This window comes from Passer montanus, unplaced genomic scaffold (assembly GCF_014805655.1).
Source record: "Passer montanus isolate IOZ18808 unplaced genomic scaffold, ASM1480565v1 scaffold112, whole genome shotgun sequence".
NCBI lineage: Eukaryota > Metazoa > Chordata > Aves > Passeriformes > Passeridae > Passer > Passer montanus.
In genome coordinates, this window is record NW_024357836.1 from 807,140 (window position 1) to 874,804 (window position 67,665).

Genomic DNA, 67,665 nt, shown 5'->3' on the forward strand with positions numbered 1-67,665 from the left:
CCTTGCCAGCTTTGCTCAGCCCAAACAATCCCTCAGAAAGAAAAGGAAAAACAAAGGAACTCTTACAGCCTGTAAAGCACCTTCCTGCCTGCCTGAAACAAACTGAAAAAAAAAAATAAAAAGAGAAATGGTTTAGAGTGCTCTTCTTTCTCTCTTGGTTGCCCACTGTTTCCCAAGCTAATGAAAACCAGAGGCTGTGGGACTGACAGGATTATCAGCACTGAATTCTCCGGGTGTTTCTCTCCAGTTCGTGAAGCTGGGAAGGGAAGGAGGGCATGTACCTGGTTGAAGGGCTACAGAGGGTGAATGTTTCTTGATGTTCCTTTCTAAATGTGGCTCTGAGTCACGCAACAGTGTTGATTAGAAAAATTACCTTCCTGCAGTTGAAGTAGAAAGGAAAAAGGATCTTGTTTGGTGTTTGCTTCCCCAGCCCTGAATCCAAGCCTGCCTGAGCCTGTGGCAGGAAGGGGGCTGGTGAGCTGACTGGAAAACCACTTGTGCTTCTCTCAATCATAGAAATTATGAAGAGGCTGTGAGAGCAGCCACAGGAACAGCTCAAAATGCACACCTAAGGGTACAAGCAGCTGTTGTCCCATGGAGCAGCAGGCACAGCCTTATATCAGCCTCCATTCCACAAGTTCCTACACGTGCTGGGTCAAACAGGGCTAACGCAGTCCTTCCCACTCTGTTGCCCTCTCTTGTGTCTTCAAACTACACCCCAAAACTTGCTCTTGTGAGTCAGAGAGCCTGTGGCACATCCACATCATGGCATGCAGGACCACGAGGTGAAACTGCAGCATGACCGAGGGAAGGAAGCCCTGAAGGGGCCACAAAACACAGCCAGCAGCAGTGTGAGCTGGACCGGGGGGCTGCAGCCAGCTGAGGAAAGTTATTAAAGGTGTAATTTGTCCCCAAGAAATCTGGTGGGGTTTTCACAGCACTGAGCCGCGCTCGGCTCCCTGGGTTTTCACCCCCAAATCCCTGCAGAGCCTCTGCTGCCCTCCACCAGCAACCCCCCCCCACGAAACAGGGCGAGGGGAAGTGCAAATAATGTGATTTATGTGGTTTGTTGGGCTGTCATGACATTTCTCAAGGTTTGGAAACACTGATAGCACAGTGCTTCACCCCTACGCCTCACCCGCTCCAGACTGAGGTCCTGTGTGATTCTACCTTCCACTGTTCAAATCACAGAATAGCTTAAAAGTCATTGGAATTAGACTAGGGGGGGGAAAAAAAAAAAAAAAAGTGCCCGGGGGCCACCTTGCTGCAGAGGCACCTGGAAAAAAGCACATTTAATTTTGTGAGGGGTTCAGAGGGATACGGGCGCATACCAAGTGCCAGCACTGGTTTCCAAGCAAAAACTGAACCCAGAGCTGTTAGTAATTCCGATTTTTTTTAATATTAAAACAAAAACAAACAAACAAAAAGAATAATAAGAAAGGGAAAAAGAAGCACACAAAAGAAGCAGAGCCGCCGCCGGCGGTGCCCGGCCGGGCGGGGCAGGCCCGTCCCCACAGCCCGCCGGGAGCCGCGGTCCGGGGCGCCGCCATCTTGGCACCGCCTCAGCGCCGCCCCTCAGGGCTCCCGGCAGCCATCTTGGGGTGCGGGGCGGGCTGGGTTTTCGTAAAAATAATTCATTTTGATTTAAATAACAACAACAAGTCGTTGTCGTGCTTTAACCCCAGCTGGCTGCCAAGCACCACGTAGCCACTCGCTCGCCACGAGGCGAATCAGAATCAGAAGGGTAAAAGCTGGAGAACTCCTGGGTTGAAAGAAAGTTTAATAGGGGAAACGAAGGAGAACAGGGTCCCATCCCATGGAATGGTGACATGGGAAGACAAATGCCATCACTCCAGAAATCCCCCATTTGTTCCTCCTTGTCCCGGTTTATATCCTGAGTGATGTCAGACGGTCTGGAATATCCTGGCTGTGTCCCCTCCCAATCTCTCAGGCACCCCCAGCCCGTCCCCAGCACGGTCCCGTAAGTGGCAGGAAAGGCCTTGGCTCTGTGCAAGCTCAGCAATAACAAAAGCATCACTATATTCTCAACCCTGTGTTCACAACAAATCCAAAACACAGCCCCGTACCAGCCACTGGCAAGGAAATTAACTCTATCCCAGCCACCGGCATTGTGCTGATGTCGACTTTGTGTCCACTCTACCATCATGTTTAGCTCAATAAAGGGCAGATTTTTCCTTAAAAGTCTCTCCCAAAGGCTTTTCAGTGGGGTGCCAGCTCAGCCCCAGAGGATGGGGAGGTTCTGGGCGTGGTGCCCTCATGGCTGGGATGCTTGGGCAGAGGGGCTGTGCAGGGAGCTCAGGCTGCAGGCGACAGGGCACAACTGAGCAGGGAAGGGCAGCGTGTGCTCAACGGGACCTGCACTGGGCAAAGAACCAGGAATGTGAAGGGTGGACATCAGGAAAAGGCTCTTCCCCAGAGGGTCGCTGGGCACTGGACATATTGCCCAGGGAAGGGACCCAAGGCTGCCACAGCTCCAGGAGTGTTTGGGCAACGCTCTCAGGCACGGGGTGGGATTGTTGGGCTACCTGTGCAGAGCCAGGAGTTGGAATTGATGACCCCTGTGGGACCCGTCTCAGTGTATTCCATGGCTTTGTGCAGGTGCCAGGGTAGCGAAGTCAGAAAGTGCTGCCAGGCTGCCCTGGAAGGTGCCGTGCATCTGAATCTCAGAACATCAGAGCAGTCAGGACAAGGCTGTGTGGGGCTGTGAGGCTCAGCAAGAGCTGGTGAAGGGATGGAATGGTTTTGGGCACATGTTTCATAGAGCTGCAAAAGGAAGCAGAGCTCATTCTGGGGCTGTTGGATGCTCTGCTTGGTGTCCTCTGCCAGTGGAGATACTCCTGTCGTCCCCAGAGCCTGCTCTTCCCTGACAGAGTGAAGGTGACTGCTTCATACAGCAGAAGGAATAATTTAAAGTGCTCATAAAACTGCAACTTCAGGTGTTGTTCAGTTCCCCAAGTACTTAGTGAGGGAAATTTCAAGGACAGGCATTCAAACTCACTGAGTTTGCCTTGAGCCTGAACTTGACATCTAAATTTGAGTTCTCTTATGCGTTATACTATCACACATTATAGCTAGTTCCTTAACACCAGTGCTTATTTTTACAGCAAAAAGCTCTGCTGTCTCATATCCTGCATCTTTTTAGAACTTAAATTTAGCCACCTCTTAAGCATAGATTTTTAAAAATTTATTTATTTATGTCTGGATTTATTTTGGAGTAACGTAAAGAGATCCTTCCCTTCATCAGCCTCATGCCTTTACTCCAGGAAGGCAGGCCATCCCCCAGATCTGCTGGGTTGGTTAATTGCTCTGCACACACAAAGGGGAGCTAATCAGCTTTTCTTCAAGCATGTGTTCATATGTCAACACTTTTGCTTCTGTCAGGAGCTTAAAAATGGAAACAGTTTTCTCTTTAAGAAAACAGGACCCAAATAAGGAGATGGAGTGGTGAAGATTCCTCTAGTGAGTCTGTTCCAGCTCATTCCTTAGAAAGGCTGTGGATGGAGCACCAGAGAAGAGGCCAATAGATCTGGGTTTTGTCCAGGGGGCTCTGGGTTTAAAGCCCTCTAAAACCACTTGTAGCTCATTTTCCCTGTGACTTGCCTGGGTGCAACTTCTTTCTCTGTCCAAGCTGTTAAAAATCTAAAATTTTAATAACAAGATTCTTTTAGTTGCGTGATAGATCCAGCCTGTCCTTGAGCAAAAATGGAAGCTATCAAGAAAAAGATGCAGATGTTGAAGTTAGACAAGGAGAATGCCATTGACAGAGCAGAGCAGGCTGAGACGGATAAGAAGGCAGCTGAGGACAAATGCAAGCAGGTAAGTGGAAATAAAATCACTGGCTGTGTGTGTGCTGTGGAAATAACTGTAACAAAACTGTGTGGCAATGTTCTGATTCAGAAAGCAAAATAATTTGAAGTCAGTTTTCTGTTAATCTTCTTTTGAAGTTTTTTGCCTTTTTGTTACACTTCTACAGCCAGGACTAGGCTGTAACTTCTCAATCATCTCAGTCTTTCCAAAATTAACATCATCCACAGATTATTAACAGTACTTTGTCTAAGTTTTCTTGAATCTTACATAATTGTCCTAAATTTTTCATGCTTTGATTCCATGCAAAAGGCCTTTACATATTTTAAATCAAAGCTGTAAACCCTGACACCTGTAGGACTAGTGCTAATAGAGTTGGCTGTGTCTAAACATTAATTAAGCCTGTCCTTGAAATGAATTAATAAAGTTCACTTCAAGTTCTTGGTGCAGAGAGTGCCCCTTAGAGGTACCAGCTGAGACTCAACAGGAGATATGTTCTCTTATTTTTTGTGTCAAGAATAATGGAAAGTATCTTAATTTGAATGCTGTTCTTTTAACTGAATTCTAACGATAACATTTTCATATTCTTTTGCTTTTCAATGTCTTTATTCTGGGTGTCTCTCTCCTGTTTGAGCTTTAGTATTTCCAGAATGATCTTGAAATGTTAGCTGAGTGCATTCAATTTTTTACAGCACTTCTTGTAAAAGTACCACATATTTCCCTTTTACATTCTCTAAATTTGGCTGCTTCTACATCTTCCACACTGCTCTAATATGTTATAAGCATTCATCTGACCTAATATTTCTTCTTCTTTAGAAAAATAAATCTTTCATCTTACTCCTCTTTTCTAAATTGCCTCAAAATTTTCAGCTTCCTTTTTAATGCGGGCACAGTACTCAAATAGTTACTCTAAAATTCATACAAAAAGCCAGCATCTGCTTCATGCTGCTCAGTGTCCCTCGGTTAGAACATCCAAGGTTTGCAGTTCTCTCACAATGTCTGGTTATTCTCTGCAACACGACAACATTCCAGAATAGCACGCTACCAAAAATGTCTGTAAAACTAGCAGTGAACCTAAAACGAAGGAAGTTCACCAAAATACAAACTGTTTTCATAGAGTAAATTTCTGTGAAGGTGGAGCTAAGTGGATAAATCACTGTCTCAACAGACTGAGCTGGTTTGTGTTGTAAATCAAAGGACGAAGCAGATGGGCTTGCAGGCCCACCCTTATCAGCAGCAGGCCTTTGATAACGTGAATTCTTGAGGGAGCATGAGACAGTTTGTCACTGAACAGCCTCCCAGCAGGTTATAAATAGCACCATTCTGGTGAACAATATGGATTTATATGGTGAGGAGGAGTCTGAGCCTCATCGTGCAGGGGAGCTTATCCTGTTGGGCCACAGTTAGAGAATAATTCAGGGTGGAAGGGACCTCCCGAGGGCAGCGACCCCGCCTAGAGCAAGGCCAGCCCTGTTCCCTCCCACGTCCAGAGCACCTCACTGGGGTGAAGTGTCCTGAAGCACACACAAAGATCACTAAGGAAGGAGCACTATTTTTTTCAGCTGTACAGGAATTGAATAGTTTCCTGAAAAATCACCAGGTAATAGCGTTACAACAAACACGAAAAGCACACAATTTAAAAACATCTATGATTATGCTGCAAAACTGCTCCAGGGTGTCAAAAAAAAAAAAAAAAAAGTGAGGTGAGGAAGGGTTTACACCAGTAAACCAGATTGTGTGTGGTGGCAGGCAGTGTTGTTCAAGGATGACGTTTTTAATGATTCTTCCTGGTAATTGCTACAAGTCATTCTCAGACTGCTGTCACTAGCAGAACTTTGACCTGGTCTTCTGTGGCTTTTTGTATGCTGTAATGGGTTACAACTAATAGTAAACAGTAGTTTTATCATATTAAACTGTAACTGATACTACATCAGTATGCTCACTTCGAGGATTTTTTTCTTTTGAAAGGTAGAGGATGAGCTGGTAGCTCTGCAGAAGAAGCTGAAAGGAACTGAAGATGAGCTGGACAAATACTCAGAGGCTCTTAAAGATGCCCAGGAAAAACTGGAGCAGGCTGAGAAGAAGGCCACTGATGTACGTATCCACGGCTAACGCCTGCCCGTACCTGTGCTCGGTGTATTTTGTATGCATTTAGGCGGGGGACAGAAAGGCGGGCTTAGGGAGTTTTAATCTCGTCTCCCCTGTGCTGAAGGGAGCGGGGCTGTTGGCACCGAGAGCTGCCCCCGGGACCCCGCGCCACTGGAGGCTCGGTGGGTGCCCGGAGCGGGGGGGACCTGCTGGGGGCTCTCTGGGAAAGGCGGAATCTCCTTTAACAGAACTGAACAAAACGGTGCCTTTTGAAGGAGAGCAGGACGGTGCCGCGGCAGGAGGATGCCCTTTGCCTCCATCCCCGCGCCGGGGCTAAAGGCCGGTGCGGGCTGGCCGCCACACCCGCCGCGCCGTGGCAGTGGCGGAGCGCGGCCAGCCGGGTGAAAGCCTCTCCTTTGCGGGGCGGCTGCGGGGCAGCATCCCCCGCGGCATACCGTGCCGAACCGAACCGAACCGAGCCGGGCCGGGCCGGGCGGGGCCGCTCGGGGCGCGCCCGTCCCGCTCCTCAGCGCTGACGTCACCACCTCCACCTCCAGCCGCGTGACGTCAGCGGGCCATTGAAAGGCGCGGGCCCGCCACGTGCAGCAGCCGAGCGCGCTGCCCGCCGCCCGCGCCGCGCCCATGGCCGCGCCGAGCTCCCTGGAGGCCGTCAAGAGGAAGATCCAGTGCCTGCAGCAACAGGCCGATGAGGCGGAGGACCGCGCGCAGGTCCTCCAGCGCGAGCTGGACCTGGAACGGGACCTGCGGGAGAAAGTGAGACCGCCCGGGCTGCCTGCTCGCCTCTCTCGGTCGCTCTCCTTCCTTCCTGTCTCTGGCTCTCTCTCGCTGCGGCGCGCCCGGCTCTTCCCCGCCGGCTGCCTGCATCCCTCGGCTGTCCCCGCGCTGCTCCGCTCCGCACTGCCCGCCCGCGGGCGCTGCCGCAGCGCCGCGCCCGGCCCGGCCCGGGCTCTCTCTGGCACAGCACAGCCCAGTGCACCCACAAGCATCCCAGCCTGCCCTCTCCAGGGATGCTCTCACATGGAGGGGGTCTCTCTGTCCTGGGGGTGGCACAAGGGCTTTTCAAAATGTCCCAGCACACGATGCTTGGGCCATTTGGGGATGACCAGCTCTGCTCCTGCCAGCTGCCAGCCCTGCTCCAGAGCCAGGCAGAGCATCCCAGGAGGCAGCACAGCAGTGGGACAGACCCCTGCTCATCAGAGGAGGGGTGCAGAGACAAACAAGGACTTCCACCCCCAAGCTGGGGATCTTCCCCAATCCACAGAGCAATCTCAAGCACTTCTGCATTCAGCAGCTGAGAGAGGCTGGGAACTCCTCCAGGAAAAGGGGAAGGCAGGGGGAAAATAGCTGAATTTCACATAAGAGATCGTGCTAGTCACAGGCAGAGTCAGTCCCACATGCAGCTGAGCACAGGGAGTGCTGGCTCCAGGGCCACCCTTCACCTCCCCATAACCCAGCCACGGGGGCAGGGAGCTGCTGGCAGCACGGAGCTGGGTCCTGCTGCGGGTGACACGAGTGTCCCCTGGGGGCTCGCAGGGGCAGGTGAGGCGGTGCAGTACTTACCCCAGCCGGGAGGAAGGGGCCCCAGAGGATCATTGTCGGACGGGGCTCCGGAGGACTAGAGAGAGCACAAACACGGAGTAAAGCCCAGAGCCGGGATGGCTGGGAGGAGCAGAACGCAGAGGTGAGCCGGCCAGCCCCGCTTCCACTCGCCTCCCCTTGGCCCACAGCTAAAAAAAAACTAAACGAGCCAGGGAAGTGGAATGGGGGAACTAAAAAAAAAAAAACTTGCACACTCAAGAGGGGGGGGTTAAAAAAAGAAACAAAATAAGCAAAAGCAAATGAAAAAAAATTAAAAAAAAAAAATAAAATAAAAAAGCCGAGGAGCTCAGGCTCAGCAGGGCTGGGGCAGGGGCAGGGGCAGGGGCTGTGCCGCCCGGGGCAGCGGCACGGCCCGGAGGGCTCGGACGTGCGCGGCTGCTCCGCGTCCCCTGCACATACACCTCCAGCCTCCTCCAAGAACCACACACAAGAGGGGAAAAAATATCGCAGGCCTTTCCAATGAAATCATTGCCACAAGCGCTGTCCACGCCCCGCGCTTCCTGGAGGGACGGCGGCCCCCTCCTCCTCGGCGGGCTGCGGGATGCGCCCGGCCCGGCCCGGCCCGGCCCGGCACGGCACGGCACGGCACGGCACGGCACGGCCCGCGGGGAGCCGGGCGCGGCGGCGGCCGCTCGCTTCTCGCGCTTTGGGGCCCGTTCCTGCGGAAAAGGCTTCCGAGCACCCATGGGCGCTGGGGAGCGGGTGAGAGTTGAGTAGGAAATGGCTGTTTAATGAGGCAAAAGCGCTGCGCGACACGGAGCGGGGAGTTCCCGCCGCACCGCTGGCTTCTGCACAGCTGGGAAATGTCCGAACTGCTGGAAAATAACTTTCCGTCCTGGTTTGCACAGAAAAAATGCGAATTCTTCGCTAGCGTGCGGCTCTCCCGGGGTTGGACAGCTGGTTTCACTTAGATTGGTGTGCGATCAGCCTTCCCGGCATCTTCCTGCTATTTTATCACATGTCAGCGAGTTAGTTTTACCGTATAAGGACTGCGGGCTGCTGCTGGGAGAGGTGGAGCCAGGCTCACCCCAGATTCCCAGTGGCCCCGGCTCCATAACTTTGGAATCTGGCTGAATTAAAATGTGATTTAGAAGTGCCCTGTCTAGTGGAAGGAGTTGCTGCCACACAACAGATGCCAGTTTTGTACGTGATTGATGCCTTGCGTGTAAATCAGGAAGTTAAACACTGCACTGGGTAAAAACAGACGAAATGTTGGATAATTTATGACTAGAGGAATCCTGGGTCGGCTTCCATTTGGATCAGCCACTGAACTCCTTTCCAAGATGGCTCAGAAGTGAATGGAAACCACTTCCTCCAGCTTAGGAGTGGTCACTGACCAAATTTGCTAAGCTGCAGCAAAACGCGCTTTTTTTTTCCCCCAAAGTATTTTAACATAAAGCATAAAACAGTCGCCCTTCCAGGGTCTATATTTTCTAAAAGTGTTTTGGAGGAAAAAAAGTGAATCTTTATATGGCAATCCTCCTCAGGTTGGGGGACAATACAGTGAACAAGCCTGGCAGTTACTAAAGCAGGGCTCTATTTTCCTTCAAAAGCAAGCAATTAAAGGAAATTAAAGGAGCTGAATCTTAATAAACACATATTTATGGACACCAGTTTGTCCATGTTGTCTGTATCAAGCACTTCTCCCAGCAATCTCTTCCATTTATTAACTGGTCTATTTTTTATACATTAATGGTGTTCCAGTTACTGTGCAGTTTGTTCAGTAACACACAAACAGATCTCATTACTGAGAAATGCATCCTGCCTACTTCCTTAAGTACCGCAGGAAACAAAGTTAACTCATTTTGTCCCAAAAAAGCCTGACTCTGCCATGCTGAGCCCACTGTGCCCAGCTGCCCTCGTAGGTTCTCCGGCATCTGCAGGCTGGGGAGCCAGGATGGACCAGGAGCTGGCTGCAGCTTCACAGTGAGCTGTGGCAAGGTGTCACTGAAACCAAGGGCAGAGCAACCAGCGGTGGAGGCTTTGGACCTAAGCCATCATGGAAACGGTTCATTTCTAAAGTTTGGATAGATGCAGCCCTGTGAAGTGCTCCAAAAATACCCCAATCCACTCGCAGTCCTGTAGAGCTCCTTTTTGTGTGGCAGGAATGATAAGTGCCATTAAAAAAAGAAAGGACAGGCACGGCACTCCATACCTTGACATTCCTGAGATGCCAGAGTTTAAGCAAACAAAAAAGCAGAGGCAGAAGGGCCCCTGAGCTGGCCTGCACTGAGCTGTCCCGGGGAGATGCTGCTGTGGCTGGAAGGAAAGGAGCTGGGAGCGTTGGCCAGCAGTGATCCTGTGTAACCCACCTTGGCTCCTGTCCACGCAGGCTGAGGGCGAGGTGGCAGCTCTGAACAGACGCATCCAGCTCGTGGAAGAGGAGCTGGATCGTGCCCAGGAACGACTGGCCACAGCCCTGCAGAAGCTGGAGGAGGCTGAGAAAGCAGCAGATGAGAGCGAGAGGTACGCTCCTTTTCTGGTGTTAAGAAAAACAATATATATGAATAAAATACTCCTGTGTCGTTTAGTATCTGCATGTGCTACTGCAGGTCAGAGACTTGAAACTTTCTTACAAGCTTGACTGGGTAATTGCGTTAGCCTTGAGGAACACAATGCTCATAATGGGCCACTTTTGGGTTACAAATATCAAATTCCACTTTGTGAAGTTGAGATACAAGTGCCAAAATGCTCCTACGTTAAACGTGCTTTGACTTTTGCAGAGGAATGAAGGTTATTGAGAACAGAGCCATGAAAGATGAAGAGAAAATGGAAATTCAGGAAATGCAGTTGAAGGAGGCCAAGCACATTGCTGAAGAAGCCGACCGCAAGTATGAGGAGGTAAAAGGGAGAAGGAAATGGTGAAATGTACAGGAGAGCATGAACAAAAACATTGCTCTTCATTTAGTGCCTCTGTTCAGTTCAGCTGGGTGATGCATCAGCCTTGGAACCTTGCCAGCAGGGAGGAATTTGAATAGTGATTTGCAGCATCTTGGGTACCTAATGCTAAAAATACTGCAAAATGTGACTAACTGGGCTGTTCCATCTGTGGGTGCATGCTTCAACCTAACTTCCTTACTCCAGAGGAAGCAGAAGCAGAGTACTTCTGAGTGCTTTTTGAAATCTGTAAAGAAACTGCCCCAGCCTGTGGCAGGGGGTGGAAATAGATGATTTTTGAGGTCCCTCCCATCCCAAGCCTGCTGTGGTTCAGTGATGTGCACACTGGCCTGAGAGCTGGCTGTTGTCTCTTCACAGGTTGCCCGTAAACTGGTTATTTTGGAGGGTGAACTGGAAAGAGCTGAGGAGCGTGCAGAGGTGTCTGAAGTGTGAGTAACTTTTTAGAACACAGGAAAGATCAACACTACATTTCATTTTAAAAATCTCCTGGTAGGCAGGCATGTAGTTAGGACTTGTAGAAAAGTTTGTTGGTACACTATCTACCTGGTTTTCTTCTTTCAGACTTAATTACTTCCTCCCTTGTGTTTTTTACACTCCTCCAAATCATAACAGGAACACTAGTAATTCATACTTCTATTTTGCCCTTCTAGTAAATGTAGTGACCTGGAAGAGGAGTTGAAGAACGTCACAAACAACCTGAAATCTTTGGAAGCTCAATCTGAAAAGGTTGGTTCTTTCAGTAAACGAAAGGATATGGGCAAAGCCAAAAGCAGAAAACAGAATTCATAGAAATAAACCAGAAATACAAAACAAATGGGAGGTTTGACCTGCCTGCCTGTGGATACCACTCCATCAGTTCTGCCCAAACAATCCTGAAGGTCTGCAGGAGAGCACGGAAATGGTGTTTGCAGCTGTTGTAAAAGGAAGAGTGCTTATAAATAGGTCACAGTTTAATAAACATTTATTATTGTTGCTACAACTTCCTTTAAAGAGTGTTTATTGTTTTCACAGTACTCGGAAAAAGAAGATAAATATGAGGAAGAAATCAAGATTCTCTCTGACAAGCTGAAAGAAGTAAGTTGGGCCATCCCCACGCTGGGTGCATCTTTGGGCATAATCTTTCTAGGAGCATCCAGTGATGCTTTTTCAACTTTTTTAGGCTGAAACTCGTGCAGAATTTGCAGAGAGAACTGTTGCCAAACTGGAAAAGTCTATTGATGACCTGGAAGGTATGGAATGAGTCAAGTTTCTTTAAATGTGGTCGGTTTCAAATCAGATAAATTCCAGGAGGGGTGGTGGATTTACTGGGAAAGAACAGCAGCATATTGGTGGATGGGTGTGATGTGTCCACCTGGCCCTGTGTGGTGGAAATTCTCCTGAAAAAGGTTTTGTTCCATAAAATTGGCAACAATGACCTGATTTTGGCCAACTAACAGATGGAGGGACTCAAGGGCTCAAGATCCCCACCCTGTTTAATCTGCTTACTGGAAAATAATTGGGAGATTACAAAAAGACAACAAGTTCACATGGAAAGCTGACCAGGCAGCTTTGTGGGTGTTTTGCTTTCCTTCTGATACTCAACTACACCTCTGTTTTCTTCTTTTGTTTTCCTCCCCAACTGCTTTGGCTGCTGTTGCCTTTTGCTGTCTCCGTTCTCCTCCTGTGGCCTCTCCTCTGCATTTCTTGCTGGCCTGACAGATGAGCTCTATGCCCAGAAGCTGAAGTACAAAGCCATCAGTGAGGAGCTCGACCATGCCCTCAACGACATGACCTCTTTGTGACCTGCCCCTGCGTGGGGGCTCCCACTCACTGTGTTTTCTCAAGCTTTCCTTGCCTGTAATCCCTGTCACTCCTGTGCCACTTCCACCTCTGTGCGAACTGAGCTCAATAAAACATGACACCTCCACCTTTTCATCTTGCAGGGTTTACTTCTGCGTAGATCAGCTCAAATACACTGGTGGTGACACCAAAAGCACATTCAGCTCCTCACGTGGGGCTGGGCGAGACAGGGTCAGCATGGGGCAGGACCTGCCTCTGGCAGAAAACTGAATTTTAGTGTTCCCTTTAGTCAGCGAGAAGCTTTGAGTGCACTCAGTGCCTACTCGTGCTCCACCAGCCTGGTTAAAAACCTCTCAGTTCAAGGAAAACCCAGCAGGATGTGGCCTGTAAATGACACAGTAAAACACAGGCTGTCCACATTCCATGAGACGTGCCCAAAAACCTCCCTTAACGACAGCAATTACAAAAAATTGTAATGATACAGATGTAAAGGTGTCTTAAATACAAAGGTAAGCTACCCCAGGTTTTATTTAAAGAGAAAAGGCTGTAAAAAATGTGATATAAATCTTGTGGTTTTCTACTTTCTCACCAGAAAAACTCGCTCAAGCCAAAGAGGAGAACCTGGGCTTGCACCAGACACTGGACCAGACGCTGAACGAGCTGAACTGTATATGAGGGGCGCAGCCGGCAGCAGCCCTGCCCTGCTCCTCTCTCTGACCCTGGAAAAGCCAATTAAGTTATGAGCGGCACAGCCACACCCGGCTCCGGGGAGCCCCCGCCGCGCTCACGGTTCCTTTCCTTTGGTGTAAACCCCGGTGGAAGCTGCGCCCGGGCAGCTGCCGCCCCTCATTAAACGATTTCTCACAGAACCGAGGCCTCTGCGGGTTTTTGTGCCGCTGGGGGGGCGTGACGTCACGCGCGGGCAGGTACGGGAGTGACGTCACTGCCACGCCCGGCTTCGCCCCTCCGTGCCGGAAATGACGAAACGCCGGCGGTGGGGGCGACAGCCAATCGCAGCGCCGCTTGCGCCTGTATCAAGGCCGCCCGCCAATGGCGTGCCGGCTCCGTGCGCTCTCCGCCGGGCTGAGCCAATGAGCGTGTGGTGGGCGGGGCCGGCGCCCACCAACATGGCGAAGACCTACGACTACCTGTTCAAGCTGCTGCTGATCGGCGACTCGGGCGTGGGCAAGACCTGCGCGCTGTTCCGCTTCTCCGAGGACGCCTTCAACGCCACCTTCATCTCCACCATCGGTGAGCGCCGCGGGGCCCGGCCGCGCTCGCTGCCGGGGCGGGGCGGGGCCGGGAGCGAGCTCGGGGACGGGACGGGACGGCGGGCAGCGGGATTGAGGGCAGAGCCGCTGGGCTGGGCCTTTCGGCGGGCCTGAGTAAAGTAGCTGGTTCTCCTTTCAGGAATCGACTTCAAGATCAGAACGATAGAGCTCGATGGCAAGAGGATCAAGCTGCAGATCTGGTGAGGCTCCTGTGCCGCTGCGCGTGGGGATGAGCGCTTCTCCGGCTTGCTGCCCGGGGGTTATGGGGTGGTGGAACCCAAAAAGCAGATTTTAGTGCTCTGGAGGCTGGTTCACATTTATTTAAGGCTCGTGGTGGCGTTGGCTGCAGCGCGAGCCCCGCTTTGTGTGTGTGTTGCAGGGACACGGCCGGGCAGGAGCGGTTCCGGACCATCACCACCGCCTACTACCGGGGAGCCATGGTAGGGGCCGGAGCGGGGCCGAGCGGGCCGAGCGGGGCCGTGCCGGGGCCGTGCCGGGGCCGAGCGGGGCCGTGCTGGGGCTGAGCGGGGCCGAGCGGGGCCGAGCGGGGCCGGAGCGCCACGTCGCTGCTGCCCTGCCCCCGGCCGGGCAGCCTGGGGCTTGTAGTCACCCTGCCCGGCCCGCAGCAATGAACGGCCTGCGGGCCGTGCCGGGGCCGTGCCGGGGCCGTGCCGGGGCCGTGCCGGGGCTGAGCGGGGCCGAGCGGGGCCGTGCCGGGGCTGAGCGGGGCTGCACCGGGGCTTTGCCGGCTGCACGCCAGCTCTGCTCTGCTCCGCGTGCTACCGGAGCTCTGCTGGCGTGCTGGATTGTCTTGACCTAGAGATGGGGTAACTGAGAGGCGTTTTAAGAACTTCTGTTCCGTTTTCAGTCTCATGAGAAGGGTGAGACAATACAGATGTTATAATTCACGCCGTCACAGTCAGAAGCCAGCTTTTTCCTAATTACAATACACTATAAGTGTTTCTTGGCTTATCAGTTTTTTTGCCACACCATGCTGCAGATACCTTAAAACCAATCATCTAAAACTGCCCCTCATAGGTCCCACTGCAACGCATCTTTCACAGTTCTGTTTCTCCAAAGTATCTGGTCTTATTTACAAGGCCATCTTTTGAAACTTTTCTAGCTCCATTTCTCTCTCAGTATCTATTCTATTCTATAGTATTTCTAGCTCCATTTCTCTCTCAATATCTGTTCTATAGTATTTCTAGCTCCATTTCTCTCTCAATATCTATTCTATTCTATAGTATTTCTAGCTCCATTTCTCTCTCAGTATCTATTCTATTCTATAGTATTTCTAGCTCCATTTCTCTCTCAATACCTATTCTATTCTGTAGTATTTCTAAGTCAGCATTTCTCGTCTCAGAGTTTACATGTGGATGCAGACTGTGGGCGTTCTGTCAGGCCCTGAGAGCTCCACCAATCCATTTCCCACCTTGGGACAACCTGGGGCTTTGCAAAGGCAGCTTCCTCCAAGTTTCACCCTATAGATACAAGTCCTGCACACTTGATCTCACTGCCATTAGCTGGGAACCAGTTGTTAAAAACATCCACTGTGGAGCTGCTCCTCTCTGCTGTGGATCAACCTTGAACTCCTGCTGAAACATTTTTCTTTATCTTTAGGGCATTATGCTAGTGTATGACATCACCAATGAAAAGTCTTTTGAAAATATTCGGAACTGGGTGAGGAATATCGAGGAGGTAATTTCTCTCTTTACTCATTGCTGACTGTTAAAGGTGTCATTTCTTCCTCTGAATTGCTTCAGGGGCGTTATATTTTGTCATGTGGTGCAGGGTACTTGGAAGATAAGTGGCTGGAAATCAGTGATAGCCTCTGGAATGCCTTGGCTGATGGTGGTTTGTTGTGAGGGCTGTAGCCCCTGTGCTTCTAAGGGCACTTAATGTGACAATTTCCTGCCACAACAATTGATCCAAGAAGTGCCGTGGAGCAGGTTACATGCTGGGAAGAAGGGTTGGGGGAGCCTGGAAATGTATGGAAGATTCTCAGGACTGGCATCTCTGTGTTGGGCACTCAGTGGGTGCCTCACCTGTCTGGCAATGTTTATCTACCAAAGCCAAGCCCAAGTTTCTGCTCTGTGTTTGTCTCAGCACGCCTCTCCAGATGTTGAAAAAATGATCCTGGGGAACAAATGTGATGCAAATGACAAAAGACAAGTCTCCAGAGAGCAAGGGGAGAAGGTGAGTGCCGTGGCTGTGATGTATTTTGATGTAGGCTTTTCAGAGTCTCAAACCTGCCCTGCTGATTGTGTGCACGTGGTACCCCAGTGGTGTTCCTGAGGGGATGACTGAACGTTCCCCAGGCTGCCATGGCAGTGCTTTTCCCCCCTGGGATCAAGAGCAGAACCTGTGTCAATTATCTGACAGATAAGCTTGTCAATTATCTGATTCTTGTCAACTCTTGTCAATTATCTGACAGATAATTGACAGCAAGGCATGAATGGGGCTGCTCTAAAAGGATGCTAGAGTTGGACATGGAGAAAATGTCTCTTTTGGCTGAAAGCCACTGAGACAAGGTAGATGGGGTTGTCTTTTCTGATCTCAGGTGTTACTGAGTCGAGGCAGAGTTGTTTTCTGTGCTGTGGTTGTTATGACACTGACAAGGTATCTATGCAAGAAACAAACAAAAAAGAGCAAGTTAAAATGTGTGCAGAGTGTAAAAGCAGAGCAAAGCCAGTGAGAACAGATGCCAGCTGCAGTGGGATTTAGTTCCTGATTTTTACAAATTGTCCTGCATGAGTAAATCCCCAGCTCCACGGACTGGTGGCAGCAGGGACAGATGCTGTGCCCAGGGCTGTGTTTGGAGCTGTTCCTGCAACTGTTCAACTCACGTGCAATCTGCTTTTGTTCAGCTCGCTGCAAGTTTCGGGATTAAATTCATGGAGACCAGTGCAAAAGCAAATATAAACATAGAGAATGTAAGTACTGATGCCTTTCTCCTGTATTTCTTGTCCTCTTTGTGCAAAGCAGCAGCGTGGGCAGTTGCAGAACTGCACTGCTGGGTACCACAGAGCACTGCTCAGCACTGCCCTGGCTGGGGGTGGCAGTGAGGCTTTGGGGCTCAAAAGAAGGTTGTGAAGCCAGAGAAGGAGCATTAAAACCTGGAGCAGAGGGGAAAATATTGAAAACCTAACATTCTTGTATAGCACGTCAAAACTTGGGAAGGCAGCTTATTGCTATGCAAAACTGTTAGAAAACATTTTATACCCTGTAACACTCAACTGTTTGACTTGTCACAGGCATTTTTCACTCTTGCAAGAGATATCAAAGCAAAAATGGACAAGAAGTTGGTGAGTAACTTTGATTTCATCCATGCTGGATTTAAATAGAAAAAGAAAGCAAATCAGAAGCTACATTGCAAGAACTGTTTCACAGTGTATAAAAAATGTGTCATAGTCTCTTTTATGAAGGATCCCTGAAAGTTCCAGAAATGTTTTTTTAGTTTGTCAGGCTGTGCTCTGATGTTGGCTGTCTCTGCATTTCAAGAATTAGCTGCAGTGGTTGAGGTTTTCTAAATAAAATGTTACTTGTTTTATCAAAAGCCAGTTGGGGGTGGAGCAGTTTAATGATAGTTCTCACTCTTGCAGTCTGAAAATCATATGAGTTAGAGATAGAGGAGGCAGACATCATACTTCAGAGTAGAAGTTTCAAACTGTTTAAGAATAGGTAAAGAATTAATGGTTATTGCACCAGTATCCTGAGCAACAACTGGGTTGTCTTTTTAGAACAAATAAATGCCCAGTGATGTTGGATTGTTCCTTAAGGAATATGAAATGAAGCTAATGAAGGCTCTTTCTACTCTTACTGATATTTCCACCCTTATGTGACCAGACATGAACTGATGCAGTGGGATATTTTGGGTCTTGCTGATGATTCCTAAGCCTTCCAGCAAGAGCCATACATGTAATTTACTGGTTTTTATTCTCAGCTGTCTCTGAGTTGATGGAAGCTGAGGCATAGGCACAGTGTGAGCTGGCTGAAGCCAAAAGCTGCAGATGCAGTTCTCCAGTTTTTGTCATAGCTGGTGTAAGACTGAGATAAATGAGTGAAGCTTCTTACTGATTGTGGGAAAGGTTCTTGTGTGTGTCAGGCTTGGTTAAGAGTGACCAGATGAAGCATGGATGGAAGAATCTGCTAAGTATAAATAAGTAACTGGATATTCTTTCCATCTTCAGGAAGGCAATAGCCCTCAAGGCAGCAACCAGGGAGTCAAAATCACACAAGACCAGCAAAAGAAAAGCAGCTTTTTCCGATGTGTTCTTCTGTGAGGGACACGGCCTTAATCTGAGCTGGACTGTGCCTGTGCTAAGTGAGGTTTCCTCTTCCTGTGGACTTAGTGCTCCCAACATACCTTGTCACTCTGTGACCACCCGAATAAGAAATGGCTTATTTTGGTAATTGTCTGACTCTTCAGTTTTGGAGATGAAACAAGTTTATTTTTGTCAGATTGCCACTGGGCATGTGTATTGTCTAGCAGAGGAAGAACAGATCACGTGTGAGCTGGGATGCAGCACCATGGCTTCGGTCTTCGTTCGTATCTGTCACGTATCCAGTTTAGAAAGATGAAGTTGTGATCAAAATAAGAAACTTAAAGGCCACTGTTAATGAAGTACAGGTATGCATAGGGGGTACATGTGCATATCCAGTGTGTAGCTGCACACTGAGTAGTGGCATGAGACCATCCCAGAAATGCACCAAGGCGAGCAGTGCAGGCTGATGCCTTCCCAGGAGGTACAAAGGAGCTTTCTGCAGCTCCACCTCTTAAATACTACAGAGAAGCTCCTTCATCTGCCTGTCTCTTACTCAGCTGTGTTACTCTAGACAATCCACAAGTACAATTGATGTTTTAAAAAAATTCTCCTCAAAGGAATCTATTTTTTTAAAAAAAGAATGTGTGCTGTACATAGAAAGGGTCCTTACCATTGGTAATTCATCCACGTTAGACTTGACTGTGCTTAATTAAGTACTCCAGACATTCAGACGTGTTTAACAGGAGTGATTGCTACACTGAGTCCTGTACAGATGATCTGTCATCTGCTCTTGGAGAACCAGGGTCAGGCAGGGGCACTTACACAAAACCTGTCACCTTGCAATGGGTGGCTTTACCACTCTCCAGCTGGGAATGACTCCAGACCCATCATGACAGAGTTGGTAGTTTGAAATCATGACAAGGACACGTGCTGCACTGCTCCCAGTCGTGTGTTCCCAAGCACACTTGCTCACGTGTGCAGATAAATGTTGCACATCAGAACACGTTGTGAGAAGAGACTCTTGGGCTGGCCTTGCTGGTGTGGATCACTGCAGCATCAGCCTGCTCCCAGCTCGTGCCAGGCACCCCAGCCTCCCCCAGCAGGCTGTGTCACTCCTTGCCACAAAGCCAGCCCTGTACATGCCGTGTGTGCAGGGCAGAGCCAAGCACAGCTCCTCCGTGGGTGCTGCTCACAGGGCAGGCCTGCAGGCCTGACTGCTTGCACTGACAGGAGCAGTGTCAGCCTCTGCTGCTGCCCAGGGGATGCAGGGGTGCTGTAGCTGACCCAGTGAATGCACCAGCTGTGCCCTGCAGCTGGCTGCAACTGAAACATGCTTTGTTTACATTGACAGCTGCAATTAAGGGTAAAATCCTAGTTGATTTTGAAGTTGTGGAATTTACTCACCAGTTTTGTTTTCTTCAAGTTTGTGGTATGGAACTCTGGGCCTCAGAGTAGTGCTAAAAGTGTTGCTGTGGTTAAACATCTGCTGGATTCACAATTAAACTTTATAAATCTGCAGCATACAATTGAGCCCAACAAGAACACTGCCTGTTCCAAAATGGAAAAAGATTTCACTCTGTAAGTTGCTGGTTTATAGAAATGCATTTTAGATGCATTTAGATGATCTCTGTCCTGATTAAAGCTTTCCTCTAACCAGAACCTTATGATGGTTTGGTTCTTTGTTTACTTGTGGCTTTTTAGCATGAGGACTTGATGAACGTGCCTGTAGTGGATTTATACATAGATTGAATTGTAGGATAAAACCATGTTAAGTTACTGAGGAGGCTTCTAGACAGAGTGTAGTTAACACACACCTGTAGACTGGACAAGCAGCACCTCTGTCTTGAGCTGAGGATGTTTTTAAAGAGTTTGTGTGTGCTTCAATAAATGACTGAGGCACAACTGGGGCAGTGGTAAGACAGGCTGAATTTCATAACTCTGTAACAATTTGCTTCTGGCCTAGTAATAACTGTGGATTGTCTTGCATCTGTATTGTGCTCAATACAGCCAGATGCTGAGCCAGATTTGTTTTTCAGAGTGACTGGAAAAATTGGTGTTTATCTGACTTGATACCATGGGTCTGCCATGATGCTGGTTCTTGCCTGTGGACTTTATCAATAACTCATCCCAAGATGGGAAAGCAAACCATATTCATTTACAAGTGGGTAAAACATGAAGGATGGTATTGTAATTTTTCACTCATTTTCTAAATCTGAAGTTACTCTTGCATTCAGAATTCTTTGTATGTGAATACCTTCTGTTTATGCTGGTTGTTGTATGTGTTTATGTACCTAATTATAACATTATTTCCTTTGAAACGGTTGGGTTTATGAACAACAACATTATTGCTTGATCTCAGGAAGTCTCATGCAGTTACTGTGACTACTGTCATCACTGTACCTGGTATGAAGGCTCTACACAGGTACTAAATCTGTGTAAGCAGCATGGAACCTAAAATGCAAGTGCAAGAGAGGAAAAGGTTAAAGACACTGCTCTGCACATGGGCTTAGCTATGTGTCACTAAACACAGGCATCAAATCTAGAGAAGTACAGTATGTTTCCATCACATCATTCAATTACTGTGTTTATTAAGTATGAATGTAATGGAAAATGCAATTGTCAGAGAGGTACTTTGTAAATACATACATAATCTACTTGTGTCTAAGCTTTCTTGAAGTAAGGAGGAAAAAATCCGAAATTGGGTACAAAACTTATAAAACTGAGGAATTGAAGTAGGTCTGCAAAACTAACTGTGCTTACTACACATTCTCAGTGTCTAAATACCACTAAAATGTCAAGTAATTGATTAACATTTATTTTGTAGAGAAACAAACCCATTTTTGAGCATGTCCTCAAATTCCCTTCTTTTAGTGAGTATCATGGAATTCTGTGGTTGACCTTATTTTTGAGGCTGGTTGCAGTGGTGGAGACCTGTCAGTGTCTCAATGAATGGTGGAGCTGCTGTTCTAACACTTATTTAACACCTGTGTTATCTTTGTCCCGTGCTGACAGGCACAGCTCACGTTTCCTGCCATCAGAACCTTATGCCAGCATCAGACTTCCAGCCTCAGATTTATAAATCCTATGGATTATTGTAAGTCTCTTTACTGCTGCTGCAAATTATGAGGTCTCTCCTTTCCTGTGAGATGCTGATCATCCCCCTGATGATTGCTAAGGGGTTGTTGTGGTGTGGTGGCTGATGATCATGCTCAAAACTGCCATGATTTCTTGTTCTCTTGGACTTGCCAGGGGAATGCACAAACAGCTGTGTGAGGATGGGCTCCTTTGTGCTTGTAGAAGTCGTAGGGCTTGGGGAAGAATGATGACTTAACTTGTGTCTTCATTTCTAGCTTAATTAAAGATCTGTTCAAAGGAATGTGAATGGTAACTGCAGTCTGAGTGTTCCAGGCTGCCTAATTCCCTGACCCATCCTTCTCTGAGCTGGAGTTTCTGTGGTTAGTAAAGGTACCTGGCTGGTTAACTGCTCTCTCCAGCCTTTCTGCAGGAATCACCTGCTCTGCATTGAGTGTGAGTTGGGACTTTGGACTTTGTTTTGAAGGGAGTTTAATGCACCCCAAAATTTGTAAAAATAACTGTAAATTGTATTTTTCAAATGATCGCTTTTGGCTGCCACCCTTCCCACATTACAACTGCTTTCTTAAACACTTCTCATTGATTTTCATGTTTGTATTAAAACAAAACTGTTGTTTATTACAGTATGTCTGTTTTTACTCTCTTGTACAGGACCCTAAGCACTGCATAAATAAACTTCTTACGAAAAGAGAATTTTACAAACTTCAGTTTTCAGTCCTGTTCATCCTTTGTGCGTAGGGACCCTGGTGGGTGTGGAAAATAGGGAATTTCTGAAAATGGAGAAGAGGGAAAGGACCTGGGGCAGACTCTTTTGTCTCTAACCTATGTTGACTTTTTCATTGTAAATCCTGCACTGTGGGAGAATACTTCAGGAATTGATTCACTGGACCATTTATTAAGACCATAAATAATCAGTGGAGTTATTTATGTTTTTGAAACTAAAGGGTTTTTTTTACTGGTTAAGGCATTTTGGGGTGAATTTTTAGAGGTTATAGTTTGATACAAGTTTCTTTACTTCCTGGTGGTATCTGAACTTCAAAAAAAGTATTTCCCTTCTGACTGTCCAGGCCAGATTTGCTCTACCTGAGGGTGGGGAGTAGACATTTTGTTAAATTACAGGGAAATCCTGAGTAAGAGCTTAATGAATTGTTCCTTTTAAAGAGATAAAGAAAAGACAGTTCTCTGAATGGTTCAGTTACCAGAAGTTGTCCTCTTTGCCCCTCTCATCTCGTGCTCTCATGGCTGGTAATCTCAGGTGAAGTAATAGTTGTTGAAAGTCCCAGAAGCATTCCTGTCCTGTGGCTGACTAGATTCAGATTCGAATATGAAAGGTGCTGTTAAAAAAAGAAGTCATGATCACTTATCATCACTGTTTAAAGGATTTACTGCAGTTAATTGTAGGACTCTGATAAATGAGAAACTTTATTTTTCAAAGCATTTGCATAGATGGGGTACATTAAATAAATTTTTGCAAGATTTGAGTGCTGTTTTGAGTGTGTAAGATGTGCATCAGAAACTACATTAACACTATGTTAAGCATTGAGTGAGCAAATCTCATACATTTATCAATGCAGCCTAAGTGCTAATATGAACTTTTTCAGTTACAAGGACCTTCTATCATGTAAAAAGTACTTTGGAAGTTCAAAAGCAAGTCAAGAAGCCTCCAGGCTTTTCCAAGCATCTATTTTTGTGTTTGCAGTGGCTAGCTCTGCTAGAACCTGCCACAGAAGAGTGGTGAGGAGATGTAAACACACACTTCAGAGGCTTCTGACAAGGAAACGAAGAGAATTTTGTGCTAGAAATTAAAAGCAAATATTACCTGAGGAAATCTGGAGCTCGTATGATCATATGCTGAAAGTCTGCCAGGGACAGCTTGCCATCATTGTCCACATCAGCCTCGTAAATCACCTTTTCACACACCAGGCTGACTTCTTCCGGGGTCAGTTCATTTCGGGTTAATTTATTAACAGTTTTCTCTAGATCTGATTTGCATATGTAATCATCATTGTTGAAGTCTGACAAAGGAGACAAAGTTAATTTAAAGTGATAAAAGTCAGCATCTTACGTGGTTGTTTGCCAAGACTCAATAGAAGAGTTTAGTTCCCAGGCTGTGATGGATTTTTATCAGTAGAACTCTCAAATCAGAAATGAAGTTACCTCTATCTCTTTGTAAAAAAATGAGTTACAAAATAAAAATCTCTTAATTTCTCATCTTCATACATAAGGGTAACAACTGTAAGTAGTTTAATGGCTAAACATAGCCTAGCCATCATTAAATCATTCCAGCAAGATTGTGTTGGTTTGATACGTTGTCTTTAGCTGATCATAAAGAAACTAAATGGTACATTTAAAAAAAAAATCTTTACATTTGTCCTTGGAGAAAAAAAGCCTGCAGTGTGCTTCCCTGCCTCCCCCTCCCAAATCCACCCTACAGATTCATGGGGAGCCAAATCCCCTGTGCTGTACTTTTCCAAGCAGCCCCTCAGACAGAAATATTTTTAAACGTTTATCAGCTCTTGAAAACTGCAGATAATTTCAAGTTGTAAATTTGGTAGTAAATCTTAACATCAGATAAATTAGAGACAAAAGGATAAAGAAAAGCAGAAGTTTTTAGAGGAGGGAGATCAAACATTCAAGTGCAGTTAAATGGTAACTAGAATTCAATATGCTGACAAAGTGAGGATTTTGCAGCCCTACATGAAGCTGCAGGATTTCCCCACTTACTTTTTATGCATGTCTCACTCACCATAAATTTTAAAAGCGTAATAAGCTTTCAAGTCCCGGGGAGCCATTTCACTTAGCACAGAAAACATGTCCAAAAAATCATCCAAAGTCATATTGCCGTCGCCGTGCTCTGAGAACACCTCCGCTATCCGCTGCCGGAATGGGTTGTCCTGGGAAACAGCACAGGAGCAAGGCAAGGTCATCCTTGCTGGCACTGATACCAGTGCAGCTAAGGCAAGTGGAGTGAGATTATTTTTGTTGAAACACCTTTTTGGCAATTTCTCCCCTTTCTGCCTTTCAGTTCTTGTCTGATGCTGTGTCAGAAGCAGGCACAGCCACACCCCGTTTAACCTTTGCGCTGGCTCAGCGCGTTTTCTGGGAACTACTAGAAGCTTCCAGAAAGACTTTTCCCTTTGACAGCCCAAATTTATTTCTCTGGCAGCCTCCCAGCAATTAGTCCGGGATGAATTATTCAGAAAGGGTAGATGAAATGTGTCCCTGGAGTGGTGTGCTCGGTACCTTGAGCTCTGGCATGCTGCCGATGAGCTCGTAGGGGAGTGTCACGGCCGGTTTGTGCGCGTAGTCAAGGGGAACGAGCTGCGGGGCCAGATCTCGGTACCTGTGAAACAGCCTGAGACAGACAGAAAGGCTTGTTGGCTCTTGAGGCTTCCGACAACAAGGTGGTTTGCTTTCCCACCTCGTTTTTCACGCTTTGCATCCATTACGAGACGGAGATCAGTCACTAAGTAACAGAATGTTTTTGTTGGAACAACTGTTGTTAAAAGAAGCAACATAGTGTAATGGTGAAAAATACAAAGCTTCATTATAAACTGTTAGGTGAAAACGCTTACACAGGACATGCAGCCAAGCCCTTACGAGAGGAGAACAAGTTCATGTTTTCAGTGAGTCCCACCTGATCCTGCCTGTGTCAGATCCTTTGGCCAGAGATTAAATAGGGAGTTCAATGAGCTCGGGAAAAATGCGTCTTGGAGCAGCAGTGGAATTGTTTACAAGAAAACATGAAGAAAACTTGACACAATTCATTAAAGTTTTCATAAACCAGCAAAGTATTCCACAGAATAACAGCACACTTTGAAGCACCTGTCTGAAAACCATGTGAGAGAACCGTGGATGTCGCTGCCACTAAGATGTAATTAATTACATGTATTTCTAATAAATAAAGAGGAACATTAATACAAAATTTAGAATTCTGACTCAGTTTAGGATAAGGTTTGTAAATTTTAAAAAAGGCAACAAAAATGCTCAGATTGCCCCAAAGTATCACTTTAAATTTGTGTAAATAAATTTTAAATTATTTTTTAAATACCTTATCCCATATGCAACCTGCCTTTACAGCAATCTCTGCCCTTTATTCACAACATGCATACAGAAAACTCACCTCAAAATTTCTTTCCTTGTGAAAAATGTGCAGTCCTATGAAATAAGAAAAAGTATAACACGAAATGACAGTTTTTAGCACGCACTGGCCCAAACTTTTCCCATGCAGTGACTTAAAAGAAGTTATACTGTAGTACATGTGTAAACATTAAGATTTCTTTTTGGCATAAAATTAGGCATATCTTATAACCCTTCCTTTTGATGTCAAAATCAAACTACGTTCCTAAAATCTTTGCTGCAATTCAGTACTTCTGCTTACTAATTTTTAAGAGATGTTTTTTAAAAAAACCCAACAACACCTTTGCCATTATTTAACGTCCTGCCCAAAGAGCCATTCAGTTTGCTTTATACCTGATACGCATCCAGCTGCTCCTGAGTGAAAATGGTTTGCTTGTTGCCCATTCTGAGCTGGGAATACCGACTCTCGTCAGTTCTTTCCTCAAAGGCACCTTTAAAGGTCGTCTGGATATTCAGTTATTAAAAGCTGCAACAATGAGGCTCAGGTACAGCAGAGGATCAGGTATCCTGTAACTTGTGCAGGCTGCAAAGTATCATAATAGGAGCATTTCATCAAATCTTTAGTGTGGCTGCTCGAGGCTCTTGCCCAGCAGCATTCACCCGTCTCCTGTGTGCACCACGAAGACTCGGGTTACAGGATTTAGCCAAATAAGTAATAGCTGCTCATTAGTGCCCTTCAGCCCAGTGGGCCCTGCTCCCTCATGCCTTCAGATATGGTGAATTAACTGAAAAGTGTTAGCAGTGTTTTCTTTCTTTAAAATTTAACGCCAAAGATGGAAATTTGGTATCCCCTCCTCCTTTCCTTCTCACGTTTTATAGGGTCAGAATTATAAAGGTTGGAAAAGCCCTTTTAGATCATTAATGCAGCACTGCCAAGGTCCCCACTAAACCATGTCCCCAAGTGCCACATCCACAAGTTTTCTGAACACTTCCAGGGATGGTGACTTCAGCACTGTCCTAGGCAGCCCGTGCCAGTATTTTCCTTTAATGCACACTGTAAAATACATAATGCTGATGGTACCTTGTACTGGAGGTGGTCTGCATCGAGGCTGCTCTCTCCCTTTCTTCTGCATCATCTGCTGATGTATGTTACTGCTAATTAATGGTTATTATGGACATCCATCCATACTGATACATATATGGCCTTTACACTGAAAAGATGTGTGAGTGTATCGTTCATGCACGTGAACAGAAATGTGATGCTATGAAAGGCTGTATGAAAGATGAAAAACGAGGGGAAAAAAGGAGGAACACGCACAGCATGTGGCAGGCTGCCTTTTCATGGATCTGTAAAGTTTCTGGGTCACTGGCTGGTGGAAGATCTGGTCCTGGGGCAGGCTTGCTCCTCAGGGCACCTTCACATAGCAAAAACAACCTGGAATGGTTCTGTTTAGAGTGGAACAAGAAGTGTGAGGAGGGATGGAGCTGCTTTCTCCTGGTGTAGCCTGGATATCCAGGTGTTCTCCTCAAGGCAATTCCATCCTGTTGTCCTGAAAATCAGATTTATTATGTGGTGTGCAACAAGCCAATAATTACACACTTGAGAGAGGCATTATTTGCACAAGCCTGGATTCTTGGTGGGTTTCCACAAATCCAACACGCCCCACTGGACTTTCCACACCATTATTTACAGAAGTTCAGAGTTAGTCTTCTTCCAAGGTAAGCCCCTCTATTAAGATTATTTAGTAATTTCCATACAAGTTAGCCAATCGCCAGCTAACTTCTCCACATGCACTGGGGAAGGGTCTGCACCTGGGCAAGGTCTTTTTGACCCTTAGGCATGATCTTAAATATTATAATGAAGATAGTTCAGCTGTAGGATATACAGCCCTCGAGTCCTTTGCCAAATTATCAATGTATACACACACACACATCAACATTTTGATTTACTACATCCCTAAAGCTTGTTAGTTCCCATATGTCTTGACTAAGGGCTGCTAGCTGCTGTCTTCCCACTCATTACGTCTCCTTTCTTGCTGATTAGGTTTGAAAGCATACAAAGACTTTACATGAAAAAACATTCTAATTTAAAATAACCCTGATATATTTCACATTTTGCAAGTCCCATTTCGGTTCCCCTCACGAAGGTAACTCCGGACTGGGCTCACTGCCGGATCCCCTCACAGAGGGGCCGGCCGGGGCTCGTTCCCGGTTTCCTTCACGGAGGTGCACGGCGGTCGCGGCAGGCTCGGTTCCCCTCACGAAGGTAACTCCGGACTGGGCTCACTGCCGGATCCCCTCACAGAGGGGCCGGCCGGGGCTCGTTCCCGGCTCCCCTACGGAGGTGCACGGCGGTCACGGCAGGCTCGGTTCCCCTCACGGAGAAGCCAGTCCCCTCACGGCGGTGCAAGGCGCCCCAGTTCCCCTCACGGAGCGGCCGGTTCCCCTCACGGAGGTGCAAGGCGCCCCGGTTCCCCTCACGGCGGTGCAAAGTGCCCCGGTTCCCCTCACAGAGGGGCCGGTTCCCCTCATGGACGTGCAAGGCGCCCCAGTTCCCCTCACGGAGCGGCCGGTTCCCCTCACGGAGGTGCAAGGGCGCTCCGGTTCCCCTCACGGAGGTGCAAGACGCCCCTGTTCCCCTCACGGAGGGGCCGGTTCCCCTCACAGCAGTGCAAGGCGTTCCGGTTCCTCTCACGGAGGGGTCGGTTCCCCTCACGGAGATACAAGGCGCAACGATTCCCTGCACGGAGGGGTCCGGTTCCCCTCACGGAGTTGCAAGGCGGATACAAGGCGCAACGATTCCCTGCACGGAGGGGTCCGGTTCCCCTCAGGCGCTCCGGTTCCCCTCACGGCGGTGCAAGGGCGCACCGATTCCTCTCACGGAGGGGCCGGTTCCCCTCACGGAGATACAAGGCGCAACGATTCCCTGCACGGAGGGGTCCGGTTCCCCTCACGGAGTTGCAAGGCGCTCCGGTTCCCCTCACGGAGGGGCCGGTTCCCCTCACGGCGGTGCAAGGCGCCCCGGTTCCCCTCACGGAGGGGCCGGTTCCCCTCACGGAGATACAAGGCGCACCGATTCCCTGCACGGAGGGGTCCGGTTCCCCTCACGGAGATACAAGGCGCTCCGGTTCCCCTCACGGAGGGGCCGGTTCCCCTCACGGAGGTGCAAGGCGCTCCGGTTCCCCTCACGGCGGCGCAAGGCGCCCCGGTTCCCCTCACGGAGCGGCCGGGCGGGGCTCGAGCGCGGCTCCCGGCCGCGGCCGCGCCGTTGCGGCGGTGCCGGCAGGGGGCGCGGGCGCGGCCGTTCCGCCATGGCGGACTACGAGGCGGTGCAGCGCGGCCCGCTGCGGCTGAAGGGCAGCGGCGGGGCCCTGGGGGCCGGCAAGCGGTGAGTGGCGTCGGGGGAAACCGGGGGAGAACGGGGGGCGGCGAGGAGGGGCCGGGAGAACGGGGGGCGAGGAGGGGACACACAGCCCCGGGGCTGGGCGCTGACCGGGCGCGCTCCCCGCAGGAAGAAGAAGAAGGCGAAAGACAAGGCCCAGATCCTGGAGCAGATCGTGAGCAGCAAGAAGCAGGAGGAGGAGAAGAAGCGCGGGCTGGACAAGCGGACCCCGGCGCAGGTGGCCTACGAGAAGATGCAGGAGAAGCGGGTAAGGCTTTAAAAACCCCCGTCAGCCCTGGGGTGCTGAGGGGGCTGCGAGTGCCGGCAGTAACCGGCCCTTCTGTCTCCTACAGCAAATGGAGCGCATCCTGAAGAAAGCATCGAAAACCCACAAGCAGCGAGTGGAGGTGAGCAAAACCATCCCCAGCTCCTCAGGCCGGCGTGTTTATTGCTGGCTGAAGGAAGTGTTCCGCCTTGTCAGACACAAGCCGGGACGCAGCGGGGCTTGTGGTTCAACTCGGTGATGTCAGCACCCGTTTTCTTTCTCTTTCCCTCCCCCAGGACTTCAACAGGCACTTGGATACTCTGACTGAGCATTACGACATTCCCAAAGTCAGCTGGACTAAATGACCGGGCTGCTTTCCACGGCTCTGGAGCTGGAGTTGTGTTTTGTTTGTATCAAGCAGGGTTGCCATGTAAATCTGTCTTTTCTCCATATTGTCTAATACATCTTCTCAGCTTTTATGACTTTATACTGTCTTATTTTATAGACTTGTTTTATAAAACCAAACATGCAGCAATGTCTCCTCTGGGCTGAGGAGCTCTGGTTTATGTCGATGCAGAGGGCTGGTTTTTTTTAGTGTTTATAGTGAGATTAAGGCCAAAACTAATAGCTGCGAGTCAGATGGAAAACATTCCTTTATTTCTTTGGTTCTAAAAGTTCTCCCTCTTTGAGGTGAAGAATCTGACAGGCTCACATTTAAGTTTCTCTTGTAAGTTATGTGAATTGTATAATTACTTTCTATCAAGTTCTGTCAGAGGCCACGTTGCAAAATGTGACGTATGTAAAATTGTTTCACGAAAGGATATCCTTTGATCTTTGATCTTTGTGTACTTTCAAGCCTAATCCATGAAACAGAGAGCAGCCAACAGCTGTGAGTGATGTCCGAGTTTTGATAGCTGATGTGCTGGATTTCTGGGATCCCACCGAGCCTCCAGGCTTGTGCAGCTCTGAAATAAATCATCAGCGTGTCTCTGGAATGTGTAATTACTGGCTTGCTGTGCACTGGGACTGAAGCCGATTTTTGTGGAAAACAGTATTATTTCTGCCTTACCAACAATGTAATTTCTACCTTGAGCTCTCTCAGAGGGGTCTGCTGCAACTTGTAAATTCGGTGTTATTTATTAAAACGCTGCTTCCATCCCTTTTCTGGTGCTGAAACTCGCATGAAACGGGGAGCGCGGAGTGTGACTCTTCCCCCTCTGAGGGATGACACGTACCCCGGTGTTGGAGCTCCTAACGCGCCGCTCGCACCGGGGCACTGTCCTCAGCCCGCATGCGGCTCCGGTGCTCGGCGTGTGCCGGAGCCCCTCGGTCCGCGCGGGGCTGGAACAGCGCCACCGGGACTCCTTAACGTCACCTCCGTGTCCTTCCGCCGCGCCGCGCGTATCGCTGCGCGCGGCCGGCGCTGCGGCCCGCGGCGTCACTTCCCGCGGAAGCGGAAGCGGAAGGCGGGCGGGACGCGGCCCGGCCGGGGCGATGTCGGCCAGCGCCGTCTATGTGCTGGACCTCAAGGGGAAGGTGAGGCCTGGTTCCGCTGCTCTGGGCGGCTGCGGGCGCCGCGTTCCGCTTCCCGGGCTGCCAGCCCCGGGCGGGGACAGCGGAGCGGTGGCCTGTAGCCCCTCCGTGGTGGGGATGTTCGGTGAGGCGGCATCCCCGGGGTGATTCACCTCTGCCGGTGTTGTAGCCGCTTTGCCTCAGCGGAGCTGCGTGTTTTCCTCTCCGAAAATCGTTCTTAGAGCGCGAGAAGGAGTCGGGGAGGGTTAAATCTGGAAAATACTAATACGTGACTTCGCGATGAAATGTTGGTGCTCGCGTTCTGACCGGCAGAGTGTTTCGCGTTGTGAACGCAGGGAGGCCCGAGGGAAGCTGGGTGGTGTCAGAGGCGCCTTTCAGGCGTTTCTGTGGCTTGCATGGTAACGTCCTTATGAAAGAGAAAAAAGAAGGATTCGGTTGCTCTCCTCGTAGGTTCTGATCTGTCGGAATTACCGCGGCGATGTGGACATGTCCGAGGTGGAGCACTTCATGCCAATCCTCATGGAGAAGGAAGAAGAGGGGACACTTTCTCCTATCCTAGCACACGGAGGAGTTCGTTTCATGTGGATTAAACACAACAACCTGTACCGTATCCTTTGTGCTGCAGATGTGCCAAGGGCTGCTGCTTTGGCTTTTTTCATGTCAGAATGCAAGCTGGAGAATGGGTGAAGTGGTGTGAAGAGGCTGAGTTCAGTAAAGTTGATTGTATAAAATCAGGGGTTTGTGCTTTACATAGTGTCATGTGCACCAGCAGCATAAGGTCCAGAAAAGTGTTTTAATTTTACTCTAATTAATGACTTCCTGAATGTTTATTTTCATATCTCCTTAGATCAATTGTGCATTAATTAATTAACAGATCCAGCTGTTAAGTAGTTAATGCACAATTCTTCTAGACAATTCTGTTTGCCTAAAATTAGGCATTTTTTAAAATGCCCTTAGTAAACTTTTTTTTAAAATGCACATTCCTGAACATCCTCCATCAGTTGTTGCAACTTCTAAGAAAAATGCTTGTGTATCACTGGTGTTTTCATTTTTATATAAAGTAGTTCAGGTGAGTATATTTCAAAAGTAACCTTTGTGGGGTTTTTTCTGTCTAAACAGAACTACACAGAGCTTTCACATTTTTAAGAACTTCAATAGTAGCACTTTTACTTTATATTTGATTATTTTGTAGAGGTGTCTTCTTAACCACAAATAAGGGCACTGATGTTTTGTAGCTGTGTAGGCAGAGGATGGGGCACGGGGCTGGAAGTGCTTGCACAAGACCTGAGCCCCTGGAGGATGCTGTGACTTGGTGCTTGTGTTGTGGTGCCTCACACAGGTCATCCCTGCCTGCTGAGAAATGCTCCAGAATAAATATTTTTCATGGTAGTTTCTTCTGGGATTCTCTGTGTGTGTTTGGGTGGGTTTCCTGGGGCTGATGGGAGCAGGATGCTGTTTGGGAAGTGTGGGGTTGGAACTTTACCAGTTCGTTATTTTAGATGCAGGAATTCCTTCTGCATGTGCTGTGCTGCCTCAGCTAATGTCCTTCTTCTCCCTCCTCTTGTTGCATTTCAGGTTTTTTCTGAATATTTCAAGGAGTTGGAAGAAGAGAGCATTAGGGATAATTTTGTTATTATTTATGAGTTGTTAGACGAGCTTATGGATTTTGGTTATCCACAGACCACTGATAGTAAAATTTTACAAGAGTAAGTATCACTCAACAGTGACAAAGCCCTTGGGATGTTTTGAGCATTTTTCCATAGGCAAACAAATGTTTCGGTGTGTTCTAATTATCAAAAATATTAATTTTAATTTTTTTCCATGCCAATTCTCTGCTTGTGAAGGTACATCACTCAGGAAGGCCACAAACTTGAAACTGGAGCCCCACGCCCGCCTGCCACTGTTACAAATGCTGTCTCGTGGAGATCAGAAGGGATAAAATACAGGAAAAACGAGGTGTTCCTGGATGTCATAGAGTCAGTTAACCTTTTGGTGGGTACCTTGTGCCTCAGCTTTTGTGTCAGAATTGTAGAGGGAGTGTTAAAAATGGCTTTTTGTGTGAAAACCTGCAGTAGAAAGTCTGACTGTGGGTGGTGTGCTGTGACACCCAGAGCAATGTAATCATTAAGTTCCCACAAGGAAATCCAGTACAAATAATGCTTTAATTGCTGAGTTTTGGATATGTCCTTTGATCCTCTCTGTGCTGCTTCACGTCCCTGATTTAATTCACTCTGCTGGATTAATTCCTCATGAGAAACACTTCCAAGAAAACCCAGGGCATGGGGATGGGGTGGGAGTGTTTCTTGATGTCACATCAGAGATGTCTTACCTTCCTCTTCATCTTTGTTCAGGTCAGTGCCAACGGGAACGTGTTACGGAGTGAGATAGTTGGATCCATTAAAATGAGAGTTTTCCTCTCAGGAATGCCAGAGCTGCGCCTTGGGCTGAATGACAAAGTTCTCTTTGATAACACAGGCCGTGAGTGTTGCACTGCCATGATAATCATCACACATGCTGTCTGCAGTCTTGGGTTTTGGCTTGCCTGGGTGGCATGGTAATCACAGAATCAGGAAGGTTGGAAAAGCCCTCTGAACTCATGAGGTCCAACTGCTGAGCAGCACCACTAGCCCATGTCCCCAGGTGCCACATCCTCAGGCCTTTTGAACACTTCCAGGGGTGCTGACCCCACCAGTGCCAATGCATGGCCCTCCTTTCAGTCAAGAAATTTTCCTGAAATGTAACCTAAACCTCCAGTGGCTCAACTTGGGGCCATTTCCTCTTGTCCTGTCCTGTGTTGCCTGGGACCCCCACCTGGCTCCATCCTCCTGTCAGGGAGTTGTGGAGAGTGAGAAGGCTCCCCCATAACCTCCTTTTCTCCAGGCTCAGTCCCCTCAGCTGCTCCTTGTGCTCCAGCCCCTTCCCCAGCTCTGTTTCCTTCCCTGGACACTCTCCAGCCCCTCAGTGTTGTCCTTGTTGTGAGGGGCCCAAACTGATCACAGGATTTGAGGTGCCTCAGCAGTGCCCAGCACAGGGGGACAGTCACTGCCCTGATCCTGGAAATTTGGCTAAAAGGAAGGAGTGTCAGCAGGCAGCAGCTGTGCTGTGGTGAGCCTTGGGCCGTGGTTTGTGTGACCTGTGTGTTTTCTGCTAGGTGGGAAGAGCAAATCAGTAGAACTGGAAGATGTGAAGTTCCACCAGTGCGTTCGTCTCTCTCGCTTTGAGAACGACAGGACAATCTCCTTCATTCCACCTGATGGGGAGTTTGAGCTCATGTCATATCGTCTCAATACCCACGTGAGTCTGGCTCTTGGCCTTTTTAAAGAGAAAATGGTTTAGATTGTAGCCACAATAGCTTTTCTCTTAAAACATGGGCAGCACATGGGTTTTTGAGTCAGCTGCTAATGGCACAACTTGGTGCTCACTCCTTCTGGAGGAAGAAGGAAGTTCAGACTTCACTTAGCAATAAGTCTCTGTATTTTCAACTGCTGTTGAAACTGGTTTTGAAATACTGTGGTTTTAATCTAAGTGCATAATGTCAGTGTAACAGTTCGTTGTGCTTGTTAACAACAGTATTTATGTTACTTAGTTTTATTAGAGTGTGCCAGACATGATGATAAAGAAAAGTAAAAAAATTCGATCTAGAGAAGGTCTATAGCAAAGAAATAGTTCAGTCCCTGCCATGTAAAACTATCAAACATTTTCTGATGCAAGTGTTTGTTATTAGGGATTAATTTGAGACATACATTTTTAAGCTTGTAATTCTTGTACATTTGCTCATTGATATATCAGTGCTTCCTCATTTGTATAATTATTTATTAAATAACCACAATTCTGTTATTTTGGATACCCCAGGCTGCTTTTTCTCTGTCGTTCACACATTGAGTGTAGTTTTAAGAGAAAGCTACATGTTAGTGCCCCTGTCAGAGTGAAACTCAGGGCTGTGATGTGTGTTTTCACCACCAGGTCAAGCCCCTGATCTGGATTGAGTCTGTGATTGAGAAACATTCCCACAGCCGCATCGAGTACATGATCAAGGTCAGACATCCTTAAATAATTATGGCTAATTTTAGTCTTCTTTGGTTTGTTTTCAAAGCTTGAGGAGCAGTATATGCATTTTTGTACAAGTATTCAGGATTTCTGTGTGACTTGGATACCTTTGAGGACTTCATGTGTCAGTTATGACCTCAGTTCCAGTTCTGGTTCTCAGGACACAGGTTGGGGTGGAGGGGAGCTGTGTGTCTTACAGCTCTCTGAGCTCACCAGCATCCTGGAAGTACTTAGACCCTGCTTTTCTGCTTTATTGTTTTTCCTCTTCAGGCAAAGAGTCAATTTAAGCGTAGATCAACTGCCAACAATGTGGAGATTCACATCCCAGTTCCAAACGATGCAGACTCGCCAAAGTTTAAAACCACTGTTGGAAGTGTCAAATGGGTTCCAGAGAACAGTGAAATTGTCTGGTCCATTAAATCTTTTCCAGTAAGTGTTATTTTTTACTCTTACCACCAAAGAGTGTAATAATTACTTAAGACTAATATTTCATTCACATTTAGACTCTGCCTAAAGCAAATCCTGTTGGTATCAGACAAGCAGCAGTGGACTCTTCCTCTTTTTCCATGATGAAAGATTGGAGCTGCTAATAGATGTTGTTTATATTCATTTCACTTGGATATTTTTTCAGAACCCAGGCAGAGAGCAGATTTTTGAGTGATGTCTCTGGGTGGTGTAATCCTTGGCCTGGCTTTAGCACCAGCTGGTTGAGTTTTGTCAGGCTCTGCTTCTTGGGTGGTTCCATGAGCATGAGCCCTGCCCACTGCTGATGGTGTGATAGTGCAGCTGTGGCACTATTTAATGTGAATTTTTGAGTATGAGGCTGGAAGAAAATGAATTATGCCTCAGGCTGGATCTGCTTTTTTTTTTTTTTTAAAGGATTTTTAAAATAAAAATATATGTCACTTTGAAGCCCTGGAGAATAACTGGAATCAATAGTGGAGTTCAGCAGTTTGATGTTTAGAAAACTACTTGTATCATTGCAAGTTTTTTTGTTTGTTTGTTTGTTTGGTGGTTTTTTTTGTTTGTTTTGGGTGGGGGTTTTTTTGTGTTTTTTTTTTTTTGTTTTGTTGGGGGTTTTTTTGTTTGTTTGTTGGTTTGGTTTGGTTTGGTTTGGTTTTTTGGGGTTTTTTTGTGTTCCAAGAAAAAAAAAATTGTCCCTTTTGGATAGGGTGGAAAAGAATACCTGATGAGAGCTCACTTTGGACTTCCAAGTGTTGAAGCTGAAGACAAGGAAGGAAAACCTCCCATTAGTGTCAAGTTTGAGATTCCCTATTTCACCACTTCAGGAATCCAGGTCAGTGTTTGAAAGCAGAAATACTGATAAATTCACATGCTGGGCTCTAACACACGAGGTGTTTCTCATCCTGATGATTCCTCTTCAGTTTTATCCACAAGACAGATTTTTACCCCCAAAAGGTTCGGGTTTTTTGTTTTTCTTCTTTTCTAAACACAGGTTTACCAGCATGGGAGGCTTTATATCTTACAGATCTTTCTTTCCAGGTTCGTTACTTAAAGATAATTGAGAAGAGTGGCTACCAGGCCTTGCCCTGGGTCAGGTACATCACCCAGAATGGAGGTGAGAGGAATTTTGTTTCTCCAGAATACACCTACAAATTGAAGCTGCTCTTTTTGAGTATGGAGCTGTCTGCTTTAGATACACAGTCAATTAAACTACACTGGTTCTTTTCTAGTCCCCTTTTTGGTGTCTTCATGAAGGACCCAATGGGGTAGAGTGGTAATGCTGTTCAAGTATTTTCTAATTGAGCTGGAATTTGGTAAATTTAAAAACAAACATGTTATTAGCAGTATGCTCACACGTATCATTCTGCCAGCTCTAAAATGTATAAGACACTGTCTAGTACAAAATACTAGATTTTTAGCAACAAAAATGGTGGGGTTTGGTTTCATTGGGTTTTTTTTGTTGCTGTGGTGGTATTGTTCATGTAATTTTCGTTTTTTTGGGGTTTGTTTTTTTTTGTTTAATAAATTTGTTTTTCACTTATTTTTTGTTTCTGTTTTTCTAAGTAATTTTCTGGCATTTAAGCATGACTGCCTACAATTGCCTTGCTTCTCATGGCCATTCTAAGCAAAGATTTGAGTTTATTTTATAGAACTGTTGAATTCCAGACTGGTTTGGGTGGTCAGGGACCTTAAAGCTCATGTTGTTCCACCCTGCTATTGGACAGGGACATCTCCCACTGCCCCAGGGGCAGCCACAGCTGCTCTGGGCACCTGTGCCAGGGCCTCACCCCCTGCACAGCACAAATTTATTCCTCATCTCCCATCTAACCCTTCCCTCTTTCAGTTAAAGGCTATTCCCCCTCTCAGTGTTTTATTGATACTTTTGCATCTTCTTTTATTAATATATATTAATGCAAGAATGTATTTCTTCACTTTATCCCAACTTGCTGCTCTGCTTTACTCCTTTCAATGAGACAAATGACTGAAATTGGGTTTTTTGTTGGTTTTTTCCCCTTTGCAGACTACCAGCTCCGAACACAGTAAAACCTCACAGGCACCACAGGCCCCAAACCTTCAAGCCTACAATTCATTTGCAGAAGCTGCTGTGGTCCTGAGAGCTGTGAATGTTGTTGCCAAGGGTCTCGTTTCTGCAATCTTGAATTGACAGAAGAAAGATTGGAAATTTACTGATTTCAATAATGTGTTTGAGCTTTTGAACCATTAGTATTGATTGTGTGAATATTTATTTCATTCTTAGAACATGCTGATCTTGCTGCTAAATGCTAATTACATTAGGAGTAGCAGTTACATGGAGGAGCCAGGAATCCAGAATGAACCTTGGGAATGTCTTGTCGATGCCTTGTCCGTTACAGTCACAGAGTTTCTGATATTTGTATTTTAGGATCCCTAAAGACATTGGCAGCGTTATGCTACAAATTAGGGAGATGATTGTGCAATTAAATGACTGCTGAACACTTGGTTGTATTTAGCCCAAGGTATTTATTTTTTTTTTTCTGGGCATTTGGGTGCCTTAACTCATTCATAGCTCTGTTAACTTAAAAAAAAATTGCAGAATATGAGTTGAAATTATCTGAAGTCAGAAAATACCGTTAGCTTTTTTTGCATGGTTTCAAAGGAATTAATCTGAGAGAAGAGCTTCAAGCGAAAGGTTTGGAAACAAAAATAGGGGTTTGCTAAAGACTAAAGTTAGCTGAGAACAAGAGGTGACAGGAGTAAATGCTTGTGGGAGTTTCTGGAAGCAGGATTGCTGCCTCCAGTCAGTCAAAATGCAGATGAAAGAGTTCCAACCTTGTGACCCCAGGCCTGGAAACCCTCTGCCAACTGACCAGTATTTGCTTTTTCAAATTTCTGTTCATCAAACAAATTCCCAATTGTCACATGTAGGCACAAAGCTTTAGATGAGGTGTTAAAAGACCAGAACACTTGTAGAGGGAATGTGATTTGGTAGGAAGATTGGGTGTTATGATTCTTTTTCCAGATCACAGTAATGTACTCCAAGCTCTTCCTGGAAGTTACTGCATAAGAAGAGGCCGACAAAAATACAGTTGCCATCTTTCTTCCAGCTTGCCTTTTGTGTTAATTTAGGGCAAATACTTCCCCTTTTTTGCTATAGTTTGCTAGAATTGTTTAACTTCATTTGCCCTAAGGAGAGATGTTTTCTTTCTCAGTCTTGTCCGTTTGTAAACAGCTATTACTGTATCTTCCTGGCAGAATGAATAACAGTCTGCAATGTTATTCTTAAAGGTATTATTTTTTTTACATGCCATTTCATTTTTTTTCTCAGAAGCTACAATTGGCACGGGTGTACATAGTTATTTTGGGTTTTGGTGAGGTTTTTTTTTCAGGAAAATTGTGACGGTTATCAGTATTTTCTTTATACAACTTTTAGGACGTTTTAGCTTGAATTTAGTACTCCTGAGAGGTGCTAAACTTACACCATCAAAATCTAAATATCTATGTCTGCAGCTGTGATGTGATAATACACTGTGTGCAAAATTCTCCACTGGTGGGAGAGTCCAGGAGTGTCCACAAAGAGTGAGAAGGCATTTCAGTCACTGTCCTCACTGAATCCTTGTTGTACATAGCTACACCTGTGTGTACAGTTAGCCAAAACCAGCTCAGCTCCCCCCAGGCTGCAGCTGCTGTGACATCACAGAAGATAAGCCTCAGGAAATCCAGTGTCTGGTGGTGCTTGGCAGCAAGCACACACCCAGGTTTTGGCAGCCGTGGGTGTGGGCAGGTGTGTTCTGACTCTGCTTGTCACCCAAAAAGCTTGATGTTGAAACAGAATCATCTTGTTCAAGATTTCAGTTCCACTACTCATTTTCATTTGAACAATTAAGCTTATGACTGGACTAAAACTTTTTATATTAAAACTGTAACTGGTTGACAAATCACTTTCTGCTGACTTTATTTTTCCAAGTGTTTGCTCTAATTATGCCTGTAAAATGTGACTATCCATAGCTTTGTTTTCCTCTTGAAGTTTGGATCTTGTGGACCAGAACCATGTTTTCTCCTGTTTTGTTGCAGTTTAACTGTTTTGATGATGGGGCATCAGCCATGCTTGTCCAGAAGGTAATAAAGGGCAGAAAGTCCTCTTTGACTCACTTGTACTTTGCCTGACTTTTTTTCAGTTTGATCTACACCAGGTAGTAGCCTCTGATCTCCAAGTATGCTCAGCTCTTGTAATGTGAAGCCTGTGGAAGTGGAAGAGAACTTTATAAAAGCAGGGGAGCCCGATTCATTTACCAAATTCTGGAAAACAAATTCACTTTTCTATTCTCAGCAAAATCCACCCATGCACCATAAAATTGGTACTCAGAAAGCAAAATTCCCCCCTCTTTTTCATCCACTCATTACAATGTGAGTGCAGAGGCAAAGACACAAACAAGGGATGTTATTCCAGCTCTCGATCTACAAGGAGGGCAGGTTTGGGTGGGACACTGAGAAGAAACTTCCCTGGGAGAGGGGATCCCTGGATCCCTGGCAGTGCCCAAGGCCAGGCTGGACAGGGCTGGGAGCACCTGGGCCAGTGGGAGCTGTTCCACTCTGAGTGAGACTGGCTGCAATATCTCATCCAGCACAAGCTACTCTCTGATCCTGTGAGTAATTTTTTTCCCCACAAGTTTTGTTCTTAGACCAACTGCTAAATCTTTATCTCACTGAACTTCATTCTCTGCTTAATGTGATAAAATGTAAATATCTTGGTTTGCCACCGTGTTACAGGTAAGTGCCTAATACAAAAAAGACTTTTTTAAAAGACAATTTGCACGTTTGAAGTGTCTAATCTGCGTTTCCAGCTCACTGTTTGCCACCGTGTTACAGGTAAGTGCCTAATACAAAAAAGACTTTTTTAAAAGACAATTTGCACGTTTGAAGTGTCTAATCTGCGTTTCCAGCTCACTGTGGCTTCATAGTTGTGTTGGCAGCTGCCTGGACATCCTCGCAGCATCATCCCCGGTGCAGGCTTCGTTACGCACCATTTAATTGCCCCTTGATTAGATAATTGTCTCTGCAGGAGCATCAGCGGCGCTCCCTGCCCCAGCAGTTCGCTTTCCTGCGTGTGTGCAGCTGTGCCAGCAGATGGCATTGCCAGCCCGTGCGGACAGTGTGCCCGACCTCCTGATTTCGGGAGGCACAGCTATTTGAGTGACTTTTACTGCATTAAACACCACCCAAAACATGGCATTAAATTAGGGTTTTTTTAGCCTTATGCAGCGTGATGGTTTTGGAGTTGAGCAATGTCACAGTTTAGCTGGATAGTTTTAATATTCTTATTTCTTGCCTTTTCTCTCATGTGGCTGATGCTGGTGCTCCTGCAAGGTGCAGGTGCTGAGGGAAGGGATGGCCCGGTGCAGCACCACGGGAGCAGCTACTCGGGGCTGTACACTGGGGCTGGGCATTGCCAGGTCACAAATTAAACTTTGGCTGGTGGTCTGAAAGTTCCTGTGTGATAGAACAAAAACAAACAAACAACAACAACAAAAAACAAACAAACAAACAAAAAAGCCCCAAACAAACAAAAAAAACCCCACAACAACAACAACAAAAAAAAACCCAACAACCCAACAACTACAAAAAAAAGAGGACCTTTTCACCCCCACACACTTGATTAGCTCTAGGGAAAACTGGTTTTGTCTCGATAAATTAAGCCAGAACCTACTTCCCAATCAAGTAAAATGACTGCCTTAGAAAACCTTCACTCCACCTTGGTCTTCCATGTGCAGAGTCATTTGTTATGTGTTTTTAAGGTTTTCCTGCTCTTCCTTCTCCCTTGGCAACTTTTTCTGCTGGAATACTCTTTGGACTGTTTATATCTGCTTCCCAATTCTAATCTGAGCTGGTTTTGTCTATAAAACATCCCTACACGTAAAGAGAGATCATCAGCCTTTATCTGGAGTGGATTTGCCTCTGGTTAGGAGATTGCACCTGTTTATTTCTGATTTTATTCTGTGAAAATAAAAAGGCTAAACCTTGGCACTTCTGTCTTTCTCTTGTGCCAAAGGCAGTGTTGCAATATGTTCAGTGCTTTTTTTTCCCCTCTGTGGTTGACACCCACTGCTGTTTGTCACTTCAGCAGCCCTGACATGGTCGATGGCCTTGCAGAAAGCAAAGTTAAGGGGCAATATGAATAATCTTAATTGCCGCGGTAATTAACTATACAACGATGTTATTTACGCTACAGGAGAAGTCAAACTGTAAACAAACAATTGTAAAATTTTTTTTCCAGGGGATTTTGTGCAGTACACTGTGTTCTCTAAGTCATGCCTTCCCTACACACAGATAAAATTGTTTCTCCTGAACTTACAGCACGTTGTCTTGACTCAGCATTTGTTAAAGCACAGTTCCACCTCTATGCAGGAGATTCCCTTGTGTAGCTGTTGCACTTTAGGGAATTAATGAAAACTTTGGGAGCTCCAGCACAGGAAGGACACAGACCTGTTGGAACAAGTCCAGAGGAGCCACCAGGATGATCAGAGGGATGAAGCAGCTCTGCTGTGAGGAAAGGCTGGGAGAATCCCAATTCCGAAACTTTGGGGTGACCTAACTGTGACCTTCCAGCAGGAAAGATGGAAAGAGACAATTCACAAGAGCCTGGAGTGACAGGAGAAGGGGAATGGCACCACCCTGACAGAGATGGGGTTTAGATTGGGTATGAGGAAAGAAAATTGGTTTTGAGGGTGCAGCATTGCATCAATGAAACTTCATTTTAATTACTCGGAGTTACTCTCAACAAATTGTTGGTCTAGATCATGGAGCCTCCAAGTTTGTTTGTGGGCTGGTGGTCAAATAGATAAACAGAAACAGGCCTGAATCAAATGATCAGCAACGTGAAGAACAAGACGCTCCTGGAGTCAGCGTGCTGGGCTGCAGCCCGCTCTGGAGAAAGTTTTGTAGGCTTAGTTCAAATCTTGGCTGTGGATTTGTACCTTGGATCAAAGTTTTGTTGCAGGCCCTTCTCCAACATAAAGCAAAGAAACATAAAACAACAAATATCTAGTGAAATCCAAACACAATCTGCTCTATGTTATGCTACAAAAATGAATGAACTCTGCCTCCCACCCACTCCCACTGTGGCTTGCTGTGAATAAGCACCACTCAAAGGAAACCACTGCAAGAAGTTCTGCCTCTTTCCAGCAGGAATAACAATGGAGCAGGGAATGCTGACTAGTTTTACCTCTGCTATTCCAGCTGGGCAGGTGCAGGTGAAGAGCAATGGGATGTTTAAAACATTCACGCTTCCCACTGAACTGAAGCCCAAATATTCAGTATATAGGCTTTATATTCAATTATAAGGCTTTAAAAATGGTTTGGTTTATTTTTCTAGTAAGTTAGGAAAAGCCCTTTTCCATCCTTCTCAAGGAATGTCCTCTACCTCATCTGAGAATTTCTTAGACCATCTGAGGCAGCTTGGTGGTTGCACCACAGATTTTGAGGGATAGAAGAATACCTAGGGAAATCAGGCACATGGGATAAATCCATCCATTTGTTGTTTATGGCTCTTCAAGCCACTGGGTTACAGGTCACTGATGTTCCTGTTGGATTTGAGGGAAAGCTTTGCAGGGTGATTCTTCATGGGCAGACTGGATTGCACTGATGAGAACTGGGTGTTGCTCCAAATCAGAAAGGGGGCAAATCTTGATCTGGGTTTTTCCTCTTTAAGTAGTTAAAGAGGTCACAGAAGCTGCTGGCTCTTCCCCAGCAGAGAATGAAGAATTCCACTTGCTCCCACCAAGTCCAGGGGCACTGAGTTTTCTGTAGGATCAAGATTTTGGGGGGTTTTACATAAACTGTGGCAAATATCTATTGGATGGTGGGTGTAGGAGATCTCAAATGTGTGTTAGAATCAGCCAGTTTTTGGGAGGTAATACACCCAGATTCAGGTGTATTTTATATTTTATAAAATTGTTTATAATAATTATAATAATATTTTATAAAATTGTTTATTTTGAAAATTTTATATTTTCAAGAAGTATTTTCTTAAAACTGCTGGAACGCTGCTCCAAGCTGTACCTGTCTCTGCTGCTGTCTGGCCAAGGAAATGGGACAAAACTGCACAGACAGGAAGGGTTTGAAGAGACTTCAGTATAAAAGCTGAGGGGAAAATCTTGAGGGAAAGGATAATGAAGGAGGATTGTTCAGAAATGCTGACATTATAAACAAATGAAATCTGCTTTTTCATCTTCAAACACCAAAAAGAGCAGCCTATAAAGTTGAAAAGGAGCGTGTTTTAAACGGACAAAAAGTACTATCAGCGTAGAATTCCACCTTATTTGTTTAGAAAAGGACTTATCAGTCAAGCACTGCATCAGAGGTAGGAACCTGTTGCTCCTTGAGCTGAGCTCTCCTCTGCGTTCCAGCCACCTCTAATTACTCCCTGCCCAATAACGAGCACACTGCAGAACAAGTGTTTATTTTCTTGCTTATTTATTCAAACAAAAGCACAAGGAGAGAGCCTTCTGCGTGTCGTGGACTCTAAATTGTTCAAGTTTCCAAGAGGTCACAAGGGTGCCAGATAACATTAGCAGCTGAGTGCCGTGTTGTCCTGTTGTGTTATCAACAGGAAACATCTTTACCAGCACAGGAACTACAGCTTTGTAATTGGCCTGGTGCAGGAACATGACAGCGTTTTCTCATCCTATCAGGACTCGGATATTTTGGGAACTGGTATATAAAGCTTGCAGCACACAGTGTCTCTTGGACATTAGGAACAGGTTCATGGCAGAAATCAGTGTGCTTTGCTATTTTAGTAGTTGCTATAGTTGCAGCATGAATTTTCTTGCCCTGCATGGTTCAGGGTGGTATTTCATTACAGTCCATATGTGTATTTTTATTATTTGAGTGCAGATGGACATGTTTAAAGGAATTAATATGGTGATATAAGCCTTGTAAAGAAGCCTTTAGCATATAAACAACAAATCCATAAATCATATCAATGCAGGCCGTGTTTAGCTTTCATTAAATACTCATAGACTTCTATGGTGCAAGATTGAGCTCTATCCAAGCAAATCTCAGATTCACTGGATGATAAAATGTTATATTTGGGCTCTGAAATGAGCAGTGTTCTGCATGATCCATGTGTTGAACAGAGCAGCCCTTCTGCCTCACAGAGTTAATGGCAAAAAAAGTGCAATAACATCTAGAACTAGTGTTAGATCAGAGCAAATAGTGCTTCAATGGAGCTGTAAAAAGCTCTTTTGGAAGGGGGCCAATATTGCAATTAATATTCTGTATGGAATTACACCACTTGTTGATTATAGCAAGCCTCACTTGGCCCATTTGATAAAGCTGGAGTGGGTTTTTCCACAGCTGTCGTCACTGTTTTCATCCAAAGTAACTGCAACTACCACGAAGGAAAAACTACAACCCCAACACACAGCCTGAGGATTGCCCACATTTTTCCTCAAAAGTGCATAATGAGAAATTCTAATAACTTGAGGGTCATTTTGATCCTTCAGAGTAATCAGTGCTACACCACCTTTAATGCACTGTTGCACGTTGCCCTTTGAGAGCCAGATTTTCTAACTTCCACTCTTATTACAATTTTTCTTAAATGCCTCTTGACATCAGAAACCAAAGATATCTTTTCTATAGAAAATTTTTGGTAAATGTAGACAAAAGGATCACTTTGTTACCAATAAAACTGGCTTCTACAGTGAAAAAAAAAGTCAGGATTTTCTTTCCATTTTATTCTACATGATACACACTAAAAAAAAAAACCCCAACCAACCAAACAAAAAAACCCAACCCAAACTGGAAGTTTGCAGGCCCATTTGAGCATTTAACTGGTCACAGAAACTTTGTTTGGGCCTCACAAAACATCCTGACATCTCCCAGCAGAGCCAGAGCCAGGAGCTGCAGCACTTGGAGGCTCACGATGACAAAATTATGTCCCCAAACTTATCTCCCATGTATTGTGTCAAATACCCAAAATACCAGGGGCTGATGATGGCAGGTGATATTTTGGGGGGGTGACACAGCCCGAGATGGGGAGCTAAGGGAGCTGAGAGCCTTTTTCCTCCCTCTTGCTCACTCTTGGGACACGCTGGTGGAGGTGGTGGCAAGGAGGGAACGTTTTGGCCTTCCTGGCTGAGGTCTTGGAGTGCCCAAAGCCTCTGAGGCAGCAGCACTGCAGCAGCTTTCTCTTTTCCAAGCAGGATTTTGTGACAGCAAAGCCAGAGGGGTTCAGATTAATGAAGTGACTTTTTTTTTGGTAGCAAATACAATTTATTTTTTTTTTATTGGGGTGAGAATGTGAATTCAGCAGAGAAAAGCAAGAGCAGCTGCAATGCCTGGAAGTTAAAGCAAAGTCAAGTAGGGGAGGTTGTTTCCAGGAGAGCATTTGTTTGAGTGCATTTGCTGATGGAATTGGTGCAGGGGAGAGCTTGGAGTCCTGTGTGAGGATGGGAGGGAGCCTCCACCCAAAAACACACCTCTTCCAAAAACTGCAGCCCCATTCCTGCTGCCACAGCTCCTGTCCTTAGGCGTGGACTCTGCAGGTGATGCTCTCGTGGTCTGTGGCAGCTCCTCACCTCCAAAACATCAGCGCAATCCCTCCTGGAGCCTTCTCCCCCTGCCGAGCTCATCAGAGCTCTTGCCCTCGCAGCACCACCACCTCCACACTCAGCTCGAGTTTCCTGCAGGTGCCCTGGGACATCCCCAGCCGCGACTCCCCACGCGCTGAGTCAAGGCGAGCGCAGCAGGCAGGGAGGCTGGGCTGGGTGCAGGATCCCCTCTGCTCTCGGGGAACCTCTCACCCACGTTTCCTGCACGAATCCTGCCTGACGGTCTCTGTGAGGGCAGGGGAAAGCCAGGGTGTGGGAAAGTGCAGTGGCACACGCTGTGTCCCATTCTGCCCGGCGCCAAAAAAATGTTCTGCTGCCTGCCCTCATGGCCACCCTCATTCTGAGCCCCAGGTATTTCTCCTTTTCCCCTCCAGGCCATTGGTTCCCCTGTCCTTTGCCAGATGGGTGAGAAGCTGCTGGCTTGGTGCTTGTGTGGGGGATGTTGGCCTCCCATCTCCTGGCTCCTGACCATCTGCTCTCCCCACAGCCGCAGAGTGAGAGAGAAATAAATGTTACAGCTGCTCTTCCCTGCATCCATAGTGCAGTTCTGAAGGGAGGCTCTCAGCCTGCTGCTTGTGGCCCAGCATTTAATGGTGCCCCATGTCAGGTCCCATCAGCAACAGCCTTTGGTTCAGAGCCCTTAAACAGAGGAAAGGTTTAAATGTCACATTGTGGGTTCAGGAGCATCTCTGGGCACAGGAGGAATTAACAGGTCAGTCATGATGAATCACAGTTGTCACTCACAATGAATTTCCTCTAAGATCCTATTCCAGAAGGTTATTTGGACAGCAGGGCACTGCCCCGAGCCCATGTCCTGTAAAACCCATAAATCAGAGCTTAAAGGACTTGGGATGCACCTGCTGGAGCCTGGGGAATGGGCCACGGCTGAGCTGTGCCAAGCAAAGATCCATGCCTTGGTGGAGCCAGCAAAAGGGGCTGCTGCTTCTGGAGGCACCAGTGAGGTATCTGGTGCCTCAGGTTTGAGCTTTTCTATTTTTCACATTCTGTGCTGCTTCAGTGTGTGGGTCTGGGTTCATATCAGGGGATGGTGAGCTCTGTGCACAGAGCAGGGAGACAAAACAATTCCTGCTCCAGCTGGGGACCAAGGACAAATGATCCAAATCTCAGCCCAAGAGCACAAACAACATGAGCTGGAGAGAGAAAAACAAGAAAGATGGGACTGGATGGGCTAAAGCTGGAATTGGACAATGAACTCCAATATGCAAATGGAGCAGAGCTTATCAAAGTGAGAGACCCCGTGAGCACTTGTGCATTTTGTGACCATTTTGGGTTCATCTTGGGTTCATTTTGTGACCATTTTGGGTTCATCTTGGGTTCATTTTGTGACCATTTTGGGTTCATCTTGGGTTCATTTTGTGACCATTTTGGGTTCATCTTGGGTTCATTTTGGGACCATTTTGGTTCATCTTGGGTTCATTTTGTGACCATTTTTGCTCACCTTGGGTGCAGCCCTGGCTGGGCTCTTGTGCTGCCCAGTGTGGATCCATTGAGACCTTTCAATAAATCCCTGCTTTATTCTTTACCTCTGTCTGGTCTCTGTTCCAGCTCAGCCTTCACAAGGCATCACTTCAGAGCTGCAGGTGGCGAAGGAAGCGCAAGCAGAGCTGCCCTGGGCTGTGAGGAGGGTGAGGCACCCTCCCCAGTGAGCAAACCCAGCCTTCTGCAGGGCCTGGGGAGGCTGCAAGGCAGCGTGTGGGCAGCACCCTTGGGTGCTGAGCTGCCTGGGGCTGCGACTCTTTGCTTCTCTGCGTTTTTTGGGTGGCTCCGCCACTGCTTTTATCTTGGTCTGCCACAGGGGAAGGACAGTTGTAGCTAATTCCCACGGGCCTGAAAGAGCAGCAGTGAAATAAATTGGAAAGCCTCCTCAGAGAAAGGCAGAGAACAAGTGCTACCAGCGTGGCTGAAAGTGAAAGGGCTGAAGGAGCCTTTGGCCCACATGGGGAGGGAACCATCTTCTTGTTTTTCTGATACTCTTGAAAAGAGAGAAACAGCTGCTTTTCATTTTCTGTGTAAAACAGCACCCGTCAGTGCCAGGGCTGCTGTAACAGCCCCACCATGCTACATGAAGCTGTCTCAGGGGGACTGGGGGCACCACTCAGCAAGAGCAGGCACAGTGCTGGGAAAATGGCCTGAATTTTAAATTTTATTAAAAAAAAAACAACCCATATATTCAGCTTGTTTGGAGGCTATTGCCTTTTTAGCCATTGTTAGAATGAAAGCAGTTGGGCACACAATAATTCCCACACTGCAGCATGGAACCTCTGCCCTAACAAAGAGCCATCACTGAGCATGGTGCAGAGGATAAATTAACTTTTCCTATTATCCCGTTGAAAAAATACACTTTTGCAGTCTGCTGTAAAAATACCTTGGGGCAAAACAGATTATTTTGACTTTGGACAACATCATTCACGAAACGCTACACCACAAGTTTGGTCTGAAGGAAACCACACACTATTTGACTCTTTTTATCTCAAATCGGCGGCGGAGAGCTCGGTGCGGTTACAGTTCTCCTCTTTTCTCAGAAGAGATGATCATATTTAATCATTGTGTCAGTTGGCACAAACACCATGTTTGTAGTGAAATGCTAAAAAACAGCACATTTATCTTCCCCTCGATCAAGATTTGTACGATAGAAGCTCTTAACGTTCAGACTCATCAGTAATGAGATGTTTGAAGGGCTCAGCTACCCAACTTGTTTACTGGAGCTTATTTTAAAGAATGGTCTGATCTCTCCTGCCTAGTACAACAAATACAGCATCAGTAATCTCCACCCAAGGGCATTCATTCCTTGGCAGGCTTCGCTTTGGCTCTGAGATATTATTTCTGGACTTTTTTTAGGGAATGACAACTACTAACTTGCTTCACTGAGCAGCGCGTTTCAGAATCCACATTTCAGAATCAGCCTGCAGGGGTTGCCTCACAGCATGTCCTTACCAGCTGCACTGCTGCACGAGCCAAGAGTCATTTGGAGGGGGAGAGAGAACTGGAAGAAGGCTGTGATTCCCCGTCTGACCCACATCAAGAGGGGCCAGAGAGTTTCTCCCTCGTTTCCTGCAGTGAATCCATCGCTGTCAGTGACACAGGGCTGCTCTGGGTGCTGCCACATCACCCGCTGCTCCTGGGACTGACCTGCCCTGATTCCTGGCACTTCACTGGCACCAGATCCTGCTGTGGGGTCGAGGAGCCCCAAGCCCACAAAAACCTCCCCTGCACCACAGAGCGAGCAAGAAAATCAGTCCTTGCCTAGAGAGCTCATTTGTCACTCACGTTTGGGTCTAGTTGGGTTTGTCTCTCTCCTGCAGGGCCAGGGGTCCTCTCCCCACCCCTCACACCACTGTCAGTGACAGCAAAAGGACACAGGCGATGCCACTGGTGAGATGCCATGAGTTTGTTTGTGCCCAGGCCGCAGTTTCAAAGACGACAGTAGGTTTGAAACATTGCTTTTCTGTCCAAAAAAAGCTGTTTGAGCTCTCAGAAAACCAACAGGAGGAGGGGGCAGCTCCAAGTCTCACTGCCTGGCACACGGAGCTGTCCTGTCCTTCTCCAGGAGCATCTTCCCTGCCAGAGCAGCACCCTCCAAACCAGCTGCAAAGGCAAAAAGGAGCACGGCTGATGGTCAGAGCAATTCATACCGTGGCAGCTCCAGCCCTGGCTCAGTGCTGCTCAGCAGCCCAGGGCTGTGGCACCATTGCTTTCGTGAGTTTCGGTGGTTTCCAACGACTTGCTGGGTTGATATGAAATTGTGGAGGAGTTGAAAACTCAGCTGTGCTCTGGGCCAAACAGACAAATGAAAAAGCCACACAAGGCCTGCACCTCGTGCCTGAACAAGCTGTTGCACGCCCAGAGCTGCCAGTTTCCCTCCTGCCACCGAAACCCCAGCGCCAGTGACTCCTGGAGGTGTGCACTCACGTCCTGCAGGACCATCCCCTTGCAGACGCTCCTGGGATGAAAAATGAAGCTGCTCTGTCGGGACCCAGGACATCTCTGGATGCCCTGGATGTCTCAAAGCCCTGCTCCTCTGCTGCCACAAGCCCGTTTGCCCAGGAGGTGCTGCCACACGGCCAGGGGCAGTGACGAGATGGAAAAAGCACAATATTGGCATCACATCCCACCAGAACCCTCCCCACAGCACAGCTGAGCCAGGCATCACTGCGGGGTGATGCTTGTGAGCAAAAACCCCCGCCAGGCACAGCCACCCAGCTGAGCTTCGTGAGGTTGATGCCCATGGGGCAGCTACACGAACCTTGCACGTTTTCCTTCCCCCTTTTCAGGGCTGGAGCTTTGGGCAGGCTGTCTGGGGAGGTTTGGCTGGGCTGGGCTTGTTCTGTGCCATTTGATGCTGAACTTGGATGGTTTCTGGTGTATTTATACCCAGGTGACCCATGGATTTATTATATAACAAGGGTGTTTGTTTTTCCTAAAAAATATATGGAAATAATTTCAAAAACCTGCATTGTGGATAAATAATAATTCTTTTTGCACAGATGACTCTGGTCCTTCTCCTCTTGTAGCCTTCCTTCAGTGCCCCTTTCAGATAAAATCTTTGGATTTATAGATATATGAGTGTGTGTACATGTAAATATAGCTTATACAGAGATGGCTTATGTCTTTTAAATATATAAAATATATGTATATATATAATATAATCAGAATGCAGTGACCTCACTATGCTTGCTCTAAAAGGCAGCAAAAATGAGTTCTCATATATAAAAAAAAATAAAATTTCTATAAATTTCCATCAGACAGGAAGCTGGATCTTTGCTAATATTAATGAATTCAGCACCTCATGCTTACTATCCATGAACTATAGAAAATCAGAGACATTCCCATTTCTCCATGGCACATTTTACTGTAATTGGGAAGTTTTTCTCTCTCTGGAGGCTTTCCCCTCTCCTCTCAGCGTGTCTCAGAAAGGAATGAGTGTCCCACCAGATTAAATAGAGAGCTGATGCCCACGTGGTTGATTTATTGCATTGATTGAACCCAGACACAAATCCTAAAGACAAAGTCATCCATCCTGAAGCATTAAAAATCCTTTATTTCTGTTGTCATCCTGTACTGAACAATTCTGGGTGCCTCAAGAAGGCTAAAGTTCTTTGGACATGCACATTTGGGCTGGATTGGGAAAGAAGCACCTACAAAGAGAAATCTACACAAAGGAGAAAACTATTGCTGTGCTACAGCCTCCAGGCTGGGAATGTAGGGAAAAGGCAGCTCAAGCAAATATTGGTTTAAAAAAAAGAGAAAAAAAAAGAGAAAAAAGGAAAATTAAAAGAAAAAAGAAAGGAAAAAGAAAAGTAAACTCAGGGGGAGGGAATTGGTCATATATATATATATATGTGTATATATATATTGAAAAAAATATATATATTCAAGATAGATATATAGATATATAGATATATAGATATATATATGACCAATTCTCTCCCCCTGAATTTACTTTTCTTTTTCCTTTCTTTTATATATATATATATATATATATATATATATATATAAAAATAAAATTTTTTTCTGCAGGTGAAAAACTTTTCTTTCAGTTTCAAAGCTACTCGTGTCCTTCACCAGGGAGCATGTGGCTGTCCACAGCCCCCTGAGGTTTTCAGATCAACTCTTGGGCTGCTGGAGGTAGGAGCAGGGATTTCCATGGAGAGAGCTGGCAGAGCAGACCTGCAAACCAGCCCGGGTGAATTCAATGCCAGCCCTGAGCTGCAAGTGAAGCAACAGCAAAGGCAAGTCACCCCAGCCTTTGAAATGCCAGTTTACAGCGTGAGCAGGGGAAAATAACACTTTGTTAACTTCTTGTTTAGGAAAAAAAGCAGCAGAACACTTCCTTTAGTGACACATTAGCTGACAGTGGAGCTTTCATGACTCTTTCCCAGTCATGGTGAGTCACTGGATGGAGGTGCAGGGACAGACTGTCCTTAATCCCAGGGCTGTCACCATCAGTGTCACCCAGAACAAGGTGCTCCTCTTGCTCCTGCTCTCCCTTGTGCCACCAGCAGTCCTTTGTGCCCAAGTCCTTGCTCAGCCCAGGTCCATCCCAGCTCTCAGTGCCACCACAGCTCCTGCTTCCCACCACGACGGCCGAGGGGTCTCCAGACTTCACCAGGCACTTCCCCCTGCTTTGCCTCCTGATGCAGTTCATGTGTTTAGACGTTACCCTTCACAGACATCCATTCTTTCCAAGTTCCTTGCATTTTAGATTATATATGCTTGGTTTTGATCCTTTGCATCAGAAAACAGGGTTTTTTGAAGCTTAATAGTGAGGGTTCAGTGCATCTGCCAGAGCTCCTGGCACAGGCAGCATCCTGCAGGAGCAATTACTTTCCAGTGAGTCTCTAAAATTGCTTATTTACTTCCACTTGTAGGCCAAAAATACTTTAAAATCAGGACAGTTTTTTCCAGTTACACAATCACCCGAAATATCTTGAATACATAGACTTCTACTGTGGTTCAATAGTCAATCTGAAAATAGCCCAAACAGTTTGTAAAGCGTGTTAAAAGTGTTCTCTCCCAGCAGCCAGACTTTAGAAGTGCAGCTCTATGGTCCAAGTCAACCAACGTCACGAAGAAAAATCAATTCCCCTGATTTTATAACAGCACAGGGAAAAAGGGACAACAAAGCAGAGGGCAGCCAGTCTGTGGGGCTCGTCAGCAGCTTCCTGGGCAGGATTTTCACAGCCAGCCACTTCCAGAATGTCCTTTCATGCCTGTTCATGTCGGGTTTATTTACTGCTCTTGGTAAAACAAAACCAGAGTTGGTTCATGACCAGCCATGAGATTTAGGATATTTCTCCATTAGAGCTTTTTAATTAATTATAGTGAGTTTAGAGCATGAAGTGTGGGGCATCTGCTGCTCCTAGATTTTCATTTATCAAGATCATTGGTAAAACCAGTTTAGGGCTACAGTGGTTTAAGAATGAGAACCCTTCTCTGTCTTGAAGGCACAGGTAACAAAGTGTGCAGTGATCTTGTAAAGCTCTCCAGAAAATCTTCTGAAGATCTCAAGGCAGGCTGCAAAGTGAGGCTCCATTTGTTTTCCTTACTCATGCATATTTTAAACTCCCTTTTAAGTTTCAACGGTTTGCATGGGTGTAATTCAGAACAGACTGGGGCCTTACATATTTTGCATACCAACAAGTTATGCGAGTCCAATTTCTGAAAAAAAGATTATATGAGCATTATGATGCAGTTGTGGAGTAACTCACTGGAAAAAAATAACAACACAACAAATCCTGAAGGATTCACTTTGTAATTTTAAGTGGATGTTCACAAATGAATGAAAACTTTGTGTCCATCAACAATGTCCAGAAAGAAATCAGCCTTTCTCCAACCCTACTGAAGGATCATGGTCTTAATTTGTAGGTTTAAGTTACTGGCACCCATATATATATATATCTGTGTGTGTATTTGTGTGTATACACATACATGTCATCTAGACTTTAAATGATATTGAAAAAGTAGAAATAGCATGATAAACCTATATATTTTTTTTTATATATGTCATCTAGCCTTTAAATGATACTGAAAAATTAGAAATAACATGATAAACCTATATATATATATTTTTTTTATATGTGATCTGGACTTTAAATGATATTGAAAAAGTAGAAATAACATGATAAACCTATATATATATTTATATATTTATATGTCATCTAGACTTTAAATGATATTAAAAAAGTAGAAATAGCATAATAAACCTATATATATTTTTTAATATATGTCATCTAGATTTTAAATTATATTGAAAAGTAGAAATAGCATGATAAACCTATATATATATATTTATATATGTGATCTAGACTTTATATTGAAAAAGTAGAAATAGCATGATAAACCTATATCTATATATATATTTATATATGTCATCTAGACTTTAAATGATATTGAAAAAGTAGAAATAGCATGATAAACCTCTATATATATTTATATATTTATATGTCATCTAGACTTTAAATGATATTGAAAAAGTAGAAATAGCATGATAAACCTTCAAAGCTGAAATAAAAAGGAAGCTGTGTTTTAACTCAGAGTTGAGTATTTATACAGCCGGCACCGTTTAGTCCGGCATGTTCGAGTGAGTGCGAGTCTGTGGTTGCAGTTGTGTATAAAAATACTGCAGCCTGCTCCTGCTTTAGGAGCTAAACTTCAGTTCCCAATAGCTCCCTCTGTAATTCTCTTTCCAAATAAAAGGACGAACTATTCCTGGCTCGTAACGGTGTATTTCTGTGGCTTCTTGAACTATAATGAAGGCAGTCTGGAATGTTAAAAATTACATACTCAGTGCCAGTTCTGAAGCCACGGTAATTTAGGCTTTAAATGTTTTGAAGTTTACATTTTGAGTCTGTTATTGTACAACTTTTTAATTAAAATGTTGCTGTAGTCCAGATCACTAATGCTTCTTGCTCGAAGATCCATTAACATCTATCTTAAAACCACTACGTAGGGAACTTGATAATTTTGGTATCGAGGGCTAAGGCCATCTGCTTGGAAAATTATTTGGTTTTTATTTGGCTCCTTCTAATTGTAGAAATTCAAAGACATCTTTGATATCCACTGGATTCCAACAATGGAAACATCAGATCTCTTTCTGTAAATGCTTCAGATCTGTCTCTGCTGCAGACTTGATGCAGTTCAAGAAATAATCTGCCAAGCTTGTCACTAGGGAACCAGGTCTGGATTTTCCTGCAGAGCCAATGTGTACCACTGATGCACATGATCATCTCTATGTTTTCCCACTGGAATGCTACTAAATAAATCAGAAAACGTGACATGCTCACTTCTGGATGTCCTCGTAACCCAGGAACAGCTATTCTTAGGATTAATGGCTCTGTGGACTCTTCTTGTTATCATCTGTAGCAGAGTTTGTATTTATGCTTGAAATATGCCTTCACATTTATATCCTGTGTACAATGAAGTGAGACTTAAACCTGACCTTCACTCTCAAGTTAAAATTCCTCTCATACCCTGTGTAAAGAGTGGGAATTAATTCCAGTGTCAGTGAGAGATACAAAACCTGAAAACTAACACCACGAGGCTGGAGTTTCAGTGGGGCTTAAGGTGGGGTTTTTTTGGGAGGTTCCTCCTAAAGCCAGAACTGGCCCAGTTTTTGAAAACATATTGACTGGCTATAGGAATAACCCAGCAGGACAGCAATGGCTTTGTGAAAATTCTGCATATTGAGGGGGAAGTCAGAGCTTTCCAGATGTTTCTTGTGCCAAATAACTCAGAAATCTATTTACATTTAGTTCAGGTTTAGATAATTCTGGTATTGAGGGCTAAGGCCATCTGCTTATAGAGCTGTCTGATTTTTCTTTGGCTCCTTCTAATTGTAATTCCTGTACAGTGTAAAATCATAAGCTATTATTGTATTTGCAATCACTGATCATTGTACAATAATAACAATTTCCAGTGTAGCATCCATGGGACTCTTGCAGGACTGCAAATGTTGCCTAAATGCTTAAAGAGAGAGAGCTCAGGGCTGCTCTGGGGTAGTAAGGAAACAAAATCCTTTCCTACCTGAAACAGCCAAAAGCAGGAAACATTGAAAAACAAAGTGGACCTCACTGTGTTGGCTGTGAAGGCTTCAGACTTTGACTTTTGTCATCCCACACCTCAATATTATGCACTAAGAGAAGCAAACCCCCTCTGACACGACAACTGGCATGAGCTGTCTTCATAGCAACCACATGCTTTGGCACCCAGTGCATCTCTTGCTGTGACATGGAATTCTGCACTGCACCTGATTTTTTGGCCACGAATTTAGGTTTTCAGGTGTAAGCAAAATGAGGTGTTATTATTTCCACCTAATCAAGGCAAAAACCAGTTTCACTTTCTTTGAAGCTTTTTATCTCCCTACAACTGGATTTGAATCTCTGACTTCACCACCACAACCCCAGAGCCATAACCACAAGGCCACATGGTTGCAGAGCTGTTTTTGGAGGTGGTAGTGATGCGAGTTATTTTAGAAGCTGCTAGCTATAAATTTCAGTTATATTTGAAGGAGGGTAAGCGAGCTTTGAAAATCCTTGGTGAGTCTGTCCTTCAGTGACTAGTGGGCAATTACTGAGGCTGCTGGCAGGAGTGGGAATGGAAGGGTCATCCTGCAGCTTCTACCAGAAACCACCGAGTACAAACAAACAGCAATTGTGAACGACAGTTAAACTAATTGTCCTTGTTGGTATTACTGTCCCAAGATGGGCTCTGACGCAGAAAGTCAATCTGCACAAAGTCACTTTTTCATTATAGTGAGCTCCAAATAGCATCAAAACAAGTCGTTTTTAGACCTCTGGGCTGTGCATGATAAACGCAGCCCAACCACCTTGATCCTTTTTTAAAAAGGTTTCACCCTGACCCTTCAGTTCATGAGGCATTTTTGCACTACTGGCTTCCTGCCTGAAAATAAACGTGAATCTGCTATCCCATACCACTGGTTCCATGAACTACAAGGGCAAAAGCTGGCAGCTATGATTGGAACCATTTCACTTTTGCAAAATAAGGATCCCTTTGCCAAAATGATACACGGGATTTAAAAGCCTCATTTGCCAAGATCCATTCAAAAGAGCAGCTTTGGCACAGCCAAAACCTCATTGTTGGGCATGATGTGAGATAAAAGCCCCAAAAAGCAGCAACTGAACTGCACAACAAGTTACTAAAAGCTAAAAAAAAATATGTGGAATTAATTATTTCACGTGTAGGAGCTGTTTACACTTTTCTGTTCTCATAAGAGTAATTTTCAGCTGCACAAGTTAGCCACATCTGTGTGAAATGTAGATAAATCAGGGAGTGGGGTGATTTCAATCAGAATAAGGGTCACAGTAGGGATGGTGGCTGAGAGATGCTGGGAGGTACTTGCTCAAGATCATGCTTGATACCCTCAGCTCCCTGTTGGGTATTTCCTTGTGTCTGGTACAGCAGAGCACAGCTGTTTGAGCAGTGTCGCTGAGATACTCATGGTACAGATGAGCTTTCCCACTGCAGATGCTCTCACACAACAGCTGAGCTCCAAAGGAAAGGCAGAGGGCAAAAGTGCTGCAGTCACACAAACCCCACAGAGCTGGTCAGCCTCAAAAACAGAGTGATGGGCATAACCTGGTGGTTAGGACACAGCTAAGGGAGTGAAGGTAATCCTTTAAGGAGAAAATAGAAGAGAATTCCTTGGATTTGTAGAGGTACAATTAGCTGCCTTTAGCTGGGTGAGAACTGGCCTTTTCATCCCAGGGAGGGATGAATTCTCCATCACTTTCCCCCTCAGGTACAGAGCCTTGCCATTCCTGAGCCTACACTCAAGCTGGGGATGATTCAAATTGGGAGGAGAGAACAAAACCACCTTACTGAGGTGTTTTTGACTGCCCAGAAAACGGGCAAGTCGGGGAAATCCTCCTGCTCCAGCGAACTTGAGACAAACACTGGGACTACAAAGGACATGGAGAAGTTACTGATGGCTCCTCTTCGTGCCCAGGGCAATAAATCACCTTTAAGGTGATGCTGATGCAGAAAAGGATGTGAAATACTGGAAGTACTCCTAGAAAATCAATTAATCCCACCAGTCTAATGATCTGGATTTATCATGTATGACTCCAGGCCATTTTTACTCACAGATATAAGAAGTCACAACATTAAGATGTCTTAGGATGCTGTACAATAGCAATGCAGGAATAAAATAGCATTCCCAGCCACGCAGTCACATCTATTTTGATACTTGAAAGCAATTTTGGAAGTAGGAGTCCCTTTGGAATTGAAGTGAAAACCCTGCAAGGAAAAATTCAATACAATTTATGTTACACGTAGAAGGCATGTGGGAAGTCAGCGATAAAGTGCAGCCGACCTCTCCTGCTGTCTCTCAGGAAATCAGAACTCAGTCGTGCCTGTTACAACTATTATTTAATAGTTGGGGAATGGCAGCATTTAGAGACTCGTGGACAGAGGTCTTTCAGTGAAGAACTCACAACAGCCATTTTGTCCTGGTTTCCAGGAAGAAAAGGTTACTCCTGGAGCCTAAGAAAACTGTCACGAAATTCTCGAAGGAAAAAAGAAAACATGAAAATCCAAACAAACAAAGAAAACATTTCACTACAACCCATCTTTGGAAAAATATAAAAATATTTTTCCACCCAGAGAAATAACTATAAATAATGTTTGAACTATTAAAAGAGCGAACGCAGAAAAAGGCTATTTACATAGGAGTGTTTTGTGCTGTTTCAGTCTAATTTGTCACTGATGTAGGAGCCTCATACGTTAGCTGGAGGAAATCCAGAGTTTTCAAAGGTTTTCTGTCAGGGCTTGAAAAGCTGCCAGTTTTTTTAATGGAGCCGAGCAGTCTCAGGCCTGTTGTTCTCAAAGATTTTGTGAGCCAGGGCTGAATGTTAGCAGGAAACAGAGCCAAGTGGGCTTCCTGAGCGTCTGAGAGAGGAAACTCTGTAATAAGCATGGAGGCTGTGGTTAAAAATAACTCTGGTATATAAAGGCTGCAAGGATCCCCTCGCGCTCACTCTCGCCGCTGCCTCTTGGCCGCTGCTTCCCGCTGCTGACTCCGTGTGAATGAGATGCTTTGCCATCCCCTCGGAGCAGGTGGTTTTTAAGCAGAAAAAGGCAGAAAACTGCCCACGGAGAAGCCGAGCACAAGGCAGCTCTTATTGAGGTTCCAGCAGGCGGGATCCAGGCTTTATTTCGAGGGTGTTGTCAGGCCGAGCCGAGCCGCGGAGCGGTTCGGCGTCTGACTTTAGGCTGAAAGTAAAAGTTATGTTGAAAAAAAAAAACAAAAAAAACCAAAACAACTCGTTTTTTCCGTGATATGAAACCTGAAAAGGGGAACAAGGCTGATTGTGGAAGGCTCTTGAGCAATAGGTGAAAGGGCCCCCTTGAATTGTTACCACCAGGCCCAGTGTGGCTTGGGCCACTTCTGCCAGAGGAGCTCCAGTCCCACCCCGTGCCCCCAGCTGCAGGAGATGCCAGTGGCAACCACAGACTGCAGGATTGGCCACCCACCACCAATCTGAGCTCTGCACTCCCTCTGCCTCCGCTCCTCAGCCTGCTTCTCCTCACCAAATTCATTTTGCATGGGATTAGGCCCATTTTTCTCTCATTTTCCTTGCAAATGCGGGACAAAACCCACGCTGGTTGTTTGGTAAATTAAGGCACCTTTTTCCCTGCTGTAACCCGACACTAACAGCCCCATGCAGTCCACGCTGAACACTTCTTTGTAGCTCACATCATGCTGTAATTGGCAAAACACATTCTTCCCAGGCTTGTGTTTTTATTACAAACATTTATTTGGCGCTTTATGTGGCAAATGAAAAGAGAATTTCACAACTCATTCTACAAAGTTGCATTGTATCAGACTGTCCCTTGAAAAAGCATTTTATTGCTCAAGAATAGCTGTAACCGTTCAAGGGGTTTCAACAGCGTTGTTCTCTTCTACAAAGCTACAATTGCTTTGTATACTACAGCACCAAATATTTATAATTTTGATCAGTTTTAACCCTGACAACTGGCACTCGATTCCACCCTCAGCAGTAAGTGTGACATTCCTCACAGGCATCAGCTGAACAACTTGGAGTAAAAGTTCAGGTGTGTGGAACGAAATAAGCTGAAGTTTTGTTTCTGAAAAGCATTTTCTATGAAACAAAAAGCACTGTTCCTAAGCTCAGACATAGCCAGGAATTTAAATATATAAATATCCTAAAATGTAGGCATTAATAGCTCAAGAAAAAAAAAATTATCACAACAAAGGACACAAACATTGGGGGGGAAAAGTCTATCCCAAAATATCCCACTGAAGCTTCAAAGCTTAACCATAATTATAGAAATAATTGTGATCATGGAAAAAAAAATTATATACCATATTGAATATTTCAGTGATGTAAGTCTTCAAGGACTGGAGAGGCCAGGAAGACAAATGAAATCAGCTGCTCTGCAGATGCAGAGGTGCCTGTCTTCCTCTCGCTGGCCAATTCATGCCTCTGATTCACACTTCCATGTATTCAAACAGGGAAAGTCTTTCCAGGCAGCCAGCAATACCAATTAACAGCGTCATGGTTAATGAAATGCCTGCTCCAATATTTCCCATTACTTTACTCTGGGACGTATGACTAATAAATCATACAGGTGCAGTACAAAGATGGTATTTTATGGAGGAGAGCTAAACCCCACATATTCATCACGTTAAACAAGGCTTTGCAACCTACACCCTCCGTGAACTCCTACTTTGTGTATTTGGTGAATAAAGCTCCACTTATCAGATCCAACCATAACCTAGAACCATGTTTTACATGCCAGCAAGGAAAAAAAAACCCCAAAGCCTTCCTCGCTCCTCAGTAATTCTCTTCTTTTTGAGCTTTGTCCAGTCTTCTCTCCCACTCCCCCAGTTAAAACATGTAAACTTCAAAGTGGCAAAAAACTCTGCTAAGAAGGGCACCTGCATCTGTGCTGCAACAGATCTCACAAATTAAAAAGAGGAAAAAAAAGCAGCTGATTGGGGCTTTGATGTCCCCTCAAACAGATTTTTTTTTTCCCCCCCTGCATTTTTAAACCCCAAACACAGCTCTCACTTCTAAACCCAGTCAGCTTGGCACATCTGGCAGCACTTGCTGTCCTAAGTGGACATGACAGACAAGACACCATTTCCCTTTTCCTCCTGTCATCTCCAACCAGTTTTACAAATTTTCTATTAAAAATGGAGGCCAGGAACGACACGACCACGATGAACACTCCTGTATTCCAGAATTAAATGAGTTTCATCCTCTTGGGTTTCTGATCTTGTAGAGCCCATGAAATATTTGTTAACCATAATTTTTCTGAATGAAATCACATAGGTACTTCTGCCCCGTGCTTCTGTCATTCCATGCTCCAATTGCCCATTTCTTCACTAAATATTTGCTTCTGTAATCTAAAGCATTTGGCAGCAACTGAAAACTACTTGTCATGATCAGTGACTGACGTTTCAAGCAGTTTTGCTAATATGATTCAACATGCTTGCCAAGTTTTGGAAACTGTGGTATCAGTTCACACTTCTGTAAAAAGAAGAAAAAAAAAAAGAAAGAAAAAGGTTTTTCAAACGTTTTAATTGACAGCTGAAAGGGACATCTGCAGTAAAACATATGGGCATTCAGCACACATCAGTAAAAGCTGGCAGAAACACAGCTACATACCTAATCAAAGCTGATCATTTAAAAAGTGGCATATTTTATTTAGGTTTGAAGAGTCCCCAGATCAAAAATTACAAAAAAATATTTACAGCTGAATGCTATCATTCTTCACACAGCAAATTCAAGTAGCAATACACAATTACCTCAATTATATTCACTAAACAGCTGAATTTTTGCATGATTTATTCAACCGTGAACATATTTTCTTGCATATTTCTGAGAAAAGTTTTACTTCTATAGTTTGACTTACATGTTGAAATGGAATTTAAGCTGGTTTCCCTCTGCATTGATGGGAATCTGCCTTGCTAAAGCAGGTTGGAAGCGTCAGAGCTTGACTTTTGCTGATCTTTGGGGAGCTAAGTTAACAAGGCTTTCACTGAGATTGCCATCACAGGGAATGGAAGGGATAGAACTGCCAATAATCACGTTGAAAAAGCAGAAGTGCTAAAAAATATTTCTGTTCTCTCTTTGGGAAAAAGCCAGATGCTGTATCGAGATCAGACAATAATGATGTTGAAATACTTTCCATTACAGTAACTAAGGAGGATGTTAAAACAACTGCTACTCATCTCAAACAGTATTAAGTTGCCAGGTCTGGGTAATTGAGAAGTGAGTGTTTCCAAAGAACCAACTAAGGACATATCCAGATGGTTAATGTTTATTATCAATTCATTTCAGAGCAGTGGGGAAGCCCCAGGTGACTTGGAGAATGTTAATATTATGTCAATATTGCAACAGGGTAAACAGAATGACCTAGATATGCCTGTCAGTGTTACATAAACCTGAGAGACAGGGAGGACTTGAGACATAAAAAGAATTCTAAATAAAGATGGTTTGGTTAATGGCATTTGGGATGGTGTTTTGAATAAGTACGTGCCTTGGTGCAGTGTGATTTTCACAGTAAGAAATAAGCACATGACAAATTAACATGGTGTGCACATGCAAACTGGTCCAACAGGCCAGTGCATCTGGAAATGGAATTTAGATTTTATCAAGCAGGCTTATTGGTTCTTGATCTTTTTTATCATTACTTGCCATTCAGTGTTGTTAACAATAACCTGGATCTAAACAGAAGTTGTTTCTGGTAAAGCCCTAAATGACAAGGATCACAGAAGTGCAACACAATTTGAAGAACATGTCATTGTTAAAGGATTATTTTAACTTTCAGGGCAGATACAAACCCCACTCATGGCAATACAGAGCCAAAGTTCCAGGAATGGAACATGCAAGCAGCCCTGCTTTTTTGGCATGGACAAAAATAGGTTCCTACACAGGCCAACAGGGAATTATTCAGAAAAAGTGGGACACCAAAATTGCTCTTCTCTCAGACATCTTGTTTGATGGTATCTTCCACAGCCTCTACCTTCCTGTGCAACCCTCCACCAGCTGGATTTCTCCCAGTGGCTCCAAGTCTCTCTTGGTGCTTCCCAGCCCTGCCACCAGCACTCCCACCAGGTCTCCCAGGGCTTTGCTCCACCTTCCAGCCTCCCCCATGTCCCGTGTGCTCTGCTTCCAACATGGCCAGAAATTCAACCTTCTCAGCAGTGCAGAGGGTGGTGCTGGCCAGGACTGGGGAGCTGAGAGAGTGTCGTGGAATCATCATGGAGTCCCAGGATGGTTTGGATGTGAAGGGACCTCAAAGCCCACCCAGTGCCAGCCCTGCCATGGCAGGGACACCTCCCACTGTCCCAGGTGCTCCCAGCCCTGCCCAGCCTGGCCTTGGGCACTGCCAGGGATCCAGGGGCAGCCACAGCTGCTCTGGGCACCCTGTGCCAGCCCTGCCCACCCTGCCAGCCAGGAATTCCTTCCAGAAGCCATCCATCCAACATCCCCCTGGCAGTGGGAAGCCATTCCCTGTGTCCTGGCACTCCGTGGCACCGAGCTGGGGGAGAGGAGGACTTTGCCAAGCAGCTGCTCAGCAGAAGACCATGACAAAGGGCACAAGTCAAGTCCTGAACGAGATGTGACTCATGCTTGTCTGCTACTCCACTTTTCCAGTGCTCAAACCTCAAGAAAGACTATGGAAATAGCTCAGAGGAGAATCACTGAGAAAAAAAAAAAAAGTATTAAAGGAAAATATGTTTTCCTAAAAACTTAATGAGCCACTTCGGCTCATCAAAGAGATGGCTCACCTTCATGCATGGGAATCAGCTCCAGTCATGAAAGGTCTGGGCAAAAAGGCTCCTTTCTCCAATTAATTCATGACGTTCCTTTATTCAGACAAAAGACCTACAGGATGAAATCACTCTCCCCAAATTAAGATGTGTGTCTCTCACACATACCTGTATATTTCATTTTATGTGGTTGTTTACATCATTTTATCAACTTCCTTGACAGCAGATTCTAAAATGTGCCTACTCAGAACCTGCAGTTTAAAATAGAAAAAAAAAAAAAGTATAGTCAACAGAGCTGTGACAATTTGAGAGGCAGGCAAGGAAATCCTCTGTCTCATTTCAATATGAAGGGTTGGTCAAGGTGTTACCTGTACTGCGTACTCTAGGTGCTAAGAGGTGTCATTTTCAGGTCGTTTACCCTGATATGACTATTATTAGTAGTTTGCTCTAGGTGCAATCAGGACTTTCTGAGAAGGATCCCTGAGAAAGGAGCTTTTTGTTTGTTTGAGTTCTGTGATGACTCAGAGCTGGGGCAGCCAGGTGACGTGGGTATTGCACCAGCCCATCCAGCACCAGCTCCAGTGGGCACAGCCTGCCTTGGCTTCTTCTATTAACGTGCAAAATCTTGATTGCCATTCCTTAAAAAGTCTCTCCTTGATCTAAAAGCAACAAAAGACAGCAGCAGCAACACCTAGGAAAATGAACTTTGCCATATAAAAAATGGCTGAGTCCGTGTTTATTTTGGCTGGAAGGCAAATCACACATCATTTAGCTCTCCTCTACCCACAGAAGATTAACAAATATTTTCTAATCTCGCATTCTTCACATTTATACACCAGTGGCATCACTCCTGATCTATGCTAAGTGAGATCACTGCCAGGATCTAGCGTTTAGGTATTTAAAATAAGAGTTGTGAGCAGCAAAAAGCCAGAAAATGTCAGCACAACTGTCACAGACCGAGTGGAAGGTCATGGCAAAGTTGTTCTCAATTTGCGCAGAACCAGTGACTCACAAGGTAAATAAATTCTCACATTTGTCTCCCCAGGTTCAGGCTAAAAATTGAGAGCTGCACTAACTGCTTTTCTTGAAAACAAAAAAGAAACTAAAGGCAGCGAATTTATTATTTTGTGTGCTTGGCTTTCATCCTCTCTGCCCACTAAACTTTTCCTTTACACAAAGAAAATGCAGAGTTCGGTGATGGAGCCATAAACAAAGTCCTTGCAGTGTGCTGGAAGGCAGCATCCGATTGGAGCTTCTCGGTGAAACCTACACGTCCAGTTGTATATCCTAGAAACAAAATATTTTGTTATAGCTGTTGCTGAAATCACAAGCACATAAACTGACACAGACATTCAGGGTGTGTTATCAAGGGAGTATTCACATTCATGCTGAATTCATCAGAGTATATTTTCTTGGCTGACTCACAGCCCCATATATACGTATCATTCACTTACGGCCGTTTTATTAGAGGAAAAGAGTTTACATTGAAAGATTACACAAGTGTGACATTACAGAGCCATGAGTCACACATCTTTGTGTACAGCGTTACCATGCATTCAGTGTATTGATTCTGCTCCACTCGCAGAAGTTTGGCTGCTCCTTCTGGCCAACCTGTGAACTTTTAGAATGAAAACTATAGAAAGTTAAACAAGAGATATTCCTGATTTTAAAACACGTGTAGCTATTGAAACGATCATTTACTCGCCCTAGCAACGGAGTTTTCCCGAGGTGGTTAAACACAGCCACAAGCCTGGGATGGGCTCTGGTGAACAGGCTCAAAGTGCTTGGGAGAGCCAGAGCCCATCAAGGGCATTGTTCCTTCCCCTAAACCTGAGAGCTGCTCTCCTGCACCCTCCCGATTTCCAGCTCACTTAGAAACCCCTCTGAAAGTGACTGCAAAGGAAATGTGGAGGAGGAGAGGAGAAAGCACAGCTCTCTTTGAACAGGCTCTCAAAGAATCAGTTCTATCCCTTGACAGATCGTGGCTTTCCCCCCTTCAGGTCTGTCACTTCTGCTCCTGGCTGATGGCCAAGCAGCCAGGATCCTCAGAAACAGGAGTCTGGAGCATGTTATCAGAAGTTATTGGAGAATTGCTCCTTCAGAGTCAGCGTCTGAGCTAGAGGCCAAGGTGAGGGAGAAGAACAATCTTCCCTTCTGAAAAATCAAGCCCAAGACCGTAAATTGCTTACAACGAGCAGAGATCACAGAAGCTACGTGCATTTTTTCTCTCATTGCAACATTGATTTTGGCAATCTTTGTGCAGCAAATGGAAATTCTGCCACAGATCTGGACTTCCATTAAATGTAAAACTCCAGCCAGGACCGTGCAAGAGTGGCATCAAACACTTTTCTGTCAGCACCAAGATGCATCTGGGACCTTTAGGGTGACCAGTGCCAAGAGACCCCCTCATCAGCTCAGCAGTTACGCACGGGAGCAGGGCATTCCTCCCTTCCCTACTCCACCTTCCACTCTTCTTCCACCTTCTCTTTCTGTCTGACTGCACCACACGCCCCAGGGATGAGGCTGGGTTGTGGGGCAGCTGCTCAGAGGTGTGGGGGGATCAAACCCCTAACTCATGGTGTCTTTCTTAGTGTCCCCAGGGCAAGGACCCCTCAGCGCTCCCCATCCCACGGCACATTCTCTGTTGAAGCTGTGGCTATCAGTGTCCCCTCGTGTCACAGACGCTGCCTCGGTGTTTCCAGGTCAGGGAGCCCTTGCTGCCCTCCACAGCACGATCCCCTGTGTCGGGAAAGATCCTGGGGGTGTTTCCATGGGGAGGGTCCTCCTGTGGCCCCCTCATCCCACCCAAGCCCCTCACGGTGTCTCTTAGCACAGCACAGGGTCCCTCAGTGTCCCTGCAGCAGGGACGGAGAGATCCCTTGGTGTTCCACAGCTCACTTGGGGCAGAGACCCCTCGGTGTCCGGGCAGAGACCCCTCGGTGTCCGGGCAGAGACCCCTCGGTGTCCCGGGCACTCTGAGCTCTGTCCCGGCCGGGGGTCGCGGATCCCGGACCTTGCCCCAGCCGGGGGTCGCGGCTCTTGCCCGACCGGGGGTCGCTGCTCCCCGGCCCTGCCCGACCCGGGGGTCGCGGCTCTCTGGGCTCTGCCCCAGCCGGGGGTCGCGGCTCTCGGACCTTGCCCGACTCGGGGGTCGTGGCTCCCGGGCCGCCCGCTGGAGGGGAGGCGGCGAAGGGGCCGGGGCCCGTCCCCGCTCCGCTCCGCCCCGCTCGGGCTGGGACCGCCGCCGCCGCCGCGTCCTTTTATACCGGGGCTAAATTTAGGCTGCGCCCGAGCCGCTGCCTCCCGCCCGCCCCGTCCGGGACGCGTTTCCTCCGCTCCTGCAATTGGCCTGGGGCCGCCCGCGCCCGCGTTATAAGGTGCGGAGGGCGGCCGGCCGCGCTCGTCCCGCACCATGGCGCTCAGCGACACCGCCCTGCCCTCCTTCGCCACCTTCGCCAGCCCCTGCCGCGAGAAAGCGCTGCACGAAGTGAGTGTGCCCCGCGCCCCGCCGCGCCCCGCGGCCCCCCAGGCGAAGGGCAGCTCTAACCCCGTCCCTTTTCTCTCCCCACAGAGGTGGAAGTGTGAGCAGGAGGCCAAGACCCCCGCCGGCACCTGGGGCGGCCTCTCCCCGCGCAAAGAGGATGAGGATCTCAACAACGTGCTGGATTTTATCCTTTCCATGGGCAGCGATGGCTACGGCCAGGGCGCTGCCGGCGGGGACTATCCCCCCGCCCAAGGCGAAAGCGGTGGCTTTTACCAGACGAACCCGTCCCCGGGATGCTACAGTGCCCTGGAGCAGGGCAGCCCCCCGCCCTACAACGCCGGCATGGTGCCGGAGATGCTGCGATCCGAGATGGACTCCAGCTACTGCCCTCCTGGCAGCGTCCACGGCCGCTTCTTCGTGACGCCCACCTTCGGCGGCCCGCAGTTCGTTGAGAACATTAAGCCCGAGCCCGACATGGACAATTATGGACCGGTCCTGGGTCTGGTGCCCCAGGCTTGCCCAAAGATCAAGCAGGAGGGGAACGCCACCTGCATGATGGCCTACGAGCAGCCGCGGGTGGCCAGCTCGCCGCAGATCCCCGGGGCAGAGACGCCGCCGCTGAGCCCCGACGACCTCATGGCGAACGAGTGCCACTCGCAGATGATGTGCCCCTCGTCCGTGTCCTACCAGCAGAGCTACCACCCGGCCTCCGGCTTCCACCACCCGCAGACGCACCTCCAGTACCAGAACACCTCCCAGTTTGGCCTCTTCGAGGACAGCCTGCCCTTACAGCCCTCGGCGCCCAGGGGCATGCTCACCCCTCCTTCCTCCCCTCTGGAGCTGCTGGACTCCAAACCCAAGCGAGGACGCCGGTCGTGGCCGAGGAAGAGGACGGCCACTCACACGTGCAGCTACGCCGGGTGTGGGAAGACCTACACCAAGAGCTCACACCTGAAGGCTCACCTCAGGACGCACACAGGTAATTAATTATTGCTGGTATCTCAGGACGCACACAGATAATTAATTAATTATCGCTGGTGGCGTGCGGACACGGGCTGGGTGCCGGTTGGGATAGCCCCGTGTCAAAAGTTTGCAGCTTTTACCCTGTAGTCTGTTAAATTCACAGCTGGCGGTCGGGTCTGTAACATCTAGGTGTTAGTCAAAGCTTTTCTGCTAAGGGCTTCTAAAGCCCTTTCTCCAAAGATTTGCACTGCAGGTATGGGTGAAATTCCTTTATGGTAAAGGAATTTCTGGTAATTTAGCTTAAAAGCACTTGGGTCTTGCTGTGGAAGGGCTTGGTAGGTGGAGAATGAAGGGATGCGCTGGAGCAGAGCTGGGCAGGTTGCCTGGTGTGTGATGCCACGCTGAGTCACGCTGTGTCCGCTCTCCCCGAACAGGTGAGAAGCCCTACCACTGCAACTGGGAAGGCTGCGGCTGGAAGTTCGCCCGCTCGGACGAGCTCACCCGGCACTACCGCAAGCACACGGGGCACCGGCCCTTCCAGTGCCACCTGTGCGACAGGGCGTTCTCCAGGTCCGACCACCTGGCTCTGCACATGAAGCGGCACATGTAGCCCCGGGAGCCCGCCCTGCCGCCACTGGACCTCGCAAAACTGCTCAGGTGCAGAAGGGTTAAAAAGAAAAAAAATAAATAAATCTGTAGCTGGTACTACATAGGGAGGCACGGACCGACGCTCCAGG

General features: G+C 46.4%; 6 protein-coding genes and 1 long non-coding RNA gene across 12 annotated transcripts in view; 5 read left to right on the plus strand and 2 right to left on the minus strand.

The window, feature by feature from the left end:
• The first annotated feature begins 3,475 nt into the window (after positions 1–3,475).
• Positions 3,476–13,079, plus strand: TPM4 (tropomyosin 4). Of its 4 annotated transcripts, none has more exons than XM_039695276.1 (9): positions 3,476–3,837; positions 5,794–5,919; positions 9,866–9,999; positions 10,257–10,374; positions 10,789–10,859; positions 11,082–11,157; positions 11,443–11,505; positions 11,591–11,660; positions 12,803–13,079. In XM_039695276.1, the coding sequence occupies exons 1-9, from the start codon at positions 3,724–3,726 to the stop codon at positions 12,883–12,885; spliced, it is 855 nt and encodes a 284-aa protein (XP_039551210.1). In that variant the 5' UTR covers positions 3,476–3,723; the 3' UTR covers positions 12,886–13,079. The 4 variants fall into 4 exon arrangements, with proteins under 4 accessions (XP_039551210.1, XP_039551200.1, XP_039551229.1 ...); XM_039695266.1 differs by lacking the exon at positions 12,803–13,079 and adding an exon at positions 12,130–12,343; XM_039695295.1 differs by lacking the exons at positions 3,476–3,837; positions 5,794–5,919 and adding an exon at positions 6,505–6,687.
• A 66-nt stretch (positions 13,080–13,145) lies between these two features.
• RAB8A (RAB8A, member RAS oncogene family) lies at positions 13,146–21,527 on the plus strand. 2 transcript variants are annotated; one of them, XM_039695308.1, is made up of 8 exons: positions 13,146–13,461; positions 13,621–13,681; positions 13,861–13,921; positions 15,102–15,179; positions 15,588–15,677; positions 16,349–16,414; positions 16,736–16,786; positions 20,759–21,527. In XM_039695308.1, exons 1-8 carry the CDS (start codon positions 13,188–13,190, stop codon positions 20,870–20,872), a joined length of 795 nt encoding a protein of 264 aa, XP_039551242.1. In that variant the 5' UTR covers positions 13,146–13,187; the 3' UTR covers positions 20,873–21,527. The 2 variants fall into 2 exon arrangements, with proteins under 2 accessions (XP_039551242.1, XP_039551251.1); XM_039695317.1 differs by having other exon boundaries at positions 13,162–13,461; positions 17,672–21,527.
• Positions 21,528–21,654: 127 nt separating this feature from the next.
• CIB3 (calcium and integrin binding family member 3) lies at positions 21,655–26,018 on the minus strand. Its single transcript, XM_039695397.1, has 7 exons — positions 26,001–26,018; positions 25,313–25,502; positions 24,963–24,997; positions 24,083–24,194; positions 23,586–23,733; positions 22,659–22,854; positions 21,655–22,173 (listed from the first exon to the last, which is right to left on the minus strand). The coding sequence occupies exons 2-7, from the start codon at positions 25,361–25,363 to the stop codon at positions 22,152–22,154; spliced, it is 564 nt and encodes a 187-aa protein (XP_039551331.1). The 5' UTR covers positions 25,364–25,502; positions 26,001–26,018; the 3' UTR covers positions 21,655–22,151.
• A 2,143-nt stretch (positions 26,019–28,161) lies between these two features.
• FAM32A (family with sequence similarity 32 member A) lies at positions 28,162–29,726 on the plus strand. Its single transcript, XM_039695454.1, has 4 exons — positions 28,162–28,307; positions 28,431–28,569; positions 28,655–28,708; positions 28,863–29,726. Exons 1-4 carry the CDS (start codon positions 28,231–28,233, stop codon positions 28,929–28,931), a joined length of 339 nt encoding a protein of 112 aa, XP_039551388.1. The 5' UTR covers positions 28,162–28,230; the 3' UTR covers positions 28,932–29,726.
• Positions 29,727–29,766: 40 nt separating this feature from the next.
• Positions 29,767–38,734, plus strand: AP1M1 (adaptor related protein complex 1 subunit mu 1). The gene is made up of 12 exons (XM_039734081.1): positions 29,767–30,102; positions 30,550–30,706; positions 31,101–31,168; positions 31,675–31,805; positions 31,944–32,091; positions 32,451–32,577; positions 33,251–33,393; positions 34,063–34,134; positions 34,417–34,575; positions 35,318–35,443; positions 35,650–35,725; positions 36,632–38,734. The coding sequence occupies exons 1-12, from the start codon at positions 29,791–29,793 to the stop codon at positions 36,652–36,654; spliced, it is 1,542 nt and encodes a 513-aa protein (XP_039590015.1). The 5' UTR covers positions 29,767–29,790; the 3' UTR covers positions 36,655–38,734.
• Positions 37,965–40,807, minus strand: LOC120495714. Its single transcript, XR_005626122.1, has 2 exons — positions 40,295–40,807; positions 37,965–40,077 (listed from the first exon to the last, which is right to left on the minus strand). It is a non-coding gene; the product is annotated as an uncharacterized LOC120495714 (long non-coding RNA).
• Positions 40,808–65,812: 25,005 nt separating this feature from the next.
• KLF2 (Kruppel like factor 2) overlaps positions 65,813–67,665 on the plus strand; it is a 2,448-nt gene continuing 595 nt past the window's right edge. Inside the window, exons 1-3 of one of the 2 annotated variants that reach the window (XM_039734207.1) lie at positions 65,813–65,968; positions 66,053–66,944; positions 67,363–67,665. The exon at positions 67,363–67,665 is cut by the window's right edge and continues 595 nt beyond it. In XM_039734207.1, the coding sequence (XP_039590141.1) occupies positions 65,894–65,968; positions 66,053–66,944; positions 67,363–67,538 (1,143 nt within the window). In that variant the 5' untranslated portion in view covers positions 65,813–65,893 and the 3' untranslated portion in view covers positions 67,539–67,665. Of the gene's footprint in view, positions 66,945–67,362 lie in introns of both variants that reach the window. The other variant, XM_039734198.1, reaches the window with a different exon arrangement.

What these genes read in the sequence shown, in the direction of transcription:
- TPM4 (XM_039695276.1), top strand. Translation starts at nt 3,724, where the DNA reads ATGGAAGCTATCAAGAAAAAGATGCAGATGTTGAAGTTAGACAAGGAG. An exon ending in CCGACCGCAAGTATGAGGAG is followed by an intron (nt 10,375 to 10,788) that starts GTAAAAGGGAGA and finishes GTCTCTTCACAG; the next exon opens with GTTGCCCGTAAACTGGTTAT. An exon ending in GTCTATTGATGACCTGGAAG is followed by an intron (nt 11,661 to 12,802) that starts GTATGGAATGAG and finishes CTTTCTCACCAG; the next exon opens with AAAAACTCGCTCAAGCCAAA.
- RAB8A (XM_039695308.1), top strand. Translation starts at nt 13,188, where the DNA reads ATGACGAAACGCCGGCGGTGGGGGCGACAGCCAATCGCAGCGCCGCTT. An exon ending in GGGTGAGGAATATCGAGGAG is followed by an intron (nt 15,180 to 15,587) that starts GTAATTTCTCTC and finishes TGTTTGTCTCAG; the next exon opens with CACGCCTCTCCAGATGTTGA. An exon ending in CAAAAATGGACAAGAAGTTG is followed by an intron (nt 16,787 to 20,758) that starts GTGAGTAACTTT and finishes CCGTGCTGACAG; the next exon opens with GCACAGCTCACGTTTCCTGC.
- CIB3 (XM_039695397.1), bottom strand. Translation starts at nt 25,363, where the DNA reads ATGGGCAACAAGCAAACCATTTTCACTCAGGAGCAGCTGGATGCGTAT. An exon ending in ACAAGGAAAGAAATTTTGAG is followed by an intron (nt 24,195 to 24,962) that starts GTGAGTTTTCTG and finishes TGTCTGTCTCAG; the next exon opens with GCTGTTTCACAGGTACCGAG. An exon ending in TTACGCTTTTAAAATTTATG is followed by an intron (nt 22,855 to 23,585) that starts GTGAGTGAGACA and finishes CTCCTTTGTCAG; the next exon opens with ACTTCAACAATGATGATTAC.
- FAM32A (XM_039695454.1), top strand. Translation starts at nt 28,231, where the DNA reads ATGGCGGACTACGAGGCGGTGCAGCGCGGCCCGCTGCGGCTGAAGGGC. An exon ending in GCCCTGGGGGCCGGCAAGCG is followed by an intron (nt 28,308 to 28,430) that starts GTGAGTGGCGTC and finishes CGCTCCCCGCAG; the next exon opens with GAAGAAGAAGAAGGCGAAAG. An exon ending in AGAAGATGCAGGAGAAGCGG is followed by an intron (nt 28,570 to 28,654) that starts GTAAGGCTTTAA and finishes TGTCTCCTACAG; the next exon opens with CAAATGGAGCGCATCCTGAA.
- AP1M1 (XM_039734081.1), top strand. Translation starts at nt 29,791, where the DNA reads ATGACACGTACCCCGGTGTTGGAGCTCCTAACGCGCCGCTCGCACCGG. An exon ending in TGCTGGACCTCAAGGGGAAG is followed by an intron (nt 30,103 to 30,549) that starts GTGAGGCCTGGT and finishes CTCTCCTCGTAG; the next exon opens with GTTCTGATCTGTCGGAATTA. An exon ending in TCACCACTTCAGGAATCCAG is followed by an intron (nt 35,444 to 35,649) that starts GTCAGTGTTTGA and finishes CTTTCTTTCCAG; the next exon opens with GTTCGTTACTTAAAGATAAT.